Raw genomic sequence first — 60948 nt, forward strand, 5'->3', positions numbered from 1 at the left:
CATGTGCAGAACAAGGCAAATGGCCACAGATCTTGTCAATTGCTAATACCTCAATGTGAACAGAATGCTGTGAGACCAGAGGGAAGAGAGCAAAAGCTTGGATTTTTCTGTCCCTTTTGCCCCACAGTTCATATTTTTGGGACAAAAAGCAAAACAGGAACAGTGTTCTCACTGGCTATAAACTACCACGTCCTGAAGTTCATGGACCTTCTGTTACCCAAACAATGGGCTCCACTTCTCGGTAGTAACTAACACGTAGGCATCTTTCATCCAACATGATCCCAGAGAGCTTGTGGCATGACATGGTGCATATACACAGTTTAGATGTTTGTCTCGCTCTCTTTTTTTTTGTATGCTGTATGGCGAGTTCACATTTCATTCTTTTTCCATGTGAGTATCCCGTTATTGCAGCACCATTTATTGAATTTGTTTGTTTGTTTGTTTTTTGGGAAATGCATGTGCTAGGAATCGAATCTGGCTCTCCTGCATGACAGGTAAGAATTCTACCTCTGAACTACCCTTGCACCCCTGTCTCACTCTCATTTACAAAGATGATTTTCCTAATTAGACTGATAATCCTCTTATTCCCCGATAAGACTCCAGTTTATGCCTTTCATGCTAGAATATTTATTAATAACTCCCTCTCAAAAGGGTCCTGTTTGGATGATAAATTATATGGTCACTGTACTAATAAAGAATCCTGGGCGAAACCCTAGCAATAGAGTTGGTTTTTTCCAGTAGCAATTCCTTTTTGGGGTGCCAAGTTATCCACAATCTCTTGCACAATCGCTTTTTTTTTTTTTTTTTATCAGAGAGATGCACTTTCACAGTGTCTGCCCTAGGCTAAGAATGCTGTTTGTGGTTACACAACACAGTTTTTCTCTGAGCTAAGCTGACTATTCTGTTTAGAGATCAGGGCCTTGGGGACTCATCCCTGCCCAGCACTAACCAAGAAGGAGCTGGCCTTGGGGACTTGATGATGGCAACTTTGGCAAAGGGGAGAGAGGCTCGCTCAGTACACTTTGCACGGGAGTGATAATTAGCAGACCAGCCTTGAATTTTCACCACTATGCTATTTTGATACTTGAGCATTTGTTAAATACCTATCATGTTTTCTGAAATATGCTGAAAATGAAAGTGTAACAGAGTGTTTTATAAGGCACTAAGATAAAACTTTTCTGCTTTTTTGGGGGTGTGGGTAGAGGGAGACAGGCATTTGAGCCCGGGTTGTCTTTTCCTGCCAGAAATCATGCATCTATTTTTCATTTGAATTGAGGGCTCTTCAATTAATTGTCTTTGGGCACTTTACAAATTTAATGTGATTCAACCAATCTTTGGTTAGTAAGCTATTATGCTTTCAGATTTCTGCAGTAACCACTATTTGGGATGCATGCAGCCTTGCTTCTATTATTATTTCAACTACTAGAAAGCCAGACAATGATCTTTAGAACCAAGCAGAACTGGTTGTGACCTGGGGCAAGGTACATACGTTTTGGACCTCTATTTCATCATCTGCCATATGGAGATAACATTGTCAAACTCTTTATGTTGTTGTGAGAATTATTACAGGACTTTATATCTAGTAGATCTCTTTCTCTTCGCATCCTACAAATCAAATATCACTCTCAAACTTTGGAATGCTCCTATTCTACAATTATAGGGATTTTATCTTAACCCAAGAAAACTAACTACTATTAAAAATGTTTTAAAAATCTGAATATAAATATGCTTACATAAAATAAATATTTTTGGAGGAATTACACTAATGATTTTCCATGCTTTAGACTTTTGGACCTCTTTTGCTAATTTGAATGAAAGTGTCTGACCTAAGGAAATAACTGGTAGGCTGCTTTCTACTTGCAAAGATAAATGATTGAATTTAGCATTTGTTAATTAATCTCAAAATAGTTTCCAAAATTAGTTGAAATTATTTTTCAAATATTTTTAAAGCATAAAAATACAGGTTTCTCTGACAATAGAAAATCATTGTCCATATAAAGATAATAGAAACTGACAGTTCTGGGAGAAATACAGTGCAGCATGCGAGAAAGATTTAAAAGGGTAAACTTAGTATATTCAAAAGGGAGAAATTCTTCAGAGGACATATATCTATTATAAGATGCTTATGATAAAAGTCAAATGCTTTTTTTAAAATGTCAGTTAGAGGAACAAATATCTCCCTCTCTGGGAGAAGACATTTTCCATAGTAAACACAGTGGAAAGACATTTGATGATGTCTGGAAATGGGACAAGTGTGTATAAGGTATTGGAGGTGGAGAGAAGCATACAAGAAAGAGTGAGATATTTTACATAGGGCAGAAAAGCAGGTGCTGTGGGCCAAAAGGAGAGTTTGAAGAGAGAAATATATAATGATAAAAATTTGAGCAGGGAAATTATATCCATGAAAATGTCTCCTACTTATTTGACCAGAAATCCCTTTTGCAGGAAGCAAATGATCATCCACTGTGAAATTACACTCTCTCACTTCTGTGTTCTCTATCCTCTCTGCTGTTCATTTCTCTCCAAAGTGCAAATCATATTTTAATATGCTGCACAATATACTTATCAATTGTATTTATTGTCTATCACCCCTCACTAGAATGTAAGCTCCAAGAGGGCAGGTATATCTGTCAGTTTTTTCTTTTATTCACTTTTGTATCACTGACATATATGCAATAACAAGTTTTTAGACAATGAATGAATGTCCACATGAATCAGCTATCTTAGGATGAAAAAAGTGGTATCTTCTAGGAGAAAGAAATAATGCATAATATGGTAGTTTCAGTCAACAAAATCTCTTGAGTTACACAGTCATACACACAAACTCTGGCAGAATGTGAAGTGTATGGAAAATGTCCAAAGACTGAAAAACTCTCATTTTTGAATATATCTAGAAGAAAAACAATCTTTTGTTTGGTTGTGCTTTAAAAAAAAATTATGGTGTTTATGCAACAAAAATTTCCCATTTTAACCACTTTCAAGCATACAATTCAGTGGTATAAATTACATTCACAATGCTTGTGCTCCCATCAAACTACCCATTAACAAAACATTTGTGTGTTTTGTTTGGGGGTGCTTCAGTTGTTTTTATTTATTTTTCTTTCAAGATGTAAATATTGCTAGCTTTGCATATCTATATGCTTTTGATACATATGTGCCCAAGCTATGAAAGGACCAAAGAATTAAATATGATTTTTGCTTTCAGGGAGGAATCTGTGATGAAAGCACAAATCTGGGAACAAGATCAAATGGAAAAGGAGAGACTCATACTAACGCATAGAATTAATATGCCATAAATTCAGGAAAGACAATTCCCACCCAATTCCCATGACCAGGAAAAAACACCTGCTCATGAACATAAGCAAATGCATAACTATTATTATTCAATAAGCATAAGACAACCATAGTTCTGTTAACAGATGTTTCTGGCCAAAAATAAAAGCAAAGGAACTTAACTAAAGGCAAAACCAAAAAAGGGGGGGGGGGGGACATGTAAGAGCCAGAATTATGAGGAATACTAATGTTCAGAATGAGCTAAACCTTGTAAAAAATGAAAGAACAATATATTTGCTATCACTCCTGACTTCTTTCAAAGGCAATTATTATAAGCCATGTTTCTTCATGGGTTTTTGTTGTTGTTGTTTTATTTTATTTTTTTTGGCATGGGCAGGCTATGGGAAACGAACTGGATCTCTGTCAGAGCAGGTGAGATTTCTGCCACTGAGCCACCATTGCACAGTCCCTCTTTATGATTTTTATTAATCTTTAGCTATTTGGGGAAGACATTGACCTACTTCTTGGAGTAGCTGATGCAATTACGACAGAATAAAAATGAAAATTACTCAGCCTTTATTTTATAGCAAGAGGACTGCTCTTCACATTTTAAAGGCTAAAACAAATGTGGGTAAGAAACAGTGAAATAGTAGTAAAATAACTTAAATTTAAAGAATTTAAATTAATTCAAATATATATTCCCAGACAAAATAAATAGCAAGTTCAGAAAGCATTTGCAGTTGTCATCACATAATTATTAGTAGCAGTCTTAGTGGGAGCAAGGACTCATGGAGAGATGCTCATTGTCATAAATATTGTCCCTTTTCGGTTTAGTAAACCAGGTGCCCACAACTGAAAAAAAAATCCAAAATGAACATCAGTGGGAATGGTGGAGCCTGAACCTACAAAGAGCTGCTCCTCCTTGAAAGTAATAAGAAAAAAGGCAAAAATGGTCAAAAATAAACTTTTTCAGGACTCTTAAAATTAACCAAAGGATTGCAATAAAACTAAGGGGCACTTACTCAAGAAAAATAGCTGACTCTTGATAAGCACAGTGAGATTTGGGGTATTTTTACTTGCTCTATTCCCATCCCTGTCTGTAGCAGCCACTGGAGGGGGCAGACCTGGTTGGAACTCCCCCCCAAATTCCATTCTTAGAGAATTGTCATTATTTGGCCTCTGAGAACCCACTGGAAACTCCATTAGCAGGATTTATCTCTAGTCAACCTGACTCAGAGCCCACTAGGTAAGAACAGACTTTTCTCTGTTTGCCATTTGTCAAAACACATCAATGGCACTTGTTTAACACTGCAACCAGCTGAGGCAGTGATAAGACCGGCAAGCAAGAATTCTTTATCCAGCAAAACTATCCTTCAAAAATGAATGAGAAATTATGACACTCCCAGGTAAACAGAAACTGTGAGAATTTGTTGCTAGGAGAACTGCCCTACAATAAATACTGAAGGGAGTCCTTTATGAAGAAAGAACACCAGTAAAAGTAATTAACTAGGGAAATATAAAGACAGTATATATGTATTTTTTGTTTGTAACTTTTTTTCTGACTAAAAAGACAACTATATAAAGCAATAGTTATAAATCTGTGTTGATGTGCATACAATGTTTAGAGACAATTTGTGTAACAGCAACATCAAAACAGAAGAGAGAGGGAGATTTATAAGAGCAAAGTTTTTGCATACTATTGAAATTAAGTTGGTGTTAATCCAAACCAGATTGTTACAAATTAAGATGTTAGCTACAATAATCAGCTGAAGCCCTAATTTAACTTTAAAAAGAAAGGTAAAAAAAAAAAAAAAGGAAATGGAATTAAATGGTACACTAGAAAATATCTATTTAACACAAAAACAAGCAATAATGGAGAAACAGAAAAGCAAAAAAGGCATGAGACATATATAGAAAAAAATCCAGCAAAATGCCAGATATAAATATGTAGGAATTAGGTGTATTTCTACTAGCCATGAACAATCCTAAAAGGAATAAAGTAATAGAATTGTAAGTCCAGGAATAAAACCATGTCTTTGGTCAATTGATTTTCAACAAGGGTGCAAAAGACTATTCAGTAGGGGAAAAATGATGTCTATAACAAATGGTGCTAGATAACCAAATAGCCACACCCAAAAGAATGAAGTTTGACCCTTACTTCATACTATATATGCAAAAACAAACTTTATACCAAAGATCTAAGAGCTAAAACTATTAAAACCTTTAGAAGAAAACAGAGAGGTATGCTTTTTTCATGACCTTGGCTTTGGCAATGATTTTTAGATATGAGACTAAAAATTCAAGCAAACAAAGAACAAAAAAGGTAAATTTGACTTCATTATAATTGAAAAATTTTGTGCATCAGAGGATAAGATCAAGAAAGTCAAAAGACAGTCCACAGAATGGGAGAAAATATTTTGAAAACATATATTTAATAATAGTCTAGTCTCCAGAATATATAAAGAACGTTTACAACTCAATTCAAAAAGATAAACTTCCCAATAAAAAAAAAATAGGCAGGGGACTTGAATAGACATTTCTCTAGAGAAGGTATACAAATGACCAGTCAGTATATGAAAAGTTGTTCAGTATCATTAGTCATTAAGAAAATGCAAGGAAGATTACAATGAGATAACACTTCACATCCTCTTAGGAAGACTATAATAAAAAAGTTGGACAATAACAAATATAGTACAGGATGTTAGAAATTGGAAATTTCTTTTGTTGCTGGTGGAAATGTAAAAATATTGCACTACTTTTGGAATCAATTCCACAATAACTAAAGCATAGAATTCCTATGTGACCCAACAATTCCATTCCTAAATAAATGAAAATGAAAGCATACAGTTACACAAAAACTTGCACGGAAATACTCATAGCATCATTACTAATAATAAAGAAATAGTAGATACAACCCCAAAGCCCGTCAACTGATGAGTGGACAAATAAAATATGGCATTGTGGAATATTATTCAGCCACAAAAAGAAATGAAGTACCGATACCTGCATGAATTTAAAAACATTATGCTAAGGGAAAGAAGGCAGACAAAAAAAGCCACACATTATATGATCCCATTTATATGAAATATTCAAAATAGACAAATCTATAGAGGCAAAAAGTAGATTAGTGGTTGCATAGGGCTGAAGATTTGAGAGGAAATGTATTATGATTGCTAATAGGTATGAGTATTCATTCTGGGGGGCAGATGAAAATTTTCTGAAATTGATTATTGGTGATGGTTGAAAAAGTCTATGACTATACTAAAAGTGATGAAATTGTGCACTTTTAAAAGGATGAATTTTGTGATATGTGAATTAAATCTCAATTTAAAAATGAGTGCTATTTTGTTTTGTTTTGTTTTTACTATTATTACTTTTATTTTTTTCTCTATATTAACATTCTATATCTTTTTCGGTTGTGTTGCTAGTTCTTCTAAACCGATGCAAATGTACTAAGAAACGATGATCATGAATCTATGTGATGATGTTAAGAAGTACTGATTGCAAATGTAGAATGGTATGATTTCTAAATGTTGGGTTAATTTCATTTTTTCCGTTAATTAAACAAAAAAAAAAAAAGAGAAGGGGTAATTGGAGCTGAAGGGATACTGACTGTGCAACAGGACTGGATATAAAAACTCAGAAATGGACAGCACAATACTACCTAATTGTAATGTAATTATGTTAAAACATTGAATGAAACTGCATGTGAGGTATAGGTTTTTTTTTCTCTCTATTATCATTTTAATTCTTATTCTGTTGTCTTTTTATTTCTTTTTCTAAATCGATGCAACTGTACTAAGAAATGATGAATATGCAACTATGTGATGATATTAAGAATTACTGATTGTACATGTAGAATGGAATGATTTCTAAATGTTTTGTTAATTTTTTTTAATTAATTAAAAAAAAAATGAGTGCTATCATGATGCTTAGGAGCCAGCAGTGGACCATTTAGAAATAAATCATACTAACCTCATTTGCCCACCATTTTTTTGATAAATGGGCTAGAGAAGTAGATCAGAGAAATGACACAGAAGTAGACAATGTACATTAGTTTGAAAGTAATTTGATATTGTTCATTTATTTGTTTAGTAACTCATCATTTATTGCAAATTTACTATGATACACCTAAACTTATGGTGGCTATTAAAGACACAGGGATCAATATGACATGGTCCTTCAGGAAACTAGCCTACTAATTTAAAAATATTTTGTAAATTAAGAAAGAGAAGCTTAGAAAGGTTAAATAGTTGGCCTGAGGCCATGCAGCACCTAAGTGACATAGTAAAAATTTGATATATTGGCTTTAAAGCCCATGATTTTCATTACATCACACTTCCGACAGCTGCTTAGCGTGTGGGTAAGAATAGGAACTAGAGGGATGGTGTAATTAGGGAAATTCATAGAGAGTTGAATAACTCTATGCAAAAAATTCTAATCCATGGACTGATCTCAACCTGGAGGGACATCCCCAGAGTTGTCACAGGGTTAGGGTCATAACTGGATCCTATTTGATATTCTTAACAACCACTAAATGAAGACACAGAAGGCAGGCTGAACACATTTGTTGACACAAAGCTGGAAGTGATAGTTAATATGCTCAAAGAAAGACTCGGGATTCGAAAAGATCTCATCAGAATGGAATTAAGGGCTGAAATTAATACAGGATGCAGGGAGACCTGGCTTAACAGGAATTCACATGAAAAAGACTTGGATATTTTAACTGATGGCAAGTTCGGTGTGAGCCAAAGGTGCGAGCCAAAAAAGTTAAGGCATTCTCATCCTGCATTAAAAAAAATATAGCGATAGGGAAAAGGAATGTACTTGGACTTCCGGTCTCTACTCTTGTTAGACAATTTCTGTGATATTTCGTCCAGTTTGGGGGCAGTGATTATTAAGAAGGGAATTGACAAACTGAAGTGTGTTCAGAGAAGAGAGACCCAGAGAGTGTGACCATGTCATGTGAAGAACTGGGGATATTTAGCTTGGAACAGGGAGACTTGGACAGTGCAGTAAGGGTGAGAGAAGGGAAATAACTATTTTCAAAGGTTTAAAGGGATGTGTTTAGGACTGATGGTTTAATTAAAGTCAACTCATGCTAAAGAACCAAACCAGGCCTCACATGAGAAAAGGAGGCAGATTTCTGCTCAATGTATTATTTTCAAACACTGGAGTTGTGGTAAACAAAATCGTCTACTTTGTAATTTAGTGAGCAGTTGCTCATGTAAATCATTCAAGAAGAGTCTGGATGATCACTTGTAAACAATTTAGAGGAGATTCCTAGAAATGGATTGAAAATTGGACTCAGTGACCTATCAGATCCATTCAAACTCAAAGAGTTGATACTAATTATAATAATAATCATCATCATTATTACATTGGCTAGCATTTATTGAAAGTCACTAAATGCATTATCATATTTAGCCCTCATAGAACTTAAAGAGGCATTTTATTATCTCATTTTATAGACAAGGAAATTGGCATTAGAGCAGTTCAGTAAATTTCCCAAGGACATATGGCTTGTGTGTGGCAGAGCTGGCTCTCAAGCTCAGCAGGCTCTGATTTTAGAGGCTCAGCTCTTGACTGCACTTCTACAAAAGTAGGCAATGTAAATTGTCATCTCCTGCACAAATTTTAATGGGAATAGCCCAGAACTCTTTCTGAGACTCTATGTTACTTACTGTGTTCTAATAGGTGGACTGTAGTTGAGAGATAATTTGGCATTCCATTCTAGTGAATTGGGAGATGTTGTATTGTTAGACATGTGAATAACCAAGGTCAACAAGAACTCTTTGTGAAGAGTAAAGTCTGCCTAATGGAATTTCAGGATTGACATGGTCAGTGTTTAAAAAACAAACAGCTTAGCTCATATTTTCATTCTTGGATTATTTTAAATGAGATAGTGCCAGAGCACACAAAAGCAGATAGCTTGGTTTCAGATTTTCATTCCTGAATTGGGATTTCAATATGCATGCCATGCTAGCAGATGGCTCCAAAAAGCAGGCTGAGTACGGCATGGAAATTACCGTATTTACTCTTGTGTTGGGCAGATGCATGTTCTGCAACTTGCATGGCGATTTTACTTTCCTATAAATAGTGACCCAGTGACTAACAGGTGCTTTCTGATATGTTGTTTGGAAAAGTATCTGTTTAACTTCAATTTGGAGGCACCACCACAAAGACTAAGACTTTGGAAAAGGGGAAGAGAAGTAGTGTTTTGTTTCAATAAATTCTTACCTGGTTCAGAATAACTTTGGGGTAGTCAAAGCTGACATTTGTTTATTCTGTATTCATGCATTTATTCTGAGAAACAAGCAAATCAATGAAATAACTATAGATTTTGATAAATGGAAGAGAGGATATAGGTATGATGGTTTCACAAAAATTGACAAGGGGAGTCCATTTAGATGGAATGTTCGGAGTAGACGCTGAGTTGGTGACTTCTGAGCTGAGGCCTAAAGGATAGGAAGGAAGCTGCCATGTGCAGAACCTAGGTAAGGCAGTGAGCAAATTCGAAGTCCCTGAGGCCATGAGAAGTTTGTGGGGAGTTTAGATCAGGTCCTTGGAGAACAAATGGAGGCAAAGTGGAAGTGGATGTCAGAAGTTGAGGTGAGGGATGCAAACAACTTGGACTAGGATAACAGCAATGGAAGTGTAAAGAAGTAGATAGAGTGGAGGCATATTTTGGAGGTAGAAATTAGACCCTGGAAGGCACTATAAACACAAATGCAACATCCTAGGTGTATAACACATGCATACAATTAGCTCTAAATTCCCTATTCTAGCTCTATATGATCCCAAGAACTCTTTAACATATTTCAGTCTTTGTCCATCAGACAATGTACCTTCTGTTTGGAAGAAACTCCATCCACCCTCTTTCCTTGTTTTTCTTCCTTCTTGCCTTGTTTCCTTCAACTGTAATTATAAAATGCCTAATTGGAGTCTAACTCTGGGCTAGGAATTGGGCATATGATTTTGACTGAAAAAAGTCTGGTTTCTGCCTTCGTGAAGTTTCCATTTAATTGTGAGCAGATTAACCCAGGACAGAACTTGATCTATTTTGCTTTTAAGCTAATATTTATTGAATGCTTATTACATACAAGGCAGTATGCTAAGCACTTTGCTTTGTTACCTTAAGTACTCCTAAAAATAAACATATCCCTGTTCTAGTGATGAGGAAGCTGAAGATTAGAGAAGTTACGGGCCCAAAGTAGGTGACATAACTGGGGGTGACAAACAGATCTCCGGGACACAGAATTCTAGCTCTTAATTGCAATACTTTTTGTATTCCCTGATTCTATTCTAAAACTAACTAAACTAAAACCAAATATATAAAAACTTGCCTTAACATCAGCCATTTCTTGCTGTACCTGAACTTGTAGTCTTCCTTTGGTTAGGATGGAACTGGAAGGCTTTCCACCTCCCTTTCTCAGGCTGCTCTTCTCTACATGCATGTTTAGATATACTTTAAAAGAAGCTATAAAATGGAGATATCCAGGAGAAATATTACTGGCCTATTGTTAACCTGAGTCTCTAACTGGGAACCACTCTCCAGCTTCTAATGCAGAGGAAAGCAAGGCATTTCTCTGTATTTCTCCTGTCTTGTTTTAATGGTAACCATGTTGAAATGCAGAATTGAATTTTGTGTCTTGTTTCCTTCTCCCTATGTAACTATACAATTTTTACTAATGGAACTATAGACTGTATTTGAGATCTGTAGTTTCATCATACAAAGAAAATGCTTTACTAGAACCATAATAATGCAAATTATTATCCCCTGCCTGCTCTCTTCCTTCACTTCTATTCCATTCCACATAGCAACCAGAGTGATCTGCGAAGGCAACCCCCTCCTCAGCATTACATTCCTCAGCATTACACTGCTCAACAACTCACCATAGCATCAAAATAAAATATTAACTCCTTACTATGACATGCATGGCCCTATATAGTCTGCCTCTATCAATATTCCAACCTCATTTTAACCATCATCTTCCTGGATTACTGTACTCTACCCACAGTGTTTATGGGGTTCCCTCCACCTGGGAATGCTCTCCCTTGAGTTCTTAGGATAGTTGATGTCTTTCCATGCTTTAGTTATTTTATTTCACTTCCTCAGATTGGCTTCCATAGTCATTGTATTTGAAGAAGACCCCTCTTTCCTCAATGAGTTATTCCCTATCTCAGTCTTTCACTGGTTTTTTTTTTTTTCATCCTAGCATGTATCACACACCATATGGTTATTGTTTGTTTGCTTGCTTGCTTTTTGTCAGTATTACCCAACTGGAATGTAAGTTTTAATAAGGGGTACTCTTTCTCTTTATACTTGGTATCCTCAGGGCCTAGAACAGAGCTTGCCACCATAAGGTACTAAGTGAATGTGTGAAGTGTATGGTGCATGAATAAATGATATTCTCTCAATGACATTCTTTAGACATTTTTAAAAACATGTGTTTTACTACAGGATTCTTCCACTTGGAATTCATGGGACTTGGTGAGTCAAATGTAGTCAAAGGAATTTCAGAGGTGATAGGATTATTGCTAGTATCTCTGTGTCAGGCGTGAGAGAGTATTGGACCATTCACTGAATAAAATAAATATACTTCTTTAGTATGATGACTTAAAAATTATGGAATGGAATATAGTGGGCTTAGAAGTTTCTGTCTGTCAGTTGGCAAAGAAACCACTTCTGAGAGACTGAGAAGTTGGGCTAATTTGCAACATGTCATTCGACCTGTATCTGTAGCAAAATCTAAATTGAAGATACACAAGTGAAAGTATACTGAATTAATGAAATAAGTCATTATATATTTTCCATGCAATCCAATGCTTACAAGTTTGGGTTTTTATTTTTTATTTTTTATTTTTTCTCTTTCCTTGTTAAAAGAACTATGAAATTCTTTACATGGCAAGCAATGAACAGCAATTCCTTCTAACTTACCACTGCCAAAGAGAGCCTTCTTAAATCTCTTAAATAATGTTACCTTAAAAAATCACTTTTAGTAACACATTTCAGTAATGTGAAAGTGTGCAAAGTCTATCAGAACTGGCTGACAGACACATTTTTATTCAGCTTTCAAGTTGTGTGTCACTTTTTAATTATGGCAAAGGAAGAGTTTGTGCAATATCAGGCACATTGAGCTGCCATGTGTTTCTCTCATCACTGTCTCAGGCGAGGCTGTGTTGCTGGTTGCAATCTGAGCACTGAACTCCAGTCAGCAATATCCATTACTCATCGTCTCAATCAAATATCAATGTGGGAAGTTTCTGACTTAGGCCAAAGATGAAAAGATCTGACCAGCTGTTCCTCTCAGGCTCACTTCTGATCCCTGTGTGAAAAAAGAATACCTTAGAAAAGTAATTGTGAATCTGAATACAAAGATTGCCAAACAAAGAATCCAGCATATTTATTTTGGAAGGGCTAAATGCATCAATCTGGCTGTGAGAGGTATTCATTTGTGTGCTTCTGCCCAACAGGGAAGGAGAGATTCCTCCATCTCATTAGAATGGAGATTTCTCTGCGTGAATTGTTTATCTTCTCTTCTCCTTCCCTGGAACCTTCTGGAAAAAAGAATGTCTTTAATGGCAGTAATAAATGATTACTACTGTGAATGAAACAAGAAACCAAAACTATCACCAGAATCCACTCTTGAGGATTCAGGCTGTGACAGTGAAGAGGGATAAACTGTCCTAAGGGTTAATGTCAGTGGAAAGTAGGAGTTTAATGAAGGATTAACTGGGCAAGTGGCCAGATCTTCTCCAAACAGAAGTAGAATACTCCTTGTCTCTGCATCATATTATTCCCCATCAAACCTACCATTTCCAACTGGCTCTTGTCGGTCAGTCTTATATATCAAATCTAGGTTGAAACTTTTTGGCCTGAAGTGTGGACATGCTTTCCAATTGTTCCATGTTGTTGACATTTATAAGTATTAGCCAACAATGAGTAGGTGCTCTAGTCTAAAAAGTGAGACATGAGCGCTTTCATTGCCTGAGACAGACTCTCTGGCTGCTCCAAGCTATGCACTTCACCTCTATATGCCATACAATCACTTTTATTCCACTATACTTCATCTCCAATAGGATATTCTAAAAAATTAGAATTGCAAATACTCTCTCTGGCTTCCATTAAGTAATATTGTGTTACAGGATTAAAATATATTGGACCTTACAAAAGAATTTATTCAGAGTGGAATCTAAATGCCTCAAAGTCTTTTGAATTCACATGATACTGCTGATGTATGAACAAAAACACATTTTGCTCAGGCAGACTCATATATGGAAAGATAATTCTAAAGGTATTATTCTAGTAAATAAATAAATAAAAGCAAAACAAGTTGATACCAGGACTTTAGCAAAAAAAATGTTTTTTAAATTAAAAAATTAGATTAAATTAAAAAGAAATTCTTATTGTGAAGCCACAGCAATCAAAATGGCATGCCACTGGCACAAGGACAGACGTATAAACCAATGGAGTCAAATTGAGAATTCAGAAATAAACCCTCACATTTATGGCTAATTGATTTTTGACAAAGGTGCCAAGTCCATTCAATGAGGTAATAATAGTCTTTCCAATAAATGGTGCTGGGAAAACTGGATAGCCATATGAAAAGAATGGAGGTGGATCCCTACTTCACACTATATGCAAAAATTAACTCAAAATGGATCAAAGACCCAAATAAAAGAATCAAAACTTTAAACTCCTAGAAGAAAACATAAGGAAACATCTTCAAGACCTTATTTCAGGGGATGGTTTCTTAGACCTTACCCCGAAAACATGAGCCACAAAAGACAAAATAGATAAATGGGACTTCATCAAAATTAAAAACCTTTGTACCTCAAAGGATTCTAACATAAAGTAAGAAGACAACCTACAAAATGGGAGAAAATATTTGGAAACCGTGTATGATAAGGATTTAAAATACAAAATATACAAAGAGTTTCTATAACACAGTAACAGAAAGACACAAATCTAATTTAGAAATGAGCAAAACACTTGAATAGGTGTTTCTCCAAAGAAGATAAACAAATGAACAATAAGCATGACTTATGTGAAATAACTAAGATATCTGTGTGGTGTATTCTGCTAATTCAAAGATTCTTATTAGTCTTTTTTCGCTAATTTTGGAAAAATAAATACTTAATGACATTAACAGGCTATAACATTTAAACAATAAATTCAGACATTTTTCTGCTCTTTTAATTCAGAAATTTGATGAAAGGCAATATATAATGTCTTGTAATATCTTTCAGAGACCATCATTTTAGGTTCACCAGGTTATGCCTTGCAAACTGCAGTTATGATATTAAAAATGACCAATGTATTGCTTCCTTCATAAAAACTTACCAGCTTTCATTAATTCAATTAAACTTGTAAAGTGAGAATAGTGATAAATGCAATAAGTTAGTTTTCAAGTGTTTGCCCATATGTTACCTTTCATTTTGCTAATAATGAAGTAGCATGTCCAGAGAAGCTATTATTATTCTGAGAGGCTATCTAACTTTCCTAGGGTAACAATGCTTTCCAGAAAGGGTCAGAAATGGAGTTATGATTTTATTAGCTCCCATAAACTTGAGGTTGGTGCTTGAATTTTGCCAAGAAACCAAAAAAAAAAAAAAAAAAAAAAATTACATTACACTGGGGACAGTTTCCCTAGACCCAAAACCTCAAACAATTCCTTGGCCTTGAAGTAAAATGATATCAGGAAGGAAAAGAAAGCAGGGTTTATAGAGAACAGATCTTTATCTTTATGAGTAACTTTATAGCACGAGATCTTATTTAGACATTCATTGCACAGTCTACATAAACTGTTGATATAAAGTTTAGCTTTATCAGGTATAGTAGAGGGCAAGGACAACTGAGCTGAAGGGATTAGTGTATGAAAAGTCACAGAAGTGGGAAAGAATAAAGAATAAAACAGAAGCAGAGCGCAGGCAAATTTGGCATGAAAGGCGGATATGAGGCTGAAGTAAGGGTGTCTTTGAAGACCCCTGAAAAGAATTTAGAAGTGTCTGAATTTCACTCTTAGAAATGCACTTGTCAAATAATATATCGAAAAAGTTTTAAGTCTTGTGATAATTATAATTTTAGCTCTGATTATATGAGTTTTAATTGATTTTGTTTTCTTAGCTAATGCTTTTCTTGCATACTTGGTCACATTTGGTTTAAAAAAAATTTACTTTGACTCACACTGGGGGAAGCCTCAAATGGTGATTAGGTCAAGCAGCCCAGAGAAATTGCAGGAAAGGGTGGATGCTGGGGGTGTCAATTTGATCTCACACAAGCAGGATATGTCCCTCATGTAAGTGATGTCTACGGGTTAGCACCGATGCTTTGCAACATGTGCAGAACATGCTATTTATGGCCAGCAAAGAACACATAGGTGGTTGCCCAGAGAGAAATTAGGTAAAATGAACAAGGTCAGAGACATCACTAACTTGAGTACCAACTATATTGCCCTATCCTATGATAGATACTTTCCAGATATCATCTAATTTAAGCCTCATGAGAACCATGCAAAGCAGGTATTCTTCCCTCCATTTCACAGATGAGGCACCTGAGGCCAAAATGAAATGCAATGGTAAAACAAAACAAAATTCCACTAGTTAATTCTTCAAACAAATATAATCATTAGGTTATTTAAAATTTGAGTCAAAAAACTAAATTTAATTCCAGGAAAGGCAACATTCAGTTTAGATCAATGGGGTATCCTCCATTTAGGATGCTATTACTGGCTTTTAAAAGGAAAATTAATATTTGGAAGAAAGTTTGAATTTATGAAGCCTGATGGTCATATTGCACCACATAGATTTATGGAAGATTCTCACCCTTGATTTCATGATCCCACTCTCAATAGAGTGACTTTTTCTCATTGCATTGAGATAACATTAGGGGCAAAATCTCAAGCTGCAAATGTTCTAAGAAATGATTATGATGATGAATATGCAACTAGATAAAAAAAAGAATGCTCATATTGTATGTTGATTGGTTTTATTAATAAAAATAAAAAAAAATCTCAAGCTGCTCCTTTACCAATTTGCCATGAATAGGAACCAAAATTTAGGATCCCATTCAAATGGCCCAGCTGTCAGTGGTGATAAACTCAGGCTGGGGGTCTACTATGTTACTACAGAATATGGTTAATCAGTCTTCCTGACAATGTGTTTTTTTTTTTGAGGGGGAAAAGTTTTTGGGAGGAAAGTGAAATTTATGTTACTCATGACATTTACTTAAAGATTAATTTGACATTTAATTTTTATCAGCCATTTTCACTTTTTAATCTTCAAACTTGTACTATGAAAAAATATATTAGCAAATACATACCTGTTAATATTTAAAATATTTAAGTTTAATTATTTCAAATTTTAATTTTTGCTTTGATTTTGGAAGTGGATAGATAAGCAGTTCCTCATGCTTTTTTGCTGTGCTGCAAACACCAAATGATATCAATTTGCAGAAGAATTGAATTAGTTCTATTACCTGATTCCTTGCAAAATAAAATACTAAATCATCAGTAAAATATATATTTAAAATGTATTACCTTAAGTATTTTAAGTTTATCATTTTGAGATACAATCTCATTGAAAACTTCAAAATTCAGATCTCTCCCCCACCCCATTATTTTTGTTTACCCAAATTTCTTCCTTTGTTGTTCTTCTTTGTGCTTGAGTGTGTGTGTGTGTGTGTGTGTGTGTGTGTGTGTGTAAGTGTACTTAGTCTTTTGGGGGAAAGCCCTACAAATTGTCCAATATAAAAACTTGCCAATAATGGTGCTATCAACATGTTAGGAGATAATTTGTAGTTAATCATTGCTAGCTCTTTTTCTATCATTTTTTCCCTTGGTGTATACCTAATAGTTTTTGTTGTTATTGTTGTTTTAGCTAAGTCAACTCCAGAAATCTCAAAATCTTAGAATTTAGAATGATTTCTTTGCTCTGTTCACAAGGAATTTTGAAATTTATAGACAAATATGCTAGAGTATGTCAACTGAAGATGAAGATGATTAATTTGAGGTTTTTGAAAAATATTTTATGATCTAAAATTACATTATTTTGAAATTAATTATCTTGAAATTCCAAATTTTATTGCTTTTTTGTAAGAAAGTACAATAAAAAATCACCATTATTTAGGGCAACACACCTAAAGATATCAAATATTTCATTTGCAAATTCTATTTAGTTTCGACTTGAAATTACGTGCCATTATGCACAGTTTAATGGCAAATAGCCCATTTTTTTTCACTATTATGCATAATTAGTAACAATACGTTGGATTTCTGGATCATTGACCTAGTTTGGTCTTTACAGGCTGTGTTAAGCACTTTATCTGTATTGCTATGGCATCAACTTGAAATTGTTACCAATATTCTAATGACATATCAGAAAATGAAAGATTGTAACAATTTTTGAGCAAGATCATGATTTACTCATATAAATAATTATCCACCTCATAGGAAGTATAAAGAACTTCCATTAATCGTAATTTATACCACCACCATATAATCACAGGAAAGTAGAAAAATGACTCTAGCATCCCAACCGTATTGACTTTCTGATCAAACAATGACATATGTGAGCTCAGGGTTTAAGGGCATTTGCTTTGTTGCATTTTTTGCTTGGATTTTCTGAACTAAGTTCCTGATTCCACATTGCTATTGTGTGGATCAAATAATCCCTGGTCACAAAAATACCCTGGGGAATGACTCCCCTGGCGTCCAGGTTATGAGTGTGGTCAGTCACTTCACATGCCTTAGGGATGAGCTATCTTGGCCATGATGAGAGATTTCCTTTTCAAGTTTTCTAATCTCCAAATACAAAATACTATCATCAATAAAAGTCAAAATAATTAAAGGAATTGCTTTGCAATTTTGCTCGATATAGTACTAAAATTAGGTTTATCCTTTCTTGTTGACTTTAAGTAAAATGATTACTGACCTGTAAAGAGGAAATTTTACAATGTACTGTTAGAATTGTAAATATCTGGTATCCTGACTTTTCCAATGTGAACCGCAGCTAGACATTTAAATGATGTGACTGTTCTAGTCTCCTTCTGCCTGTTTCGTCCTACGATAAAACAACATGGGAGGAGGAGAAAAAATTTAACAATTCTGGACAACTTTCCCTCTTCCTTTTCTTTCAATTTCTCACTTCGTTTTGGAGAGTGAGATCACACATTTTAAACAATATGATTCATTTGAGGTTAGTGGTTTTCTAGCATCCAGAATACTCTCGATTTTATGTGAGCAGAGCTACAGCTCGCAAAGTAAGAGCAAATCAGTCCCACGCTCCTGCTCTGCGTTAGCTGGGATCCAGTCCTCGGCGCTCAGGAGACCAAATCCAGTGCTCTCCGGGATTCCCGGCGCTCTCAGAGATCCAGCCCTCCGCGCTCAGGAGACCAAAGAGAACCACTGGGTTGGGGAATGCTTTGGGTGCATTTCCAGGGCAAATGGCATTGTCAATTTCATTAAGGATAACGGAGTTAAAGAAACTGCCCTCCCGGCCCCTTTCTTCCCAGGATTTTATAAGTTGCCTGTAAGGGAGTCAAACATGGGTCAGGCAAACAAGCGTTTTCTTTCCAGCCGCTGTAACCGGATCAGTGGAATGGAATAAACTCGCAGAAGCCTCCAGAGACTGCTGCCAGAGCCCCAGCCTGCACTAAAGGCCACCGAGACTGCAAGCACCGCCGGTGTGCAGATATTAGTTGGTGGCTAAGCACAGCTACGGCACCTGCAAAACCCTGCAAAACCCAATAAAAATGGATGGAGGCGGGAGGGAGGCTGAGGCAAAAACCGCCTGCATTTCTGCACGTCGGCGCGGGTAAGAAATCCCTGCAGCTTTAGGAGACCGACGGGCGGGGGAACGATGGGAGAGCAGGGAGCCGCGGTTCCAGGGAGAGGGTGGGGAGGTGTGGGGGGCCTTCCGCTCACTTCCACCCTCTCTCACCCTGACAGCTGATCAGGGCTTGGAATTCATTGGCTTTCCCCACGCCGCCTCCCAAATTCCATCCCAATCCAGTTTAGCCCCCCGCCCCACCCTTGCTGACCTAATAAGGCCATGCGGTGCGCTAGGGACTTATATAAATCGCGGCCTCCGGGGTGCTCTGCACGAAGCCTGGGGGGAAAGGCAGGAGAGGTCCAGAGCAGAGAAAGACGACCATGGCCAAGGAGTGGGGCTACGCCGACCACAATGGTGAGTGCGGGCAGCAGTGGGCTCGGGTCCCACAGCGCCAGAGGGAGCCCCAAGGCATTGCACAGAGCGAGCACGTCTATGGAGTGCCCTGGAAAGTGTGGGCGTAGGAGTCGGAAAGGAGCTAATATTTACTTACCATGTGCCAAACAATGCTGTCCCTTTTACCTTCATCTCACAGACCTCTCTCCACTAAGGAGCTGTTACTATTTCCATGGAAAGGAACTGAAGCACAAACGGTTCTGTTCTTTATCCATGATCATGCATGCTTCCTGTGGAAGTCAGAAAACCCGAGTTCCAGTTCTGTTCCTAACTAACTCTGGAACACTGGGCAAGGCATTTGACCTTACTGAGTCTGGAGTTGGGTAAGAATCGCTGTTCTGCCTGCCTATTCCCTCTGCCTCCCTGGAAGTAAAGGAATATGTCTGCTCTGAAAACCGCAAAGCAATGCACAAAATGTGTGTTGTCAGTAGTATTTTGTTCCAGCTGTATGATAGAAGGGGGCATTGGTAGAAAAATCATGTAAGGAAGTCCTTTTTTGGATAAGTTTTTGAGTTTGAGCAAGGCAGAAGGAGGAATACACTGGCATTAAATATAGTCTCCAGGTACACTACTAACAAAACTGAGCCTGGTGTTGCCCAATCAGAAAGCAAAGACCTTTTCATGATCACTGGCTAGCCTTTGTGTATTTTGCTGTTTTAGTCAATTGCAAAGAAACCTTGGGTTGTGTCACCAAATAAATAAGTCCCCTTCACTTTATTTCCTAGGTCCTGACCACTGGCATGAACTTTACCCAATTGCTAAAGGAGATAACCAGTCACCCATTGAGCTGCATACCAAAGACATCTCTCATGACCCTTCTCTGAAGGCATGGACGGCATCTTATGACCCTGGCTCTGCCAAGACCATTCTGAACAATGGGAAAACCTGCAGGGTTGTGTTTGATGATAGTTACGATAGGTCAAGTAAGTATGACACTTGGGTAGAGTCACATGGACATTTCCAATGCATGTACCGGCAATGTACAATTTATGCCCCAGTAACAGTGGGAAGGGGGAGGGATTCATCTCTGAAAATGGAGATGACATTTGACTTTGCTTTAGTTGTGAAGAATTATATTTATGCACTAAAGAAGAATGTGTCACCCTCCAACATTGGGCACTTTGCTGTTGCAAAATGGCCCCATGCCCAAGCAGAAAGTTGGCAATGCATTCTCGAAAGGGAGCTTAGATAGGGCGATGAAGGCAGTGAATCCAAGTGGGCTTCATCAGGTTCTGACGACCTACTGCGGAAGGTTCTTGAGTCTCTTCACCATGGCCTGGAGAGCGAGACGCCCATTCCCACTCCCAAGTTTGGCAAAGATTCCATTCTATAAAGCAAGGAACATAGTAAAGAAACAAACAAGGCACTTTTTTCCCCTCTTGCCTGGGATGGTGCCAATCGAGGGTACAGAAATAGGGTCATTGTATGAATCAAGATGACTTTCTTTCAGTACCTTTCCACATTTTCTTCAAACAGCAGTGTTTATCTGATTAATCCTTATGGTGAGTATTTTTTAAGTATCTGACAGTTCCTTCTTAGTATTTGTGTGCCTGTGAAACTAGGAGATCACATATCTTAAAAACCTCTTTGTTTTACCTCCACTATTAAATGAAACTGAAATAAAAGAAGACTGATTGAAATGTTTTATCTCACTGTAAGTGAGGTAAGAATCTTTCTTTAATATCTTAGTGCCTGATGTACACAAAATGATTTCTTATAACTACAAATAAACTCTTATTAGTAACAAAGATAAAATTATCATTTTCATTATGAATGCACATAAATTAATGTTCTTAATGGTGCTGTAGCATAATGCATTCATAATTCCTTCCTGATAAGAGGTTCCGAGTAAGGACCATGACAGAAATTTATATTTTCTTTAACAGTGACCATACGTTGCTCTCTGTTCCCTTTTTTCCCCCTTACCCTATTTAGATCAAGTTCTACTTTGGAGGAAAAACTGCCACAAAAATTAAATAGTACCCATTATATTGAACCAGATGAAAATGTGTGGACAAAAATGGTTGAATGCTGACAATATCATATGGCCGTTTTAATAAATTCGACTCATATATCCTGATAATAACTGTGCCTAGGGTTGGATGGGGAAAAAAAAAACGTAGTGAATCAAAGCATTTCAGTCCTATATAACCAAGCTCATACAGACCAAGGATTACTCAGACCACAGTATGGTTTTTGCTGTGCCCCTTCAGCCCTAATACTTTCCCCATTCTTCCTGGAACAGCTACCCTTTGAATCCAAGTTTAATCTTGTTTATCATGTTAAATCTTGATTTTATGGTTTCTGCATAGTTTCCTAGTATCCTTGGGAAGATGTTTGAATCTCTAAATCACTCCCCAGACTGAATGGAGACCAGATTAAGTGAAGGCTTGAGGTATTAATAAAACAAGTCCAAATGGATGCTACTGAGAATTATTTTGTTTGTCGATATTGATGGATTTCCTGGGAAATGTCTGAATTGTCCATTTCATCCTATTTGAATAGGATGAAATATTCAACTATTTGAATAGACACAGTTTAAATAAGAGTTGGATGAAAGATCTTGCTTGAAGTCTTTAAGGAAAATGTAGTTGGAAGCAAGACGTGGAGAAGGAATTCACATTTGCTTGGTAGTGGCTGTGCTGGGCACTGGGCTGAGCACTTTAGATGGCTTAATCTCATTTAATCCTCTCAGCAGCTTGAAAAGGTTGGTATTATTATCACCTCTTAGAGGTGGACAAACAGGTTCAGAGAAGTTTAGCAACTTGCCCGAGATCACACAACTAGGGGCGGAGCCAGCATGGAGAGCGGAAGTGTCAGGCTCTCCGGTGAAATGTTCTCCTCCCTGCACCCCATTTCTCGCATACGCTTGGGGTGCTTGCATCTGTATTGTCCATCTGTCATTTTACTTCTGTTTCCAGCAATGTTAAATGGACATGTAAAAATAATAAAACACACCAAAGGACAAAGAAAAGAAAAGTCATCATTTATTTTGACCAAGATATTCTGTGAGGAGAGGAGACTGCTTGGGAACAGCACCCTCTGTCCAGCAGGCTGGCCACATTTTGCCCTCGGATTTTCAGTGATGACAGCACTTGTTTAAAGTAGGGCCCTGTGAAAGAATTCAGGAACTCACTGTTGACCTGTCTTCTTTGAATCATAGTGCTAAGAGGGGGTCCTCTCACTGCATCCTACCGACTTCGCCAGTTCCACCTTCACTGGGGCTCCTCAGATGACCATGGCTCTGAGCACACCGTGGATGGAGTCAAGTACGCAGCGGAGGTAGGAAAAAGGGAAAATGAAAAATAGCTGCAGCAACAAAATAGTGCCCACTGCTTTCGGCTCAAGCTGGTGCTTATGAGAAGAGCTGTGGTGGTTTTAGCAGAAGCTAATGCTGCCAGACATTCTAGGCTAGACAGTTGAGAAAGTGTAGGTGCATTAGCTTCCTGCGTGGAGACTTCCAAATTTACATTAATAATTGGATAGCGGCTTAGAATAAAAGGTTGAATCAGAAAAGATAGCTAGTAACATTTATTAAATGCTTATGGGTATTAACTGATTTGATACACTTAGCAACTCTGTGAGATACATTGTGGATAAGGAAGCTCAGACACAGAAAGTTACATAATAAAGTCACATGACTGATAAGTCACATGGCATTCTACCTTATACAGAATTTCTTCTGAGTCCATCATCTCATTCAGGGCTCCAAGCTGCCTCTTTTATAAGAACTAGAATTAATAATAACCATTTTAAAATCTTGACACCTGTCTTGATGTATACACACACATATGCACACCTGCAAAATTTAAAAGGCACAAAATTGTCTCATGACTTGTAGCTCAGATCCAGGTACCAACTTGCAGGGGAAGTATGTACAAGGGAATAAGACAAGTTTCCTCATGCTGACTTTATAAAGCTGAGCCTATTGTGAGTGGTAAGCGCCCTGGTGGTGAAAACCATTTAATTTTATCCAGTTCACTATTTTCCAAGGTCCAGCTCTGGTAAAGAGAACATTTTAAGCAGGAGTCATTAAGCTGCTTAATTGTTGGTTGAAACTGAACTCTAGGAGACCTGAAGTACTTTACTGGTCCTTCCTTATTTTTACAACCAACCTAGAGAGCCAGGAGCAGGATAAATTAATTATTGAGAGCACCCTCTACACAGCCTCCCCCTGACAAATAGAGAAAGTTTAGCATATTTCTTACAGATGTGGGCAAGGCTGTCATTTTTATCTTTGCACATGGGATTCTGTCATACTTTTGATCTTGAATAAATTATTTTTAACTGCTGGGAACTATTGTATTCTCTTGTCACTCCATATAAACCTGTATGGGAAATCTGACTAATTTAACTGGTGCCCATGCTCTAAATTAAGATAAGGTTACCACCTAGTTCTAGAACATTGTCTACTGAAAGGAGGCAAATGTGGACATGCCCAAGAATTTTTTCCCAATCTTTCTTCCTCTACTTTCTACTAATTGTGACATTAACATGTTATCAGTTTCTTGTTTATAGTTCTGTGTTTTACTATTTGATTTAATCAGACAAAAGAGTGACTTATATAAAACTAAAATAAATGTTTTGAATTGATTTAATAAAAGTATGGTTTTCATAAACTGTTTATTACAAAGTTATATTCTATTTGCCATAATTTTATATACTTTTGAATTGGTTCGTTAAAAATTTCATCAAAATAGTACATGTTAATATTTAGAGTTTTCCAGCATCTATGAGAGTGTTCAACAACTTTAAACTGTACATTAATTAGGTTAACTGTTGATCATTTCACACTTAGTCTAGAATTTACTTCATAACCTATGTTCTATGCTTTCAGCTTCATTTGGTTCACTGGAATCCAAAGTACAACACTTTTGGAGGTGCTCTGAAGCAACCTGATGGAATAGCTGTGGTTGGTATTTTTCTGAAGGTAAGGTAAAAATTGACCATACTTTTTCTTTCAAACTTAAGTTCTTTATCAATGCTTAGGGTAGTGTGAATTTCATTCTCTCCTCTTGCTCAAGGGGGGAAATCATTTCCTCCTTCTGAATATCTTTCAGTATTCATTCAACTAATCATGATATTTCTAAGATCAGCTCAAGATGTTCTGCTCTCTCACAAAAGAGTGCCTTTTTCCAAACTCCAGAACCCCAGGCACTTCTAAATTTTCTCAAGATTTGGATGTGTGAGTGAGCAGCATGTGAGGGGTGGAGAGTACTGTTGAGTGAATTTAAATATGGCAGAATGCAGGCAAGAGAGGCATTATCTTATCCCACTGCTCCACTTCAATTGCACTGGAAAACAGAAAAACCAATGTTGGGAACCACCATGATGCCAAGTCCCTGGCTCACCATTCTCTCTGCTTAGGGTGCCACGACTCATATGATCCCAGGCTAAGATAGCACATGAAATGCGTGTGTTGTTGAGCCAGGCTTGGTTTAAAGGGGACTTAGTATCATTAACACATGAGCTCAGTGGTAACATAATCTAGAATTTAAGACAGAGGTGAAAATCTCACTTCTTTCTTGTTGAATGACCTAATTTGTTTTATGTTCTGAATCCACTGGGTCATTTTCAGTGCTTGAATGTAACACAGCAGGAAGTGGAGTGGGTCTGAGAGGAATGACGATGGGTTTCGTTTTGAATACATTTTTGCTCTAATTCTTTAAGGTGGGGAATGACTTTGAGGAAAGGTCAAGGGCATAAAACTGGATCAACATGTAATTGTGTGGTTTTGTACTTCAGAGGCTTGGAATCCCAGTTTAGATCAGAAAATACATACCCTAAAATCTTGGGAGGAAAAGAAACTTATGTACATTTTTGCTTGTATACAATGGCACATTTACAAACACCAGTTGGAGATGGATGGATCAAAGTCAGTGTGGGAGGAAATCCTAAATTATAGGGAAAAGAGAAATATAATTCTTGTTTTTTTCTGTTTATTTTTGTTTTTTTAAATTTATAGATAGGACGTGAGAAAGGCGAATTTCAGCTGCTCCTTGATGCACTGGACAAAATTAAGACAAAGGTAAAAAAATTTTCCTATCTAGAACATAAAGCAAAGTATTTTGATTTCCCTTTTACATTTTCAAGTGCATTTCCTTCATCTAAAATCTGTTACTAAGTTTGATTGATACACTGTTTACATAAAAATAAATGTTTTCATATTTGTATGGTTTACAGTTTTTAGAACAATTTTACATATACAGGCTTATTTAATCTTCAAAGTCAACTTGTCAGATAATTATTTTCCCGATGAACTGGGAAAAGAGAGAAATTGAGTAGCCATATCCTTTCCCCTGCCTCAGCGCGCGCGCGCGCGCGCGCACACACACACACACACACACACACACACACACACACACACTCATAGAGCTACTAAATGTCAGCCAGGGTTTGTCTTCTGAGTCTTGGTACTGCCCTTTCTCCCCTGTGCCAGACCTATATGCTTTAAATCAACCGTAGACACTCCTAATTAGCAGACTTTTTCTTTTAAGACTATTCTAATCAAATGCTACTAAGTTTTATCACTAAAGAAAGCATTCTGAATACAATAGTCAATAAAAATGCAAGCCCAGTTTTTAATCATAAAGAGCCAAAGCATTAACTTATGTGAAATAATTACGTTATTTTCGATCTAAGTTTCTCCTTTTTCTTGAGAAATGGTGGAATTATACAGTGAAACAGCCTAAAATAGTACAGCGTTTATGTGAAAGTCATGTAAAGTGGTCTCCCCCATTTGCCCCAGATTTCTGAAAGACATTTACGTTTTTTAAAAAAAAGTTCCGTTTTTCCTATGGCATTTGCAATTCATTCTCACAAGAAAAATGGGTGAGCCCCTGGGACGGACCGTGGGCGCTCACCGCGCCTGCGCCCCTCTCTCTCGCAGGGCAAGGAGGCGCCCTTCACCAACTTCGATCCCTCCTGCCTGTTCCCCGCCTGCCGGGACTACTGGACTTACCACGGCTCCTTCACCACGCCGCCCTGCGAGGAGTGCATCGTGTGGCTCCTGCTCAAGGAGCCCATCACCGTGAGCTCTGATCAGGTAAGCGGCAGCCGCGCACACCTGATCAGAGCTCAGTATAGAACTAACGGACTTGTCTTGCTGCTGGCAGTATAGAGTAAGATAAAGGTACTAAGTTCGGGCTTACCGAACAGCTCTACAACTTAAAGGCTTCATAGTTTGCCTTGGTTGTTATCGGCTTGTTCAACTTTCTAAACCGTGGCTTCCAAAGGGTTCCAGGCTCGTTTGCAGGTGATTGTGATACTGAACGAAGGTCTAGAAGCACTTAAGGTTTATATGAGTCAGTCTTTGTTAATTTGGAGGTCCCCCCCCAAAACTGAGCATTATAAGGAGTTAGGATGCTAACTCCTGGGGAAAAGGGTGCTAATGGAAGAAATTTAACAGGCTGGTGAAGTGCAATTTATTTCTCCAACTGTGCAGGTAAGTAAGTTGAGCCCAGAAAGCTAAGCAATCTGCTGGTGATTACACAATCAATGAAGAAGGGGAGGGTGTGATTCCCACTGAGCTCTGTTTGCTTCCAACCCATCTCCTCTCTGCTCAGCCATTTTTTTTTTCACTCTTCATCCAATGAAAGTACTTGTAACATTTTTTAAACTTTCAAGGAAAGGCTGTTTGGAAGAAAGTAAGTGGACAGGGACATGGAGACAAATTAAAGTGGACCACACAGTGATTCCCAACCTAGGGCATAAGTGTGCACTCTAATAGTAAAATCAGCTTATGAACACCTGTCCCTCCTGCTTAAGACAGTAGCTTTTGTATTTCGGCTAGTTGTGGCTCAAATATATACAGGCATTTTAATCAAAACATCAGATTTAATGGTCTGTTTTGCTGATAAAAATATTTTAAAAGAATAAAATTTTCTTAAGGTCAAAAGCTAAAAACAATGCTTTAATAAAGAAATACAACATTATGAATGGGAATCTCCTTAACTCTTATCCTTTAAGAAAAAAAATCCGTTCTTAAAATTAAAAATGCAGCATGATTCTCATTTCTTTCTGCTTTTTTTAAAAAAACAATTGACTCCATAAATGCACACGATGAAACTTATTATTGTTTGTGACATGTTAATATTGTCATGCCCTCCTACACAGAGTGTGCACTTCATACTGAGCCCTCTAATCAAAATAATAATTATTTCACAATTCAGGGAGAAAATGTTTTGACCACAGAGCATGTTGATCCTTGCTCAAATGAAAAAAAAGGGCTTTACAAATAAAGAAAAAAAAGTATATATTACCCAGGAATTGGTAGCCAAATAGTTCTAGATTGAACACTGGAAACAGTTTTTGTGATTTGCTTGTCTTGTTTGAAAATGTCTAACTTCATTGCATAGTGTGCGAACGCAATCCCAATGTCAGGCTGACTCTCTGCCCTGCCCCTTGCAGATGGCCAAGCTGCGGAGCCTCTACTCCAGCGCTGAGAACGAGCCCCCGGTGCCCCTGGTGAGAAACTGGCGTCCTCCACAGCCTATCAAGGGCAGGGTGGTGAAAGCCTCCTTCAAGTGAGGCTGCTAGAGCTCAATTTCTTCAGGAAAGGAGGCCGGCCATTGGAAAGCTTGGTCCCCTTGCCTCCTTTTGGTGCTCCTTGCTCAAAGTAATGAGCAATGAATGTGAGAGATGCAAACACCAAGCCAAAGTTACTTTTGACAAGATCTAATATGAAAGCATGAATTTCACATTTATCCTTTGTAATAACCATCTTCCCTATATAAGTAGCATTTCTAGAGAGCTTTTGAAGTAGAAGAAACAGGTAGAAGAGGTACGATATAGAAAAATGGCTATGGGGCACCATTTTTCTGTCTTAAATTTCACAGAGCTTCAGTTTTACTATTTTCATATTATGAGTTGTCCATCTTGACAAAAGATGTGTGTGATCATATAAGCATCAACTGGAAATTAAAATGATCCTGAGATGGTATGTTTTAATTCTTAAAACCAAAAAGAAGTCCATCATTTATTACAATTTTGGCCATTACAAAGATCATCTTGTTCTCTTTATCAGTGAAAGGAAAACAAAGACCAGGTGCTTAAAAAATTTAATCTGGTATTTGAATTTCTTCTTCATACATACAGTTGACTTTATCCTAATATTTTTCTTTACCTGAAAGAGGGCCATTTACTTTTAGTTTTACTACTTGTATCTTTGCATGCTTATTAAAATAAAAACTGCCTCTGATATCTTTCTAATTTGAGGCTGGAATTAATGATTTCTACAACATGCAAAAGTGAACGGCGACACTTGAAATAAAAGCCATCATAATCACCAGAACCAATAAAGACACAAACATAAAAGTTGTGTGTTCTTTTTTTTTAAAAGAAGGGGTTATAAATGACAAAAATGGAGTGAAAACAAGAATGCAAACTTTGCGAGTTTGTTTTTGTAACTGAGGGATAGTGATGAAAGAACTCAAGGTCTTAGTTTGACCTGAAGCTACGGTTCTTGAGTTGGGACTATGGCTTGGGTATTTTTAAATAACTCCATTAAATTTTGGCACAAAGTAAATAGCTGAGGATTAATAATGCATAACCTAAGTTCATTATTCTATAAAATGTAATTTTCAGAGAACAATTGTTGAGGGTCTTCTGAGGAAATTGCACACAAGAAGAATGTGTGACTCTATGTTTGAGAGTTGGAAGGAACTTCTAGATGCCTCAGAGTTGATGTAGGCTCCTGGAATTCAGTCCAGAGCGTTATATACTATCCAGAAGCATGGAATCAAATCAGATTGCAGCATTTATGTACTTACCTTTTTATTTTTTAATGTGACAGGATGATGCTGGCCTAATACTGGAAGAATCTATACGCTTAGGCCTTCAAGACATTTAATATCTTTAGGCATAAAGTCACTGAAATTGTAATTTCCAGCCATTGCCTTTGATTAGTCTCTCATCACATCACTGGCTAATATTTTAATTTACTTTTAGAAAATGGCAGCAATAACTTCATTCCCCCAAAGGAGTGAGGAGAGTATTGGGTCAGGAGAGTCCTGAGATGCTGGAAGTCATATGACAGAGTCCTAGGAGGCCAAAGTTATTTAATAGATTACCACTTGGGTGAAAAGAAACCAAGTTGGTCAGTGCAAACTGGAAGTGTTAATTAAATCCCTTGAAATTAGGAGCTTTCATCATTAATGGTAACACGCAAGCTGATTCTCTCAGGTTACTCAGTCAGTAATGCTTAGGGAGCTTTAAAAATGTATCCAACATACACTGTATGCAGAGTAAGAACATATAACCTAATGCCAGCTACGAATGGTGCTTATTCAAGAACATAGGATGAACGAGACTGGAGCTCTTTTGAGGGAAAGTGCCCAATCAAATGATACCTTTGCCCCAGACCATAAACTCCAGGAGGGTATGGGTATGAATCTTGTGCACTGATGTTCACTTATTGCCTACTCTTGAGCCTGGCACTTAATAAGCCCTCAAGAAAAATTTAGCAAATAGGTGATATGAACAGAGCCCAATCCAGGAGAAACACTCAACTTTTTATACAACACATTAGTCTTCATGGTTAGGAATGATACTGTTTTTTGCTCATCTTACTTAATTTAGAGTCTTTTGGCAAATGGTCTCTAGCTTCAGTTGGGAACTTTCCAGTAGAACATATTTTCCCCCCAACCTGAGTCATTGCCAGTCCTCACAATTCTTGTTCAAGTTAAATCTTCCTCCCAACTTTTCCTCATACTCAAGGTGCTGAGTTATTACAATTAGCCATTTGAATATTGATGTCATGCTTATGTCCTCATTCAGCAGGGTGAACATTTCTCTGACTATGCACAGACCTTCGAACAATTGCACGCATTCACAGCCTACAAAGCCTCTTGGACATAGCCAGGAGCTGCTTTGTCAAAAGGGTTACAGCATCTGACGATTTTTGTTCTTCAAGGTGACATCATTGCAGACATTTAAAAATTTCAAAATATGGCAGAAATTAATTTGAACTAAGTATGCCATAATCTTCAGATGATTCTATCCTTAAAAGCTTATGACTGGGGGGGGTACAAGGGTAGTACAGTGGTAGAATTCTCTCACCTGCCATGCAGGAGACCCAGGTTCCATTCCCAGCCCATGCACTTCCCCAAACAAACAAGCAAAGAAAGAAAACAAACAAACAAAAATTCAACAAATGATGCTGCTGCAATAATGGGATACTCACATGGAAAAAGAATGAAATGTGAACCCCACCATACAGCATACAAAAAAAAAAGCTTATGACTGGGGTTTCATCAACAAGAATTCACTGAATATAAGATGCTTTTGTATTTGAGGGTACGAATTTATTATAATCCCTGCTGTTTTAATGGGAAGATAGGCTCTAGATATGAAAGATTTAAAAAAACTCTACAGGACTGCGTATATAAAATTTATTAAAATGTGCAATCAGTAAATAGTTATGTAGATGAATGGGAAGTATTCTAAATAAAACATGCAAAACAGCAGGTTTCATATCTAACTATAATGATTTATATAATTAAATAAATATGGCTGAAATTGGTCAACTATTAAAAAGCTTGATACATGTGGGAAAAAAGAATACATTATGTCAGTTATTCATATATGAGTTGTAGCAAATATAATTGGTGTAAAAGAAATACTTATGGCTGAAAACCACATCAGGGGCTACATGTGAAAAAACTAATTATATTCTAGTTTTTTCTTCTACTGCCTTCTGATATTAAATAACTCAGGACATGAGGAAAATATATTCTTTAAACTGAGGAAGAATAAGTGAGAAGGGGTAATAAAAAAAGATTGGCACTTGCGAATGCCAGAATTAATTTTTCTCAAACAGATTTAATTTATGCTGATTTAATTATTTAAAAAAATGATTCCTTATGCAGCACTTAGAGCAAAATGCAAACAAGGAGAAACCATTTGCATATTATTTTCATTGGGGTCACTAGATGGCAGCAAAATACCTTAAAATTTCATTTGTCACTAGAAGACAAATAATTTACAAAATAATTTTTAAATGACTGAAATTAAAAGCCATACCACGTTTAAACATGTTATTTTCAGAGCCATGTTTTTTTATTTCTAAACTGACACTATGATTCCTATTCTCAAATTTTCATAATTAACCATTACTAAATCTATCTACGAAAGAAAAGATGGTGAGAATTTGTTACATTTTATTTCTAAACTGACAGTATGATTCCTGTTCATGATTAACCATTACTATATCTATCTACAAAAGAAAAGATGATGAGGAACTGTTACTTATTTTGAGATCTCTAGGCCTCAGTCTTCTCGTTTGTAGAGGGCATGATAATACTATCTTCCTAGATGATTATTTTAAGAATTAAATAAGTTAACACACGTAAACCACCTAGAATTTGTATTCTGGTGTGTAATAAAACTCTCAATAATTAATTAATTTTACTTTAAGAAATAAAACACTTAAATGCTTTATTCATGCATAAAGCCACTTTTATTTTTCTTCGTGTAACATCATAATCCACACCTCATCAATTCAGACAATACTAGAGGAGTTACAGTGGGTTCGTGGAGGTGCTTGGCGGTGGGGAGATGATATTTTAAAAGTAGGAGGGAAAACAAGATATGCCACATTAGAAATCAACACAGGAGGCCGTATTATTAAATGCTGGATGGGATGATTCGGGGAAGGACGGAGAATTTCTTCTGAGGAAGGTTCCACTCTGGGAGCTTGGGACCTTATCTGACGAAGTGCATGATTAGCAAAACATCCAAAAGATCCACCAAAGAGGAGAGGTGGGAAAACCACAGTGTTCATTCTGTTTCACTGACGTTCAATGTTGACGATGCAGAGGCCCTCGGAGCGCTGCGTGAAGTGAGAAATCCATCCTAACGGTAAAGACAGAAGTGTCCTGCCATGAAGTGAATTTTCGGCTTGTCTGGGCATGTCATAAAATCAGAACCCTGAGTGAGATGCACAAATCACACCCAGGAGAAGCACACATACATTTGGGACAACACTGCATTGCACAAAAAGAAAGAAAACAGTCTAGGCATAAAATTTAGGATCCAAGGAGTGACTGGAGAGTTAATGAACTTTTTTAGGTTGAAAGGCCTTCAGTAGGTGGCAGCCACCTGACAATGAAATCAGGTGAATAATCACAGGTAATCAGTGGGAGGAGAGTGAGGCTTAACAGGGCAGTCACAGGGGACTAGGTCTACTGCAGCAGCATAAAACCCAGTGATTTAAAAGCTAATTTTAGCCAGGTGAGAATTGAGTCTTTGGATAAACAGGGAATCAGATTCTCCCTTGTACTCAAATCATTTCCAGGTAGAAGAGCCTGGAAGCTCAGGGAAAATATTTTGGTCATTAAAGGTCCATATTCTCCTTTCCAACATGTCCATAAATTTCTACCCTACCCACTGAGCTCATTGGAAACTTGCATGGTTCCAAACACATTTCTTCAAGGGAAGTCATTCCCAAAGGGCACCTGACTCCCATGGAAGCGTAATACAGATGGAAGTGTTCGAAAATCCTATGAAACTTAGACTCATAGACTTCCCACTTCTGGCTCTACATGCGATTGACTTAGAGAAGGACCGAAGGCGCTCACTAGGAGCATGTGCATGGATCAGGAGCCTGAAGAGAGAGCTGGGCAAGGACAGGAAGATTGCATAAGACAAGCAAAGCAGATTTTAAGGACAGGACAGATTCAGGGAAGAACTGGGCAGGAGAAGGTGTGGTTAGAAAGTTAGTAATAAGGAAATTTATGTTCAGTGCATGGGGAACTTAGATTAGGGATAACAAGTACACTTTTAAATTCCAACTTTAACATAAGGTGATGTGAGTATAAAAGTGTAGTGGTTAAGAGAATGAAACTTGTAGTCAATAAAATTTGGTTTCCAATCTCATTTCTGCCACTTATTGTTGAGCATGAGGATTAAATTCTTTCAGCCTCAGTTACTTTCTCAGAGTAATGGAATATAATGATATTTACCTTGGAAGGTTGTTGTAAAAATTAAATGAAACATCATGTGTAAAACATGATGCCGAAACGTCATGAACTTTATTAAAAGCACTTCTTTAGGGTTTTGGTTATGTGTTTGATTTTATATTTTGGTGTGTGTGTGTCTGTGTGTGTGTAATAGTAGTAGTGGGGCAAGCAAGGTTTAATAAGGGCAAGGACTTTATCTTCCTTGCTCACAACTGAACTCCCAGTACCTAATACAGTATCTGGAGCCTAGTTAATGCTCAAAAAGTATTTGTTGAATGGATGGAGGAATGGATGGATAGTTGGACTGATGGATGAATGGATGATGACGATAGAAGAGCAAAGAGAATCCAAAATTATTTAATGTCAGTCTTGGTTCATGAGCTGGCTGGGCTATGACCCCAGCCTGGAAGGTCAAAGCCTGGCCTCTGCAAGAGTTCTTAGAGGAGCGCATGGATAGCTATCATTGCAACCCAGGCTTCTCAGTAAAGGGAGTAAGGGAAGCAGTTGTACACACATACATCTGAACCTTATCATATGCAAATTTAAATTTTAAAAACTAACTTAGCATAGAAAAGAGACATGTTTTAGGAGATAGAGAAGGGGATTTACTACTCGGATATTTATCTCTTTTAGCATCCGTGCTTCCAATTCGCAAAATGAAGAGGCCAGTTGTAATAAGCTGGGGACATCAAACTCTGATGATAACTAACTGACATGATACAAGCTAGTGCTTGAGCTTTCCCGCTCCCTGTCTTCAGTGAGTTCACCTAAATTTCCTCATTAGTGACTTTAGTTCTCCATCATTTCATTCAGGCGTGGGTGAAGGAACTCATCGCAATTCCACACATGTGATAAAGATATCTCTCCCTAACTCAAATACTCCCTTCCTAACTCAAATGCTTGCTTCCTAATCAGAGATGAGCAAAGTATGATGTTTCTGAAAATTAAATAAGTATTTCCAACGGACACATTCCATCCTGTTTCAAATAAATAGGTGGTAGATTCAGGTAAATTTCCTCCCCTCCACAAACTGCACAGATATTTATGCCACAAGCATAGCCATACACTTGTCATTCCTACCTGGAGCTTACTTTACTATAAATTTTTGAGAATTATTTGAGGAAAAAAAAAACCTTTATTCAGATGGTGACTTTATGAGAAAACAAACTCAGGATCTATTTTGGAGGTGGTTGAACTCATAACTTGATAAATAAGTCTCTGGCTTCCTATTATAAATATATTTCATTTAAAGGAGTATTTTAATGATATTTCATCAAAGGAGGTCTAATTTCTTCCTTCTAATTTGTTTTCTCTAACAAAGAGTCTGTTGTCAAGATGGTGAGGTGTGCTAAGCCTCTCGTCCTTCGCACCTTAATTGATATGAACCATTGATTAGGCCTCGAGAGGGGTAGAGAGTTTCAGAGGAATTATAAAATAACCACAGGGCTGAATGGAGAAAGTTTACATCCAAAGCACTGGGCTCTTAACTCAGCAAAAACATTCAGTACTGGACATAGATTTTTTAAAAGTATATGTAAACGACTATTTAAAACACTCTTTAGGAAAGGATTTTATGCCTTTCAAGTGTTTATGTGTTGAGTATAGAAGAGATAAAATTAGATCAAGGAGCTACCTCGAAGCATCAAGGAGAAGGAAAAAAATAGAGGAGAGTTACCTCCAAACACTGTTCAAGTGAAGCTGTACAAAGAAAGCATGGATGTGTCTCCTGGAGGGTTGGGCTTATCGGGCCTGAGCATGATGCCCAACGCACTGGGCATGAAATAGTGATACTGTGCCATTCGAAGGAAGGGACAGATAGCAGAGCCAAGGGTACAGGCAGCCTGCAAAACACGGCTTCGGGGCACCGGGACCTCTAGATGGACTCTTTGCAAAGATGCTGGCTATTGAGACACATGTTTTTTGGCACGAAGTGCCTCCCACCCCCCCACCCCATACAAAGATTAAGAAAAATAAATCTTGTACGCACAGTAAATTGTATACGTACCTACATACTGTACAATAATCAAATATAAAGAAAGGAGAAATTTTAAAAGGAGGAAGTAAAAAGTAAATAGAACTAGAAGCTCTCATGTTCTTTCTGCCTTGCTGTGGATCATCGCGCCACTAGGGGCACGGCCGAGGTGAGGGCCGCGTGCAGACTCTCCAGATCATGCCCGCAGGCAGCTCTGCTCTGTTCCATGGCTCCTTAACACGCTGGCCCACCATATCACCAAGTGCGGACAAGCTCAGGGTGGGAGGAGAAGAAGAAAATTCTATTACAAACTTTAGAAAGCTCGTGCAAATAAGACACTGCTATGAATAATAAGAAGTGTAGCACACAGTTCTGACTGACCCTGGGTGGTTTTCTGAATTAGTTATAACTTTCAGCGGGGGTGGAGGGGTGGGGGGACGGAGAAAGAAAGGAGGAGGAGGAAGGAGGAGAGAGGAGGTGGAGGAGGGAAACGGGGCGGGGCGGGGGGGGGCGGGGGGAGAAGACAGAAGAAAAGGAAAGAAAAAGGCATATTTTATCATAAACCAAGGGGACATTCACTATGCTATTCTTCTGATCCATTTAAATATGGAAAGACAAATGACTAATTCATTAAAATATGTATGTGCGCAAGGCACAGTGCTGAAATGGAAGGGGGCAGAGTGAGATGCACACGCTAGGAGAAGCATGAGATAACTGTATGTAGGAGAATGCTGAAAGTTTTCTGTGATGTGGTCAGATAAAATTCTAATTTAAAGCAAAGGAATATAAAGAAAATGCTACACAGGTTCAAAGGTGGCAGCAATATTCTCAGTTTATGTGCTATTTCCATCTCCCCAAATCCTAATCTTAAGCAGTCCAAACTTTCATGGACCCTTTCCTGGCATAAAATATGCTTCCTTTATCCCTTAGAATTAATCAGGATAAGCACAAGCCACAAACTATAGAATAATCAAGTAAAATCGTTTTAAGCTTCCTGTAGCCTAGCCACATATGTTGTGGGATTATAAACTTCCTGGTTTTCCCACTTGGATATAGTTTCCAGCAAACCAAATTTATCTAATTTTTGATCATGGTACAGTTTTCTGTTTGTCTAAAATAACCTTAAAAAGTAGGTGAGACTAAGCTTTGTTGAACCTAAGGCTGCCATGGGCAGTTTCTGGGGGAAGATAGGCCCTAGAAGCATTAAGTAAATTGCTTTACTACTCTTAAAATGATGGTTATTAGAAGGCTGCATTCTTTTCAGCGGGGGAAAGGATGTTGCTACATGGAGACACGCGAGGGCGCCCTAATCAACAACCAAAAGCAAAAAAAAAGTTTATACTTCACATATAAAATTTGGGGTGGCAAGTATGTCTAGGTCTCTTGTTAGTGATACTGGTGAATTCTGACTTCTGCCTTGAACAGAAGGAAAAATTTACCTGTCATGCCTATCATTCTCCTTGCATGGAAAATGTTAAATTGTACTTGTTACTAAAAGGAAGTTAAAAATTTTCCATGTAGGGTGGTGATTTATAAGCAAAAGAGAAATGTAATCATATGGTGAAGTTAATATTAACATAACCAAACTATCTGATTTGGTGTAGGAAAGTCATCATTGGAAGAATGATGAAGCAAAGTGAACAGGAAATAACCTTAAGGATTTTATTCTTTTATACCCAATCTAATCAGTGAAAGATGAATGAAAATATTAGGGTAAACGCCATCCTAGGGCTCACACACACACAGCTCTTTCTCAGACCTTATACAAAAGCATTAACCTAGACATACTTAAGGCAAATAATTCTTTGGTCTAGGGGCTGCCCTGTGCGTCGAAGGGTATTTAGAAACATTCCTGGCCACTATTTGCTTGATTTCAGTAATACGCTCCCCTGCCAGTTGAGGCACCAAAAAATGTCTTAGGACATTGACAAATGTCTCCTGTGGGACAAAATGGTCCTAGATGAGAAGTACTGCTCTAAGAAGAGATGGGCTTTCATTCTTATTAGATTGAATATTTCATGGTGCCACATGTGGCAGCTGTCATGTAACACAAAATATTTTAAATGAATAACAGGAGAGTCACATGAAAAAAGAATGAAATGTGACCCCCACCATACAGCATACAAAAAATATTTAAAGTGCATGATTTGTATATTTCTAGTGTCATTGTCTCACTTAATAATCCTGTCACAGTTATGATGAAATTAAAATTTGGCAACCATGTTCGAATATACTGACTACTCTTAAAACAAAATGGACTTGATTGCTTCTAGAAAAGCTTAAACATTAGTTATCATGAAGCAACAAAGACAAGTTTAGGAAAAAACTTTTTAAAAGTCTGAAATGCAGCTTACTAAGGGGAGTTGGACTCAAGTGTTCATTAGATTTATAGTTAGCCCTATCTCCTGCTACCCTAGCAGTTACAGTTACAATGGCTGGCACGTTGTTATAACGGTTTTCCAGTGTAGTACTGCATTCATATGGTTACTGCATTGTTACCGCAACACCATTGTTACTTTATAAAGGTAGGTGCCTTTATAAACTCCTGGAAGGCACTTAGCTGGCACTCAGCGATGCCGCAAAGCACCTGGCTAAGACCTCACACTCTGGGATAGGACTGCCGAGTTTCACAGCTGGCCCCATCACTCCCTAACTGTGTCACCCAAGTGGACATTACCTCTATGCCCCAGTGTTCCTAGCTGTAAAGTAGGGCTCTGTAAAGCATGCAGAAGTGTGCTTGGCCCATAATAAAATCTCAATAAATTTTAGATATTTTTATAAAAATAGGAACTCAAAATATGTTCACTGAATACATACGAATTTCTCATTCTCATTAAAGATAAAAGTCAGCCTATTAGTTTGCAATGGTAAGCATTATACATGATAATCATACCATTTATTCAATAAAGAATATGTGTCAGAGACCACATCAGGTGTTTTCAACATGTTCTTATTACGATGCTCTGGAGCTAAAATCCCCCCCCCCCCACATTTTTAAATAATAAAAGTGAATTCAGGGGGATTGTTTAGCTTGCTTAGCTTGCTTAAGGTGAGGCAGCAAGTAAGTCTTAGAGCCAGAATTTGAACTCAGGTCTGTCTTATGACAAAGTTGAAGTCCATTTCACAATGCCATGCCTCTCTTCCTACAATAGCAACCACCCTGATAGAGCAGCTCACAATAAACAAAGCTCCATGGTTGAGCTCTCACCACTCATTCCATTGAACTCTCCCAAAACCTTAGGTTCTCTTAATACATATTCAGATAGGGAAACTGAGACTTGGGGAGGTGAAATAAATCATTTAAAGTTTTATTGCATATGTGGTAGAACCTGGCTCCAAGTGCCCAGAATCTGGGCTCCTGGCCACTGTGTGAGACCCATCCAATGGTAGAAGGGTGGTGGGAGTCACAGGCTGGGAGGCATTTGGCAAAAATGACCCCTTATATGTCAGGGGTCATAAGGTCTCATATGAAAGAGGGGTTTGATTCCATTTGTGGAGACCCATTGTCAGGTGTGAGAACCATCACAATGCATCCTGGGAACCTCTATCAGTTTCCTCTTCTCAAAATAAAGTTAGGCAAGATAATCTCTAAGCTCCCTTTACTTCTAAAAAGCTATATTGTTACAATTTGTGCCAGTTCCTTCCTTAAAGTCTCGCAATGGCTTCCTTGTGCAATCAGTATAAAATCCTCCTCTGGTATCATTATGGTCTGCCGGACTCCGCAGGTTGCATCCCCTGCTGTCTTTGACTTCGCCTACTTAGTATAGACTCTTTTTCAACCACAGTGCTCCAGCCACAAACCTTTCTGCTCTGGAAACTTCCTTGCTCAGGGCCTTTGCACTCGCCTTTGCCTCTGCCTGAAATGCTCTTCCCCAGCTCTTTCCTTAGTGGGTCCTCAAATGTCAATAGGTCTCCCACAATCACTGCATCCAGAGCAGCTGCCCCTCCCTCCCTTTTTGTCTCTACCTCATTCCTTTTTAGTTTCTTCATACTGATTGTCACAGGTTGAAGCTCACTTTCTTTGTTGTTTATTCATTTAGTATATTTTACCCCTTTTCACCCCAAGTAACACCAGGGCAGAGCTCATATTGATCATGTTCATGGCTGTAGACCTTGTGTTATGTCTGACACATAATAGCATTCAACAATATTCATTGACTAAATGAATAGATAACCATACTTTTGATAGCTACATAGTACCTAAAAAATGTTCAGCAGGATAGGAGCTCAAGAGACATCAGCCAGTAACGCTGATAACCAATATTTATTAAGCTCTAGTTATGGGCAGCAGGCTAATCCTTTAATGCATTGTTGTTTAGTCCACACCACAACTCTGTTAGGTAGTTATTATTACTATCCTAGCTTTGCAGATGAGGAAAACAAAGTTTAGCAAGATCCAATAATTTGCCCAAGGTCACAGAGCTAGAACATTAGGAAGTCCAGATTCGAATCCAAGCCTCATGATATATTTGCCAACTGATCGGCCTCTGTAAAGAGTAACTGATATAATTTCAATGAGCTCCAGGTTGGGTTATTCTGGTCTCCAGGTGGGTGAAGGGTGCTAGGCACCTAGGGAAGGGAAGGGAATACTGTGGTGCTATTCCCCAACTCAGGGAACTCAGTCTGGTAGGAAAGACAACTGAAATTGCAAGCGGGCTAGGATGGAAGTCTCCCTGACCCAATCATGCTCCACCTCAAAAGAAAAAGCAACAATAAACCCCCCATGATGCTGGCACACTCCTCTTAAACCGTTCCCTTGAATCTTTCTCAGATGTTTAATTTTACACTTGTCACATTATAATCTGTTTTGTACTGCCTAGAAGTGACCTAAGAAACCATTATTTACTGAGCGCCTTAACATGGCAGATGATTTATATACAGTTGCTGGCTGAATCCTCATGCCAACGCTGAGGTGGGTGTCATTATTCTTACATTACCAACGAGGAGCCTTCAGCTTACTGGGGCAGTGGATTACTAACTGGTGATTCCTATAAAAAAGCGTCTGATTAGAATATGGTATCATAAATACTAGGATAGAGGGATATGCTTGTAAAGAACAATGGAATTCCCAAGAAGCGAGTAACCTTAACCTCCATGGATACTTAAACACTCTAAATGTAACAAATATGTGACTCTCTGACTTCTAATTGTGTTATTAGCTGTTTTTAAATGTTTTTGTATACCATATATAGCTCTCCTTGTAAAACATACTAACGTCTTTATGGTTTTTTGGTTGGAAAAAATCTTTCCTTTTTATTGTGTGTTTTTACTTTAAGTAATATGCTAGAAGCACTTTTTTTTTTGTTTTGTTAAAGAAACTTGGGACGCATACTTCTAATTACATCTTCTTGCTTTATACCTTGTCATCTTTTTTTCTGGGATAGAAAAAAAAGTAACTTTGGCTACCATACAAATTTTTTATTTTCCTTCCCCCAAATGGAAACACAACAATGTGATAAAAGAGACATTATATTTATTTTTTAAAGTCCGCTATTGGGGTATTCTCTTGCAGTCAGCTGAATCAAGACAACATGCTAAGAATGCCCTTAGTAAGATAAAATTCTGATTGATATTTGTGAAGGCACAAAGCCATTGCGATCATAAAAAAAATGACAGGAAAGCAAAACAAAATATAGTAAGACAATCACTGTAATAAAAAAACAGCTATTAAAAAACATTTGGATCCTTCCAATGTACACAAAGGTGAGCCACTTTCTACCTCATGGTGAAGTGTGACCCAGGCTGGCAGTAGCTCTGTGGGAAGGCTGCATCCACTAAGAATCGCCTCTACTCTTCTAGAAGAGAGAGACATGGAGAAGCTACATGAAAAATTACCATTTGGCAAAGTGCAATCTGGTGCTGGTGGAAGTTTGAGAGATATTTCATAATCAAAATATGTTCTTATTCCATCCATTTTAATAAGGTCATAATCCAACTTCACAGAAATCGAAATACAAGTATTGCACAGATTTAATATCCTAGCTACCTTCACAGAGTCTTCAGTGCCCACCTTACATTCCTAGATGTTTGCCCTCAAGGCTTTGTAATTAGCTCATTTATATCCGCAGACCCTAGTGAAGAGCCTTATAGCAATTGATAATCCCTCTCCTTCTGAGATAACTAAATATTCTAAAATCAGACAAAAAATAAAAACTATTTCACTGGTCCCAAGAGAGACTGTGCTGCTTACTACAGAGGTGCAAAAGGGGGCTCTTCTTAAATATGAACCACATTGTGATGCAGGGATGGTCCCAGAAACCTAGTTTCTCCTCTTTTTGCTAAGAATGCACTGTGATGTCAACCCAGATACCCACACAGAGGTAACACAGTTTTCCAGAATCTCTAAACAAGTGAAATCTAAACATAGATCCTCCTTGTTTGTCTGAAACTGACTGAAATGAATAGTAAATAATGATTTTGAGAGCAACATCGTATATATTTGCACTAATTTACAAAATTTACACTTTTATTTATCTATAGCTTTTAAATATAAGGTGCTTTTAAATATTTCATGGCTGAAATAATTGTGTAAAACTGTGTCCTGCTTCCCCAACTTTAACTGTAATACTAGACACTCAAAAGTCACAGAAGCCACAGGACAGACGCCCCCTCTCCTGGAGGTCCAGTTTATTGAAGGAAATGAATTCAGTCTCCATTTTAAAACAGTCCCAACTTCCCTATTCGACACAGCAAGTACAGTGCCTTGAGCCCACGATATTTTTAGGGACCCAAGACATTGCTTTCTTTTATAATCAAAAGGAAAAATACAAACTTTTACAAAATGTTTAAATGTGTTATTAAGCCATCTTTATACCAAAGTAGCCGTAAACTATAATTTAAACATACATATTTTGTCCGCGAAGGCAAAAGTGTATAGGGGCTTGTCTCAGAAAGACAATTTGCTCCCTATTGCATATTTTAAAAAGTTATTTCTTAGGTCTGCCAGACGCCAAGTTTCCGTTCCCTGCAGAATAAAGTTCTCACCTCTTTGCAAGAAATTCTCTTTTTCTATGTCTGTTTCCCCTGAGAGAAGTTTCATTTTTAAATCTTTTGATTTTTTAAATCAATACGTACTCAACTAGGGAGTTCTCTCTCCCCAGAGGTAAGTTTGGAAAGAGAGGAAGGAAGGTAGAAGGAGGTGACAACTTTATAAGAGATCCCGCCGACTCACAATCCTGAGTAAGGAAAGGCAATGAATGCAATCTCCCCGTTTCAGCATGGACCGCCTGCAGAAGTGATCCTATTCCACGGTCGCCCAGCAGGGGGCGCATGGCTCCCAGCACCCGGGCCGCTCGCTTCCCAGCGCCGCAGGGACCGTATCCCTATTTGCCCCAAGGTCATAGCTCCTAACCTGGCTCGCCAGCTACGGAAGGGAGACACCGGAGAGCGAGCCTTCCGGATTGGGGACCCCGGAGCGGGTGGGGCGGATGGGCAGGACGGCAGGACTCGGACGCCTGGGATGCGATCACAATGGGGTCAGAGGATGGAAGGCACTTGGGGCCCGGGTCCCGAGCAGTCAGCGGCGCCGCTAGACTCGGCGCCCGGGAGGGGGATGGGGTGCGCGTAGACGCTCCGCAGGCACAGCCCGACCGCGGCGCCCGCAAGCGGCCGCGCGCCGAGAGCTCGGAGCCTCGCTGCGGGCCCAGGGGACCCCGGCCGGACCGCGGGCCGCGGGCATCCGGGCGGCGGGCAAAGACCTCCAGAGCCCCGCGGAGCTCCCGCGGAGAGGTCGTTTTCCCCGCCCCAGTTGCTAGCCCGCAGGGCCCGCCCCGAGATCACCTCGCCCGTCACCTCCTCCCCCCGCCGCCCAGGTCCACCCGGGGACCCCTCCCCCGGGCCGCCCCCGAGCGCGAAGTTGGCGGGATCCTATAAAAGCCCGTGACGGCGCGCCCCGCGGACAGCACCGTGCAGGTTCCCGAGCAGCTGCTGAGGACCCGGCGCCAACTCCTGCTCTGTCCCGACCGCCGGCGCGACCATGTCCCATCACTGGGGATACGACAAGGACAACGGTGAGTGCGGGCGGAGCGGCGCGGCGGCGACCCGGGCCCCGGCTGGGGCCCCGCAGCACCTCACCTGCTGTTTACGGCGGCCGCGGGCGCGCGGGAGGCTCAGGTGAGCCCCGGGAGCTCGCCCCGCCTGCGGCTCCCCGGCGCTGGGGAGGTCCCCAGTGCCCCAGCCCCATGGCCACTGTCGAGGAATCCTCCGTCCGGCACTGGAGCGCAGGGCCCAGGGGAGGAAGCGCGCAGCCTTCCCGGGTCCCGAGTCTGGGACCTGCCTAACCGTTAGGACGCGGAAGGAAGCGGGGAGATGGCAATGTTTTAGTTTTTAATGTCAGAGCCATTTGGGGACTCCCCCTCTCCCCGCACAGTCGCGGTCGGCCTCATAGCCACCTGTGGCAAAGGCCCTCAGTAGGAACTGCCCCGGGGCTCTTTCTCCGGCTGGTTTGAATTCTTTGCGCTGCTTTCTGACTTTTCCTTTTATCTGACTTTAATGTTAGGGGATCACCAGGAACAGGGCTTTGTCACGTCCGCAGATCTGAATTCTCCAAGGGAGCCAGGGGAAGAGAATGAGTCCTCTGGCGCGCGTCTGAGGGCGCCTCCCGGGTGATGTGGATCCTGACGGTTAAAGGAAGGTGTCCGGGCCTGAGCGGTGCCTCTGTCCTTCCATCCAGGCTCAGTGCGAGGAGACCAGGGAGAATCCCGACATGCCTGAGTGCCTTATAAGAAAGCTTGCATATCCCAAATTCCAACAAGTCCTGACATTACGTCTGCCCAATTTGAATAAAATAGTTAAAAACAGCTATTATATAGATGATGCACGTTATTTGTTCTGAGAGCTTTATGTGTATCGATTCTAAATCTCACAAAACCTCCATACGGTAGATGTTCTTATTGCCCCATTTTACAAATGAAGAAACAAGGTGCGTGGAGTATTTTCCTAAAGGTTACTCAGATATTAAGTGGTGCCACCAAAACTGGAACCCAGGCAGATCGGGTCCAGAATCATTGCTCTTTTCCTGGTGCCTAGTTGTGCCCTTCCCCCACTTAGGGGCGTTCACGGGTGTCTTCTCACCCCCAGGACCTGATCGCTGGTATGAGACCTTCCCCATTGCCAAGGGAGAGCGCCAGTCCCCTGTCAACATTGATACCAATGCAGCCAAGCATGACCCTGCCTTGCAGCCTCTGTCCCTTAGCTACGAGGAAGCAACTTCTCGGAAGATCCTCAACAATGGTCACTCTTTCAACGTGGAGTTTGATGACTCCCAGGACAAAGCAGGTCAGTTTTAAAAAATAACTTGCAACTCATAGCCAGTAGCTGTTTCCCCAGCTTAATGGGTAGAGCCTAGGCTCGTGGCAGCAAACCTGTTGGTACTACAGTTTGTCTCAGTGCTCTAAGACGCCACTCTGGTCATCATCATCAGGTCCCAGATGCAGAGAAGTAGGCTAATTACTTTGAAGTGGCCTGGGACTGTTTCTCCCCTGTCAAAAGCCTGGCCACTAAGTAGGGCACGTAATAAGGGTGACTACATGCCTGTGAAATGTCACAAAAGGCAGTGTGCTTGGGCAATAAAGATTGGCAGTGATAAGCTTTACACATACTGAACTTTTAGGATTCTTTTTAAAATATTTATTTCCCAGAGTTAATGCCAATCCAATAAAAAGTATATCTTAGTGTTTATCTTAGAGGTAGCAATGAGAAGAGTGGTAAAAACCTGACAATAAAAACTATCGAAATTCTTAGGACCATTGTATTTCTGTATTGGGCTAATGTGATAAACGTGGCAGTGTATCTTGGTAACTACCCAGAAATTCATTCTGCAAATGAAAATACTTTAGAATAGGTTGTACAGACCTGACCCATTACTGACTAAACCAGTTGCCACAATTTATTTGTAATAGAACTGTTTACAGGATGCCCATTGAATGCTTCTTTTTCTTATTTAGAAATAGAACAATTCCATTCAGACACAATCCCAGCCTTCTCTGTTCACTGGTTAATTTAATTGCCAGTGCCCTAATTTCCCTGAGTGCTTGTCCTCTGAAGGTCATTGAGTGGATGGTGCTGCAGACACAGTATGTTCAGTGATAGTGCCAGGGGCGGGGCAGATGGTGGTGGCAGTTGGATGGAAATGAGAGAAGAGAGAAAATGTGCAATGTTGTCAAAGTTGGAGTAAAGGCTTACAGACCTATAGTGTTAATATCTTATACAATAAGTAATTGTAACCAATATAGTCAAATGGACTGTTGTTTTAAAATAATTATATAATATATTCAGTCCAGTTTTGAAAATTTTCTTCTTCCCTCCTCTGTTTTTAAATATTTTGAAACTTGGCTTTCTGAAGCCATGATTCTGAAAGACAGTTTGATATGGGCAGTCGGGTTGGGGGTCATGTATGGAGATCATCTGAGAAATATTTTTAACTTACCCGTGCCCTGTGTATGATCCTGCCCAGCGTGCACACACACACACACACACACACACACACTCACATTCTAGCATAGTATCATAACTTGTTAGACTCAGGTAGAGGATGTACACTGGAAACACTCCTTCCATGACTCTGCCACATTGCCTTCCCAAGCACGCCTCCCACCGGAAAGGGACAATGGTCAGATGATTTCAATAGAAATCATTTATTGAAGTATAGGGAAAACAATTTCTTTTTCCATGTAAAATATATTTGTATATTTAAATTACAATATAGCAAGGCCCAAATGTACATATAGAGAGAATGCTATGAAATTTCAGGTTTAGTTATTTAAAAACTGAAAGAAGTAAGCTGCTTTAGTTTATAGCTGTTAACTGTCTTTTTAAGAGCCACAATGAATGTATGTTTCAGTGCCTGCCTGTGAAATAATTGTTTTCAATGGCTGTTTTGTCCAACAAATTATATACCCCATTAGATGCCATGTAGATAATTGGATGCTTAAAGTCTTTTTTTGTGAAAATGAGGAAACAAATTTCTAACAAAAGGAACCAGGTGAGGTAGTCCACTATATTGTTACAAATTTGGTCATGGCGTTAATTGCATCTGGAACATATATATTGCCACAAAATGAGTTTCACAAACAGTCTGATGGTCTTGAGTGTATGCTCAAGCTTGGAGAGTCCAGCTCTGCCCCTTACAAGTCCAAGGGCCCAGTGGCCCTGGGAGTGATAGTAACTTAACCTCTCTAAGTGTTAGTTTTCTCAACTGTAAAGTTGTGGTAGCAGTTGTACCTATCACAGAGAAAGGATCAAATGGGGTAGCATACATAAAGTACCTACCCAGTGCCTGGTGCACAGCAATTTTCCAATTGATGACTGTTGTTGTAGACATATCTACACACCATTTGACTGCCTTTATTAGTAATTGCTTTAGCTATGCACCTCTGATACAATTTCTAAAGGAAGTTTTTATTTAGACTAAAATTATTTAATCTAAATAATTTTTATTTAGACTAAAATTGGCTTCCACTATTCAATGGTTTAAAAATACCAAATCATCTATTTATCATATTAAAGTATATACTGGCTTTTCTAAATGATGTCATTATATAGTTATTAATGTATTTTACTATAAGTATGCCAGGCTTTGGATTTCTACATGAGCAACAAGTGATCAGAGCTAGACACATTTTTGTAGCTATTTCTCTACTGAGTAACTCACATTTAAAAAATGACTGACTGTGTTTAGATTGTGGAACAGATTGAAACCAGGTAGTTTAGATTGGAGCTCAAACCCACCTCTTGAGAGAAACATGTATTATCCACCTGGTTCTTATCCAAACAACAACAAAGAAATTACTAACATCAATTATATGCAAGAAAAGCAAAGCACCATGAGGGCAGGGTGGAGACTTGTAGTCCCAGATTTCACACTAGGGAGGTCCAAAGTAGGAGGATGTGGAAACAGTGAACAGTGATAGTCACTTTTGAGATGTGCAAAAATGGAGCATTTCTAAGGAATTACGGAAGTATAAGGGAGGTCTAGGAATTCACTTAAGTAAGGAAGTACTTTCCAGGGTAAGGGTAAGTAACACTTACAGTAAAGCTTAAAGGATTTGTTGTCTTGGAGGAGACACCAGGCAAAGGGAGCTAGAGGACCTAAGAGGGCATGGTACATGCTCTAGACAGGCAGGCATGTTTGGCAAAAACTAGGGTGAGGAGTGAATGTTAGAAAGACTCACTCTTCTTTACATATTAAAAAAACCCTTTGTGATTTTTCCTATACCTCTTCTACATTTTCAGTAATTTTGTTTGGAAAAGGAAATCTTTTCTTTTAGGATGCAGAATATATTAAAATGTTGATATTAAGGCAAAAAAAACCCCCACGTCTATAGAATAAATTCAAATATTGTAAAAAATGATGCAACATGGAAAAACACCCTTTAGACTTTTTTTTAAAAAAAGGATTCTAGATACTCAAAAGCTAAAACAAATGGCAGTTACTCTAGTTAAACCCACTTAAAATAAACATGAAGAAATGGAAGGTTAAAGAGTTGAGATAACTTGCTAACTGTCTTACTCCTAGTTTGTTGGAGTAAGACTAAAATGGCAATCATTTAAAAATAGAATTTAAATAAGAATCTTTGAATGATAAACATAGCTAACATTTAGTTTCTACATACCGTATTTTAAAAAATGGATATACTTCTCTGGATTTTTAAGTCTAGAAATAATTTATTCATTTGGCTACTCAATTTATTTTGAATAACAGTTGGATTACATCTCATTTTGTTAGGAGTTATTTTTGTAATGTTAACATTTTTAGGTATTTTTTACCTCTTATTTCCTGCATTTAAATCCTTCATTTCATCTACTTTTGTTTTTTTTCCTTAGTGAGATATCAGTCTTCTAGAACTATTCATCAATTCAGGTTTTCCAATAAATCCTCAATGTTCTTTTAAACCCCAAATTAAGGACTTGGGCATCAGAAAGAGAACGCGGATTAAGTTTACTGCTATGTTTAAGCTTCAGTTAATTCTTTTTAAAATTTGGAGGTAATAGGTTTTGCCTAGAAGCTTGGGTTAAAGCTCTCAAAAATCTAAATTTATTTTAAAAATAAGCCACCTTAAATTAATGAGAAATTGCTAATCCTGTTAGTTTTAATTATTAAAAAAAGAAAAGAACTCTCCTTGCTTGAGATCTTTTATTGCTAGTTTTATTTGGAAGAAAAGAATAGCAGTCAAATTATTAACTCCTGCTAACTTATTAACTTTTATTAATGAGTTTAAAACATTTCTGCTTTATTGCAAAGTTAGGGGTAAATATAATTGAAAACCAATGCTCAAATTATTGAACTAGCCGATATATAACTCTCATCTCACCTTATTTATTTTGTTTTAGAAATGGGAAAATTTTTATCAGTTTATGTTATTTCAAGAAAAAAGTAGGAAGGAAGTTGTATGAATTTACCTGCATTTCAAGCAGGCCATTGTATGACACAATGGCTCTTAGTACATGGATCCGGCTTAATTATCAGGTACTTGGTTTTGAAGCTTTAAATTTTTCCTTCTGCAAGCAATGATAAAAGGAACCATAACAACAAGTGACAGGGCTTATCATGCTCACTGCAAATTGTATCAGCATAGCCCTAAGTATCTCATTCTAAACAACTGAATGTAGTTAATTATGTTCATGGCAAAAGAATCTTTTTTTTTTTACTCCTGTGTAACTGCCATCTAACTGAAATGACAATCTTCTGTTCTCTTGATTTTGATTGTCTTTACTCTGTTGTGGCAACTCAATAACTCACTGGTTTAAAAGAAAGAGAATATGGGTGTCTTTTCTCAGATTTGTCTACATTGGTATTCATTTTCTTAACTTTAGCATATAGTCCTAGGATTATTTGCTACTACCTAAAAGCAAAATAGTAATGTATGATTTAACTATTTTCAATTATTCATAAAGAAAATAGTTCAGCTTCTGGAAATACTGTGTTTTCAGTATAGAATTATTCATTTGTTTCATTAATAGGAAATCACTTAAAATTTGTTTTTAAATTTAGAATTATTGAGAATAGGTTATTTGTCTTTTGGGTTTAAGAGAGATAATTGACATTCACTAAGGTCTTAAATTTGATGCTCGGATGCATTTTATATCAAGAAGTATTGTAAGTGATTAGGATAAGATGTTCAAAAAGTTTTATTTTCAGTTTTCAATTTGTATAGGTAGTCTGGTTTATTTCAATTACTGGAGTGAATCTCTTAATTTTCCCAAATAATATAATTTATGAAGTTTTCCCAAAGGATATTTACAGGAAGACAGATTATTCTATCATATTTTATTTGGTACTTATTTTGTACTTTATATAAGTAAAATATAGTTGATGACAGATCATGAAAATTAAAATCAGTTGAAGCTATTGTTACTATTTAAATTTACATTGAGTTTTGGGAATCTCAAAAAAGACAGAATAGAAAATTCCATTTATGTATCTCTGACTCAAGGAATATACATTTTTGTGGCACAATAAATTGTTGACTCTATAGAGCCCCAATAACATAGCTAAATTTGACAGAGAAAACATAGGCAGTTAAGATTTCTATTTAAAAAATATATTTTTGCTTTAAAAAACAGGTTTCATTTAAACTGGGATAGTTTACAAAATGGCATTTTGTAATCAAATCAAATACATAAATAGATTCAGAATATTGCAAAACCTCCCGATCTTTTAACAAAAATATTACCTGTTCAAGATTTCAAATAAAACTTATGAGCTGCCTTTATTAGCAGTTTATTATTATAATAATGCTTTTGAAGGGTTTCATTGCTAGTAAACTCCATACTAAGAACTTGCTGAGAAATAAGCAAATATTTGAAGAAAACCAGAAATGCTTTCTCTAGCAATTAAACTTTAAGAATTGAATAACCTTTCTAATTACAATATACTTCTAACCTACATGGCAACATATTTTTATTTTAATAGGGGCTGAAACAGGTATCTGGTGATAATAGGTTAGCACAGAACGTGTTTTATCATTGAACACAGAGCATTTTAGTATCAGCAAGCCTTGTTTAATAAAAATTCCTATACACTCTTTCTAATTTAGAATGTCCACTGAAAGAAGTAAACTAAGATTGAATTTTAAGATCTGCAAAGGAGAAATTGAGAATAAGAAATGGCAATAAGCTTTATTCTTTCTCTTTAGAATTTAAAATCTTGGTATGACTCTTCACAGGAGGAAAGATAGGTCTAGAATGATGCTTTATCTTTAATTATAAATTTTGCCGTTTGTCAGAGTTAAGGAGTCACAAATAGTATTTGCTTGTTATGATCAGCCAATTAGTTGGTTAGTAGCTTTAAAAAGTTATTATAAGGAATTTTTTCAGGTTCATTTTATCTCATAAATATGTCTTTTACTTTTAAGAGTATATCATTATGAAACATAATAAATGAGGTGGGAATGAAATGGGAACATCATAAATGAAAGTGGGAATTCTTTCATTTTGAAACAGCCTAGTGTTGAGGGTTTAAGGCTAATTGTTTTTTTATAGAGTGATCTGATAAAATATTGTAAACTTTTGCAATAAGTAAATTTATATTTCAGAAAAAGTGATTTTGTCAAAATGCATCCAAACTCATGTTTGTTAAAAAGATATGTACTATAGCATCATTTCTAATGTGTTCCTTCTTTCTTTCTTTTTCTTTTCCTTTTGGCTTATAAAAAAGAGCTGGCAGCCAGAGGTTCTGATATCAAGGCCCCACCTTCAAAATATCTTCCATCCAGCTTTATCTTTTACTTTGTATAGATTAATGGGTGTTGCCACCGATTAAATTTATTTAGGTGAAGTTAAGTGAAGAAACTCTGTTCACTTTTACCTCTGCAGCATATTTGTTTCGTAAAGCCAAAGTAAGTTTTGGGCTGACCATTTTATGAAATTATAAACCAAAGTTAACTGAATACACTCATAGCAATAGAAATTTTAATCCCAATTCTAGAGAAATAAAACTGAAGTAGTGGAACTAAAGTACTTTAAAAATCTTTTAAATATTGGTTAAGCCCATTAATACTTATAAGCTAAGCAAAAAGTTTTAAGTGATTTCTCACTATTTTACATCTTCCCTCAAGATGCAATTCATTAATTACCTATAGATGAACTGTAGTTTAAGAATGTGAAAGTTAGAATTTTAAGTCTTAGAGATAATACGGTATACAGTACTACATACGCAGATAATCAATAAATTCTTCATGAAGTAATGAATAACAAATATGTCCATTTTACAGATGAGGAAATTAAGAGAGGTTAAGCAACACATTTTAAGAGGACAAAGCTAGTTAATAGTAGTAACAGTCCATACTCTAAAGAATTTGGGAAGCCTGTGTAAGGACAATTGGATTTTATACTGTTAAGATCAACAAAACACTTATTAGTTCACAAACTCTGCTGTGAAATAACTGGTATTGGTGATTAGCAAAGCAGGCCATAGGGCATTATTGAGCTGTGGTAGAAGAGAGACGTTCCCATATTTGCAAGTTGTGTATAGCAGACCAATGAATTGGAAATAGCGGCATGACACATCCTAAATGATTCACAGAGGAATTAGTAGTCTCCCTTAAAGTTTCCTGTCTCTGAACCTGAACCTGTGACTCCAAAACAAACCTAGAAGGGAAGGGTTTATGCTCAAAAAAGAAAGATGGGATAAGGTTCTACCCTTCAGACAATACAAGTGAGGACAAAATCAGCTGAAAGGATTTTGTTCTTCTCTATAGACTGAAGCTGAGCCTGAATTAAATCCTCACAAAGTAAAAAAGTTGCTAAAGACATAAATTTTGAACTATAAAAAATAGAGTTAAAGATTGTAATCTTTGGTAGTTTCTGTGTTTCATGTGTGTATGTAAATATATAAGACTGTGTATATACATAAGGATATGTATAAAATATTCATATATAAACTAATATACATAGAAGTATGTATTAAATAAAATATATGTGAAAATAAAAGTATATGTAAAAATATATCTATTTTTTAATTTTAGTGCTGAAAGGAGGACCCCTCACTGGCACTTACAGATTGATTCAGTTTCATTTCCACTGGGGTTCATCTGATGAGCAAGGTTCTGAGCACACTGTAGATAAAAAGAAATATGCTGCAGAGGTGAGATATGTTTTTTTTCTTTTCCATGAAAAAAAGTCTGTTAATTGATATTTAACCATAATTTCAAAATAAGTCTAATCTTGTAAAATTCAACTATTCAACTCAAACAGAGTGAACCACTTCTTTTATAAAAGAGCTTCACAATGGCTACTTACAAATTTTTGTGATATTACAATAAAGGCTGCAAAGCTTTTTGTACTGTCTCTTAGGACACCATTTGCAAAAAGTAAATGAAATCAAATGGGAAAATCCTGTTCTAATATAAATTTAGATATGACATTTTTGCCTTCCCTCAAAAATATGCATTTTGATGAAATAAGTTGCTTGTTGTTATGCCAAGTAAGTAGGTAATTAGAATTAAAAAAAAATACAAGTTTATATTGAAATTCTCCCCATTTCACTTTCTTTAGCAAGCTAGCTATGAAGAAAAAATTCATCGGGTAACATCTGTAGGCTTTTATTATGTAAATCACTTATTTGTGATTTTGTTTTTCTCTTCTATGACATTAGCTTCATTTGGTTCATTGGAACACCAAATATGGGGATTTTGGAAAAGCTGTGCAACAACCTGATGGACTGGCTGTTTTGGGTATTTTTTTGAAGGTTAGTTGATGACCTAGTTCTTTTCTTCCTGTTTTCAAGAAAGATTGACCAGACAGAACATTCATAACAAACAAAACATTCTACAGAAAATCCTAGGAAATGCCTCTGGCTCTGAAGTCTTTTTAGGGTTATTTCCCCTCCATATCCGCTAGTAGCAGTGAAGGGTGTGGGACAAAAAAGACAACTGAGAGGTATCTATTGGGTACTGTTTGGATGTGAATATGAAGATTACAAAGAGGTAAACTGTGGATGATTACTAGGTGTTTTAAATTTAAACTTAATCCTAGATAGTACTATTTCATGATAGACCATGCTAAATTAAGATGAACTTTTGGAGGGGTGAAGGACAGTGGCTCTGGCTTTGCGAAATTTCAGGTAATAGTTGGGCATATGGGTTGGCAGCCCTCTAGGGCAGTAGAGGAACATCTAGGCTGGAAATTCACGGGCCTTGACTTTAAATGTGGAGGTGGAACCTACAGGTACGTATGAACTTACCCAAGGGAAGCATGGGCAGGGAGATGGCAAAGCAGCTAAAGATGCAACCCCTAGAAACTCCAAAAAGCCTAAAAAAGAGAGTAAGAGTAAAGGGAGATTTAGGAGGCTGGAGGGCAAAAGGAAAGTCAAAGGAGGAGAGAGTTTTTCAAAAAGGAGTATAGACAATAGTGTAAAATTCTACAGGAAGATTAAGGTAAGCACTTGCAGAATGTTCTTTGCACTTGGAGATCACTGGGAACATTGAGAGGGTAGTTTAAAGGGAAATGTAGAGGTACAAGCAGAGACAGGGTAAAGACTCAGTGAAAATGGGGAAGTCTATGGTGCTAATGTAATCAAGCTAAAACTAATGGGTGGCCCTTATAAAGTGATAGGTGTTGGCTCATTGCATGGAGGAATTTTATGATAGAGCTGTCCAAATCAAAACTGGTGTACTACCAACTGTCCCTTGTGTTTCTCTATAGATTGGCAGTGCTAAACAAGGCCTTCAGAAAATCCTTGATGTGCTGGATTCCATTAAAACAAAGGTAAAATTAGATTTTCTACCACCTCCTGAAGATACCTGTTTTCCACACCCCATTGGTTTTAGAAACTCCTTTTGAACAAATCGAAGAGTCTCATTGACAAGTGGTGTTTGGATGAGTTCTTAATAAAAGTAAAATGTGGCTTGTATATTGAACTAATTTTTCTTTATCCAAAAGTTGATCCTAACACTAGTATGGTTCTGAGACTTGTATTTATTTACTCTTGCTTCCCATCATTTGAACATCCATATATAATTGTCAGAGAACTTCAAAATTGCAAGGAAGCTAAAAGATCATCTGATCAAATTATTCACTTACACATGTATTTGTTGAGTACTTACCACATTGCCAGTCACTTTGCTAACACAGGAAAGACAATGATGAATAATACTAGCAAAGCCCTGCTTCACGGTGTTACTATGGCTTCTTGGAGTTCATCCATCCTGTATTTAAATCCTGGCTACAGTGTAACTGTGCTGAGGTCATTCCAAATCTACTTAAACCCTGCAGTGACTTCCAATGATGGGGAACTCATCACCAGCAACTCTTGTTATCTAAAGCTCGTCCTCATGTTGAAACAGCCTCTGTATTCTGAAATGCTCATCTAAATCCTAGCTTGAGCCTCTAGAATCATATAGAATTCACTGATTCCCTTTCCAGATGACCCTATTCTCTAACAGCCTCTCATCCCACCCCAGGCTATTTTCTTTAGTTCCCTTTAACTCTCCTCTTATGACATAGTTTTCTGTCTTTGCAACAACCTTGTGACTCTTCCAGTAGCTCATTCCTGTTTGCATCTACTGCTTCAAAAATGCAGTGAGCAGAACTAAATGCAGTTATATTCAGATCTAGCTATCAAAGGATACAGTATTTTACAGACTAAGAAGAGAAATGGACATGTGAAAAGAATAGTTTTCTTGCTCATATCTGCCAACCTACATTTCCAAGTCATATACTTTCATTTGATGTCTTTTCCATTTTGTTTGCCAGTGCTTCATGTCTATCAGCTGGGAATCTTCCATTTACATTTCCTGCTCTCCTACATTCCTCCCATCCTGATCCTTTAAGTTTTTAACCCATGTATTTGTCTTGTTCCAGGGTAAGAGCGCTGAATTCCCTAACTTTGATCCTCGTGAACTCCTTCCTGAACGCTTAGACTACTGGACATATCCTGGCTCACTGACCACCCCTCCTCTTCTGGAATGTGTGACCTGGATTGTGCTAAAAGAACCCATCAGTGTGAGCAGCGAGCAGGTAGGTTTCTCAAGGGGTTATCTGCCGAGAGAGGTAGAATATGCAGTCCAGGCAGAGTAGCTTGGCCTTTGGAGTCAAAAGGAACTGGGCTTTAATCCTCATCCTGCTGCTTTAAACTATGGAATCTAGTGCCTACCACAGTGCCTGGCAAATGAACTGCATTCAACACTTATGCATTATTATCCACCATAGAGCCTTAGGCAATTTAGTGTGTAAAATGGACTGTTATTGTGTAGACTAAATGTCACCCAACAAATGCTTTTTTGTGACTGTGAGGAAACCAAGGCCCAAAGAAATGAGATTTCATATTTAAGGTATCAGAGTTATCAACGTAATTCTCTACCCACTGCTCACTCAGACAAGCTCACCTGTGGTTTCATTTAGCTCAGGATACATTTCCGAATTCTGAGGAGGGTGAGAGGCATCCCTTGGAGAAAAAGTTTCAGTCAGAACTCATTCCAGGTTACTTTAGCCGTATAGAGCAGAGATTCTTGCATTTCACATACAAAGTGGCTTGTTGATATTAAAAGTGTTTAATGGAACTTTAAGTCACTGCAACAGAAGTAGATGCAAAAGAATTTTTCCTGGTCTATTTCTGTCAACCCATAGTTGAAATGTAGAAAACGAACATTCCTTAGTTAGGATCCTTAAGAACATGGATCTTGGATAAATTAAGGAGAGTCAGCAGCCAACAGTCTTGAAAATTACAACTATTTGAGTGGTTGTAATGTGATTGAAACTTGCAAATACTCCTAAAATATTTTAATATTGAATGTGGAGTCACAGAACTCATGTCTCTGGAATGCAAAATAGGGATTGCACTGTCCAACCTTCACATTTTACAGATATTGTCTGAGGTGCGGGGAAATTGAAGTGCCTGGCACTCATGGCAGAATCAGGTCTTGGAGCAAAGATTCTATGCTTGTGCCTTTGTTTTCATTTAGAATGTTAACTTATGATTACTACAGTATTTCATAGCTTTCTTTAAAGGTCACCTACGTCTAACACTGGAAATTTACTTAGTATCTTAAAATGGAAAAAGAAAAACAGTAAGCTGACTGGCACATGACTTGAAAATTGGTCTCGTAGCCATAAAGTATTTGAGCAAGCTTCTTGACATAGTAGCAAAAAGAAATATTATAATGCTACTTCTTACTTGTAAATATAGTGTTTGGGTTACAATTTAAAAATGAACATTCTTTTTCGTCCTTCACTGGTAACAGCTTGAGATCCAATTGGAGAGCTGTTACAACAAAAGGGTTTGCTATGTGCGTACACATAGACCCTTAACACAAACACACAAGGGCCATTGCATCTACTCCATCCATCAGTCCCTATGCACTGAATTTTCCATTTAAAGTAGAAAGTGATACTAAACTAGAAACTGTCTACGGGAAAAATACCAGTAAGGTTATATGTCATATCATTTAACAAGGAGTCCAGAAATAGTGTAGTACTCAGCTAGTATGTCAGGTCTGATTCCAGCTTTTTGTAATTCCCTTGACTGTTCCTTGCCCATCTACAGCTTCATCCCTAAGGTGGCTGCAAGAACAGTTTGTGCATTGCACACAGATACAACCACATCCCAATGAGGAAAGGAGCAGCTCTTCCTTTGGTTTCCTAAGCGCAGGGAAGCCTTCCCCAGCAGTCCTCTAGCAGATCTCTCACATCTCCTTGGCCATAATTGTGACCCTTAGCCATTTCCAAACCAGTCCCTGGCAAGGGAATGTGAGCACAATGATCACCTAAGACCTATACACATTTGCCCCCCTTAGGCTTAAGAGGGAGAATAGATGTCTGCCTGTGAGAAAGTATGGGATGGATGTTAGATAAGCACAGAAAAGGGTCTGCTACATTCTATCAGCTTCATTTTCTATACTCAGGTTTTGTCTCGTGCTAAAATAAGGAGTCAACCTGATCAGTGTAAAAATGTCATTTAATTGGTGAGATAGGTAGTAGCAATCAGTTATCTTGGTTTAGTCAGAAAGTTTGATCCATTGGCACAGATCCAAAATCTTTCTGAGTACTGGGTTTCTGTTGTGAATCAATCCCCAGATGTCACTGGAAATTTCCCTTGAAATGCAGTAGGAGTGCATACTAGTATAGCTGAGCTGCCTCGAAGTGGACTTTATGGGAATGATTGGGGGAATATTACTGGACAACAGAGGTCAAATTAAAGTCTGTGGATTCATGTTGTGCTCTGTTTACTGTCAGACCACGCTTCTTTTGAATAAAGTCCTGCTTAGGGCAAGGGAGGTGTCACTTTGGAAAAACAACCTGTGAGAAGTGGGGACCCTGGTCCAGAGTGAAAGATTTAAAAGGGAGTAGGAAATGCCAGTTTAGGCATATTTATTCCTTTGTTTCTATATATTAAGCAGAGAGACCAGCTCATCTCTCCACCCCTGGAGCTTGCAGATCCTGGACCACTGTATCATATTGTGCAAATGCCAAAGTTTGTCTATTTTGAGGCAGAAAACAAAATTTTAAATTTGGATCTAGAAGTATTGTTATTATTCCCATCTCAGAAATATGACTTTATAGGGTTTTGATGTTGATTTTAAAATTAAAAGAACTAAAAACAAACTCATGGAGAATTTCCTTCTAAATGGCACCAATGATTTTTTTGTGTGTTTTATATAAATTGCTTCATTACATAAAGGCATTTGGCCATTGACACTTGGAAGCGTGAATACTGAAGAATATAGTTTAAGATATAATACAAGCATATAAATGAATACTAATATGAAAGCTTTGATTTTTCATTTGTCTTCCAGATGTTGAAATTTCGCAAACTTAACTTCAACGTGGAGGGTGAATCTGAAAAAGCAATGGTAGACAACTGGCGCCCAGCTCAGCCTCTGAAGAACAGGCAAATCAAAGCTTCCTTCAAATAAGAGGGTCCCAGAGTTGGTGTTCAACAGGAATCTTTGGGTGTTGCCTCTTAGTTAAGTAGGTCCCAGGGCCAATGTCCAAATAATGGCTCTTCAGGTGTTTCCCCTTAGCTAAGCACAGGTCCACCTTGATGACTGGGGCCTTGGTTGCTTTGTGTCTAGTTTTCTAGACCCTTCATCTTTCACGTGATGTGGTTACTAATAAATGTGATGCACTAGATTAATTGTCATACTTGGCAGAATGGCTATTACTGGTACTTTGCTTACGGTAGTAACTTTTCTGTAACAGAGAATATGCTAAAAGAAATAGGAATAAAGTATATTGGCTGTTCATAGCATATAGGGTGATGATTACTCTCGATTGTACACTAAAATGCTATTTTTAAGACATAGGAAAGCAAACTGGTTGAGAGTAAATCCATATCATGAAAAATTTAAATTGAGCTTTGTCAGGTAAAATAGCCATAATTCTATGTAATGTAAATCAGATAGCATAAATATTCGTGATTCCAAGATGTTATATTAAAAATAAAAACTTTTAAAATTCTTATACATTTGTAGCAATGTGATCTTAAATATGAATTATGTTGTAACTTAGTGACTTTTGAATTACAGAGATGTAAATGAAGTATTATCTGTAAAAATTGTTATAGTTGTGATACAGAGTATATTTCCATTCAAATAATATAACTTAAATATTGTATTTTAGATATATTCTCTAATAAAATTCAGAATTCTATTTTGGGTTATTTTACTGTATCTTGGGCAAGTGGGTAATAATGGAGGAGCAAATGTCCATTTTTACAATTCTTTTACCTCATAATTGAAGGAATTTCCATAAAAGGAAAAACCCTGAGGGTCACTAACTATGTGCTTACTATATGCCAAGGACTATTTTAAGTTCTTTAAAAACATTAACTCAGGGTGCACAGGTGGTTCAGTGGTGAACTATGTGAGTTAAGTCTGCAGGGCAGAGGGGAGCACGGATTACATACAACATAAAGATGGAGAAGAGGGAAGGGTGCATATGCTGAATCAAGAGCAGTGCCTTAGAAATATCATAAATAAATATCCACTTTATTCAGAAAAGGAAATTCAAGGGACCCCCAGAACTTAAGAATAATTTTGAATCTTAGAAAAGTAAATTATACCTATTATAGATAAGAATAAGAAGTATAAGAGTGAATAAATGACATAAGAATCTCTAGTGATTATGCCTGATGTGGGTTTAGTTCTGTCTTGACCATGGAATGCTTGGCTGATGAGTTATTCTAGAAAACCAAGTTTAACACCTAATTCATGTTACCCTTCAGGGCATAAAAACCCTTGGTTACTTTAGATAAACAATTTGCTAAAATCATTTACACTCTCACCTGCTTTCTTATATAAGTACACTGAGCCTTACATAGAAGAAAGGCTTTGGAGTTTGGAGACTTGTTTTGAAGTCCAGCTCTTTCCAACCTGGTTATAATACCGAGGGCTGTTATTACTATACAAGGAATGTCTGGTGCATAGTAGGTGTTCAAAAATAAAAGGTTTTTTTTTTTTTTTACTTTTTGAAATATTTGATTTTATCAGCTGTATCTTTTCTTGTTTTCTGAAAGGAGCATTCTCCAATAATTTATTTTTTATTGATGTCAGTTTGGAAGACACAGAAGCAACCTTAAATAGGATTTCTGTGTAGAGTAAATAGCCTACTCTGGGTGAGTTGCTAAGGGCCTCTTTTGAGTGTAAAATGAAGAGTTTAATTCATGAATATTTTCCCACATATTGGTTTTCAGCTATATGGTGAACCAGAAACTTGTAAACAAATGAGTTCTGTGTATAGATAGGTTATTATGTGCTTGGTACAAATGATCCCCAAATACTGCTCAGATAAATGAAAACGTTATATTTGTGTCACTGTCAATCATAATTAAATTTAATTAGGAACTACTATTTTCTTGATTTTCATGTAACAAAATTTTTGTTTCTTTGTAATGTGCCATAAATTATCCTAATTTGTACTAGTGCTTTTCAAATTTCCCACTCAAATATTCCTTGAGATAAAGAAGCACAACCTTAGGACTAAAAGCTTGAAGTGGACCATTGCTTTTTCAAAATCTCACATTTTCTTTCATTTTTTCAAGTTGTCTGTTCTATGCTATAGTATAGCACATTCATTTTTAATATGAAATGTTCTAAGTAGCTTACTGCTACTAAAATTGGCACACTGGCAAGACATGCCATGGTTACATTGCAACTTAAGGACTCCTTGGGCAATCTGATGTACCTGCTGGGACCCAAGTAGTCCTGGCTTGAGAAGTACAGATAAAGTAACGTTGGGAGGCAGGAATTAGCAGCTTACTATTAAAGATTTAGGATTCTGATTACATTTCTTAAGGACAATTGTTAGTTTAAAATAAAGTATGTACCTGACACCTTAATATGGACATCGATATCGGTATTGGTGTATTTGGAGTTTTTTTTAATGTTTCTTTGAATTTCTCTTCTGCATTTCACTGCTAGAACCCTAACTCTTTTAAATTATTTACACTGAATTAGAAGGGAAGTAACATAAAAGAAACTGTGGTGGACAGAATAGTGGCCATCAGAAAATGACCATACCCTGATCATGAGAACCTGTGACCATGCTACCTGAGGGGTTAAAAGACACTGCAGATGTGATTGA

General features: G+C 37.7%; 2 protein-coding genes and 1 long non-coding RNA gene across 3 annotated transcripts; 2 read left to right on the plus strand and 1 right to left on the minus strand.

Moving 5' to 3' along the window:
- Positions 1-12121: 12121 nt before the first annotated feature.
- Positions 12122-19850, minus strand: LOC143688807 (uncharacterized). Its single transcript, XR_013178322.1, has 3 exons — positions 19598-19850; positions 18208-18336; positions 12122-12602 (listed from the first exon to the last, which is right to left on the minus strand). It is a non-coding gene; the product is annotated as an uncharacterized LOC143688807 (long non-coding RNA).
- Positions 19324-28710, plus strand: CA3 (carbonic anhydrase 3). The gene is made up of 7 exons (XM_077167128.1): positions 19324-19461; positions 20226-20423; positions 22664-22782; positions 24338-24430; positions 25466-25528; positions 26390-26545; positions 27910-28710. Exons 1-7 carry the CDS (start codon positions 19428-19430, stop codon positions 28027-28029), a joined length of 783 nt encoding a protein of 260 aa, XP_077023243.1. The 5' UTR covers positions 19324-19427; the 3' UTR covers positions 28030-28710.
- Positions 28711-43085: 14375 nt separating this feature from the next.
- On the plus strand, positions 43086-59016 carry CA2 (carbonic anhydrase 2). Its single transcript, XM_077167129.1, has 7 exons — positions 43086-43439; positions 44509-44706; positions 52395-52513; positions 53024-53116; positions 54073-54135; positions 55231-55386; positions 58161-59016. The coding sequence occupies exons 1-7, from the start codon at positions 43406-43408 to the stop codon at positions 58278-58280; spliced, it is 783 nt and encodes a 260-aa protein (XP_077023244.1). The 5' UTR covers positions 43086-43405; the 3' UTR covers positions 58281-59016.
- Positions 59017-60948: the final 1932 nt, after the last annotated feature.

The sequence above is a fragment of the Tamandua tetradactyla genome, chromosome 6 (assembly GCF_023851605.1).
Source record: "Tamandua tetradactyla isolate mTamTet1 chromosome 6, mTamTet1.pri, whole genome shotgun sequence".
In the NCBI taxonomy this organism is placed as follows: domain Eukaryota; kingdom Metazoa; phylum Chordata; class Mammalia; order Pilosa; family Myrmecophagidae; genus Tamandua; species Tamandua tetradactyla.

Bases quoted from the DNA above. Each gene is read 5' to 3' on its own strand.
- CA3 (XM_077167128.1), top strand. From the start codon at position 19,428: ATGGCCAAGGAGTGGGGCTACGCCGACCACAATG. The intron at 19,462-20,225 runs GTGAGTGCGGGC...TTTATTTCCTAG, and splicing joins GGGCTACGCCGACCACAATG to GTCCTGACCACTGGCATGAA. The intron at 25,529-26,389 runs GTAAAAAAATTT...TCTCTCTCGCAG, and splicing joins TGGACAAAATTAAGACAAAG to GGCAAGGAGGCGCCCTTCAC.
- CA2 (XM_077167129.1), top strand. From the start codon at position 43,406: ATGTCCCATCACTGGGGATACGACAAGGACAACG. The intron at 52,514-53,023 runs GTGAGATATGTT...CTATGACATTAG, and splicing joins AAAAGAAATATGCTGCAGAG to CTTCATTTGGTTCATTGGAA. The intron at 53,117-54,072 runs GTTAGTTGATGA...GTTTCTCTATAG, and splicing joins TTTTGGGTATTTTTTTGAAG to ATTGGCAGTGCTAAACAAGG.